The 72,089-nt window shown below is 41.1% G+C and overlaps 1 protein-coding gene, 1 long non-coding RNA gene and 1 pseudogene across 3 annotated transcripts; 2 read left to right on the forward strand and 1 right to left on the reverse strand.

Moving 5' to 3' along the window:
- The first annotated feature begins 2,544 nt into the window (after positions 1–2,544).
- On the forward strand, positions 2,545–31,064 carry IRS2 (insulin receptor substrate 2). 2 transcript variants are annotated; one of them, XM_039866284.1, is made up of 3 exons: positions 2,547–7,061; positions 18,249–18,469; positions 28,610–31,064. In XM_039866284.1, the coding sequence occupies exons 1-2, from the start codon at positions 3,044–3,046 to the stop codon at positions 18,452–18,454; spliced, it is 4,224 nt and encodes a 1,407-aa protein (XP_039722218.1). In that variant the 5' UTR covers positions 2,547–3,043; the 3' UTR covers positions 18,455–18,469; positions 28,610–31,064. The 2 variants fall into 2 exon arrangements, with proteins under 2 accessions (XP_039722219.1, XP_039722218.1); XM_039866285.1 differs by lacking the exon at positions 18,249–18,469 and having other exon boundaries at positions 2,545–7,061.
- Positions 31,065–36,844: 5,780 nt separating this feature from the next.
- LOC120605339 (60S ribosomal protein L36-like) lies at positions 36,845–37,633 on the forward strand (annotated as a pseudogene).
- Positions 37,634–38,564: 931 nt separating this feature from the next.
- LOC120605341 (uncharacterized) lies at positions 38,565–46,805 on the reverse strand. The gene is made up of 2 exons (XR_005653612.1): positions 46,177–46,805; positions 38,565–39,439 (listed from the first exon to the last, which is right to left on the reverse strand). It is a non-coding gene; the product is annotated as an uncharacterized LOC120605341 (long non-coding RNA).
- Positions 46,806–72,089: the final 25,284 nt, after the last annotated feature.

Consider the following 72,089-nt stretch of genomic DNA (forward strand, 5'->3'; position numbering starts at 1 on the left):
GGCAGTACACGGGGAAAGTGCCAACTGCCAACTCGGAGCTTCTGACACCTTAACCTGAATACTGACATTTAACACTAGAATAGTCCTAAGGGAAAAACAAACCCAAGACGACACTCTTAATACCTCATGCGCACAGCAGGTAGTCAATGAATATGTAAAAGTCTAATTTGGTATTAAAGTCAAAATCAATAAGAAACGAATAGCACAATTGTAAAAGATACTTTTCAGAAGACATCATTATCATTATCACATGATGCTGAAAAGAGGTTGCCTCATGATCACTGCTAGTTAGCATTACTGAACATATAGGCAGACTCATTTACAACCTTCATAAAGTGGGATGTAAATCATCACAAAACGAATAAAATTGGACCACATTTTCTTGAAGCTCCAAGGTAAGAATTCCTTTATCTCTCTTTTGTGAGTATACATATTGCTAGGCAACATTTGTTAACATAGAAAGAGCAATAAGAATTGAAAAGAATAGAAAACCAGAGTACAATGAACATAAATATGGTTCCCCCCAATACACAAGATCATATCCGTATACACACACATGTACACACACATCTATAGATACATATACTTACACAAAGGTGTACATACATACGCATATACATACACACATGCATACATACACACATTCACATGCACACTTAAAAACAGCATTCCAAGTGGTATTTTTTTAAAGCATGGTTTAAAACGGAGGTTCAACGTCAAATATACCTCTGAGCAAATTCTATTATGATATTCGCCTCATTAATTATTCTTCTTAAATTTATGCTACTCATAATAACTGCATACATGCTAAAAAATAAAAGCGCTGTGATTTTTGTGTAAGTAGGGATATCTTGGCACATAATGCTAACTAGCGGAATCTTTAAGCCTAGCAGAATCTTTAAGCCACATACTTACAAATATGTTAAAATATATTATCCTTTCAAAAATTACATTTTTTATTTTCCTTAGATTTAAGATTTCATTATGTTTAATAAAAGACTTTCATATACTACAGAGAACAAAGGCAAACTTTAAGGACTTAATAAAAATAGCCAACATTATTGTTTCAAATTATTTCATGAAGACACACAAATTAAAAAAAAAAAAAAAAAGACAAGGGTTTGTTTTGTTAGCCGTCTTAGTTTCTGCAAGACCCGAAGCCTGCTAGGATCTGAACTCAGGAACTCCCACCCTCACCAGTAGCCCTCACTTTGTCATTTTAGGAGAAGCGATTGTATGGGTCTTTATATGTAATCGACTTCGAAAGTCACAAAAGCCAGGCAGATGTAAAAATTGGGTGCACTTCTTCAAGGGCATCTTCAACGCAGCAGTCCCTGCATGGTAAGGACCCACAGGTCTGGAGCCGCCCATCTCCTACGCCTCGGTGCTCGGTGACGAGGGTCTGGTGGGAGGGGGGCACTCCGCCGCAGAGACCCGGCTCCCGGGGCTGTTTTCTTTCTGGAGCCCGCCCTCTTCCCAGCACTATGGAAACTGCATTTTTCTACGCCTGCTCGTCCTCTTTCTCTTTCTCCTATTACATCCTAAACAGACGATTTCAACTTCCCGAGAACCTGCCAAGTGAATGGCGCTGATGAATCCGAGAGAGCCAACGACCCTAGGTGCAGGGGAAGGGTGCCTCCGGGAGGGTAGGACCCCGGCAGCTATCCGCGACCAGCACGGCTCAGACTTAAGCGCCCCCTCTCGCACCCCGACTCTCCTTCCTGGAAGGGGCACGAAGCTGCTATCGATTCAGACCTCACCGGTGACTAATGTGATGCTCGTAAACAAGCCGCCGGCAGGGCACCAAGGAACCACCCAGGCGCAAACCCGCAGCGGCAGGCAGGCGCGCGCCCACCCTGAGCCTGGGCGCGGGATCTGCTCGCCCAAGTGTGTGTTGGTGGGAGGGGATTACGAGAGGGCAGCCAAGTTCATTGCCCCTTCTTGCCGCCCGCAAGTGGGGCGGCGGCGGGGCAATGCGAGGCCTGAATGGGGTGCTACAACCCCATCTCCTGCACCCAGCCTCCGCGGGCAGCCTGCGTCCTAGATCGACGCCGACCCCCGACCCCTGTGGTGCTCTCTCTCCCCCCACCCCTGATCCCATCCCGAGCGGAAGCTCCGAGCACAATTAATTGAGAGAAAGGCGGGAGGGAAGGGGCCTCCGGCCCCCGCCCCTTCTGCGCGCCCCTTTTCCCGCCCTGGGTGGCATCTCCTTCGCCGGCATCCACAACAAGCCTCTGATTAATGAGGCTAGGGCCGGCCTCCACCCCACCCCACCCCACCCCACCCCACCCCGGCCCCAGCCTCGGCCTCCGCGGGAGGGGGAGGGGACGGCGGGAAACGCAGCCCCGGGAGAAAGGTGGGCGGGGCGGGGGTGCGCGACCCGCCCCCCCACTCCCCACTCCCATTGGTCATGTGCGCCGTCCGTCGGGGGGTGCGGCGCCAATGCAGGCGGCGGGGCGGGGCGGCCGCGCCGTGTGTGCCTGCGTAACGCCGAGTCACATGTTGTTTTGCTCTTCTTAGTTCAGTCACTCGGTGCGCGATGTGTTACTCACTGTGCGGCGGGGACCGCGACGAGCCTAGGTCGCGGTTGGCGGCGGCAGCAGCAGCAGCCCGGGTGGCGGTGCGGACCCCGAGTGCCCAGGCGCACCCCGGCACCCCAGAACTCTGTGCGGCGGCGGGACCGGTGCGGTCGCGAGAGCCCTAGGCTCAGGCCCGCGGCTCCCGGACCCCGTCTCTCGGCCCAGCCAGCGAGTCCCCAGGCGCCGCCCGAGAGCCCGGGAGGCAGTGGCTGCGGGCAGCCGAGCCAAGGGGCTGCCACTGCCGGCGCTGGGCATCCTCTTGGGCTCCGGAGCGCGGAGGGCGCTGCGCTGCCGCGCGGTACCGGCCCCGGCGGGCCTCCCCGAATCTTCCCCACCTCCTGGGCCCAAGGGACACGGGCTCCAGCAAGCGTGCAGGGGTGGTGGGAGCCGCCCCTGCCCGCACCCCCTCCGCTCCCCGGAGTCCCTCCACTCCGGGCCGGGCGGCGCGGCCTGAAGTGCCCGCGATGGCGAGCCCGCCGCTGCAGGGGCCCCCCGGGTTGGCGGGCGGCGACGGCCCCAACCTCAACAACAACAACAACAACAACAACCACAGCGTGCGCAAGTGCGGCTACCTGCGCAAGCAGAAGCACGGCCACAAGCGCTTCTTCGTGCTGCGCGGCCCCGGCGCGGTTGGCGACGAGGCAACTGCCACAGCGGGCGGGGGTCCGGCGCCGCAGCCGCCGCGGCTCGAGTACTACGAGAGCGAGAAGAAGTGGCGGAGCAAGGCTGGCGCCCCGAAGCGGGTCATCTCGCTTGACTGCTGCTTGAACATCAACAAGCGCGCCGACGCCAAGCACAAGTACCTGATCGCCCTCTACACCAAGGACGAGTACTTCGCCGTGGCGGCCGAGAACGAGCAGGAGCAGGAGGGCTGGTACCGCGCACTCACCGACCTGGTCAGCGAGGGCCGCGCGGTTGCCGGCGACGCGCCCTCCTCCGCCGCCACTGCTGGGTCCTGCAGCGCCTCTTTGCCTGGCGCCCTGGGCGGCTCGGCCGGCGCTGATGACAGCTACGGGCTGGTGGCGCCCGCCACAGCCGCCTACCGCGAGGTGTGGCAGGTGAACCTGAAGCCCAAGGGCCTGGGTCAGAGCAAAAACCTGACGGGCGTGTACCGCCTTTGCCTGTCGGCGCGCACCATCGGCTTCGTGAAGCTCAACTGCGAACAGCCGTCGGTGACTCTGCAACTCATGAACATTCGCCGCTGCGGCCACTCGGACAGTTTCTTCTTCATCGAGGTTGGCCGCTCAGCTGTCACCGGCCCCGGCGAGCTGTGGATGCAGGCCGACGACTCGGTGGTGGCGCAGAACATCCATGAGACCATCCTAGAGGCCATGAAGGCGCTCAAGGAGCTCTTTGAGTTCCGGCCGCGCAGCAAGAGCCAGTCGTCGGGATCATCAGCCACGCACCCCATTAGCGTCCCCGGCGCGCGCCGTCACCACCACCTGGTCAACCTGCCCCCCAGCCAGACGGGCTTGGTGCGGCGCTCGCGCACCGACAGCCTGGCTGCCACCCCGCCAGCCGCCAAATGTAGCTCCTGCCGGGTGCGCACGGCCAGCGAGGGCGACGGCGGCGCAGCGACGGGGACTGGAGCGGCGGGCGGCAGGCCCGTGTCGGTGGCGGGGAGCCCCCTGAGCCCGGGGCCCGTGCGCGCGCCGCTTAGTCGTTCGCATACCCTGAGCGGCGGCTGCGGCAGCCGCGCGAGCAAGGTAACGCTGACGCCGGCAGGGGGCGCCCTGCAGCACAGCCGCTCGATGTCCATGCCCGTGGCTCACTCGCCCCCTGCCGCTACCAGCCCCGGAAGCCTGTCTTCCAGCAGTGGGCACGGCTCGGGCTCCTACCCGCCGCCTCCGGGCCCGCACCCACACCTACAGCACCCCTTGCAGCACCACGCGGGCCAGCGGCCTTCCAGCGGCAGCGCCTCAGCCTCCGGCTCCCCCAGCGATCCCGGCTTTATGTCTCTGGATGAGTACGGCTCCAGCCCTGGGGACCTGAGAGCCTTCTGTAGCCACAGGAGCAACACTCCTGAGTCCATCGCCGAGACACCTCCGGCCAGGGACGGCAGCGGGAGTGAGCTGTACGGCTACATGACCATGGACAGGCCCCTGAGCCACTGTGGCCGCCCCTACCGTCGTGTCTCAGGGGACGGAGCTCAGGACTTGGACAGAGGGCTAAGGAAGAGGACTTACTCCCTGACCACACCTGCCCGGCAGCGACCGGTGCCCCAGCCCTCCTCAGCGTCCCTGGATGAATACACCCTGATGCGGGCCACCTTCTCTGGCAGCTCGGGCCGCCTCTGCCCGTCCTGCCCTGCGTCTTCTCCCAAAGTGGCCTACCACCCCTATCCTGAGGACTACGGCGACATTGAGATTGGGTCCCATAGGAGCTCCAGCAGTAACCTGGGCACGGACGATGGTTACATGCCCATGACCCCTGGCGTGGCCCTCATGGGTGGTGGCAGTGGCAGCTGCAAGAGTGATGACTACATGCCCATGAGTCCCACCAGCGTGTCTGCCCCAAAGCAGATCTTGCAGCCACGGGCTGCTGCAGCAGCCTTGCCCCCCACAGGAGCTGCAGTGCCAGCGCCGGCCTCTGTGGCCAGCAGGGCCTTTCCAGTGAACGGGGCCAGCTACAAGGCCAACTCCCCGGCCGAGAGCTCACCCGAAGACAGTGGATACATGCGCATGTGGTGTGGTTCCAAGCTGACCATGGAGAATACAGACAGCAAGCTGCTTCCCAACGGGGACTACCTCAACATGTCCCCCAGCGATGCAGGCACCTCGGAAACCCCACCAGATGACTTCTCAGCAGCCTTGCATAGCGGTGGGGAGATGCTCAGGGGCATTCCTGGCTACTGCTACAGCTCTTTGCCCCGCTCCTATAAGGCTCCTTACACCTGTAGTGGGGACAATGACCAGTACGTACTCATGAGCTCCCCGGTGGGGCGCATCCTAGAAGAGGAGAGGCCAGAGCCACAGGCCAGCGCAGGGACCACGCAGTCGGCCAGCGTCTTCGTGGCTGGGATGGGTGGGGGCAGCCACACCCAGCTTCCTCACTCCGTAGTGCCTTCGCCTGGGAGGCTGAGTGGCAGCGGCTGTGGCCACCCAGAGGGTTTCCTGAACCAACGCTGTCGGGCAGTGCGACCCACGCGCCTGTCCCTGGAGGGGCTTCAGACCCTACCCAGGATGCACGAGTATCCTCTGCCGCCGGAACCCAAGAGCCCGGGCGAATACATCAACATTGACTTTAGCGAAACCGGAGCGCGCTTGTCACCGCCTGCCCCTCCGCTGCTGGCTTCCGCTGCCTCGTCCTCCTCGCTGCTGTCTGCCAGCAGCCCAGCCTCATCCCTGGGCTCTGGTACTCCGGGCACAAGCAGCGACAGCCGGCAGCGCTCCCCGCTCTCCGACTACATGAACCTCGATTTCAGTTCGCCCAAGTCACCCAAACCGAGTACCCAGAGCGGGGACCCGGTGGGGTCCTTGGATGCCCTCCTGTCTCCTGAGGCCTCCTCCCAGTACCCGCCACTGCCTCCTCGCCCTGCTGCCCCCTCCTCCTCCTTGCAGCCGCAGCCGCCTCCCCCACCTCCCCCAGGGGAGCTGTACCGCCTGCCTCCAGCATCCACATCCCAGGGCCCCAGCGCTGCCTCCTCTTCGTCCTCGGAGACTGGGGACAATGGTGACTACACCGAGATGGCCTTTGGCGTAGCTGCCACCCCGCCACAACCCATCGTGGCCCCCCCGAAGCCGGAAGGTGCCCGTGTGACCAGCCCCACGTCCGGCCTGAAGAGGCTGAGTCTCATGGATCAGGTGTCTGGAGTGGAGGCCTTTTTGCAGGCTGGCCAGCCCCCAGACCCACACCGGGGGGCCAAGGTCATCCGGGCAGACCCGCAGGGGGGCCGCCGCCGCCACAGTTCCGAGACCTTTTCCTCGACCACCACTGTGACCCCCGTGTCCCCATCCTTCGCCCACAACCCGAAGCGCCACAACTCGGCCTCCGTGGAAAACGTCTCTCTCAGGAAAAACAGCGAAGGAGGTGGCAGTGGCATCCTTGGTGGGGGCGACGAACCTTCCTCTTCCCCCCACCAGTTGCAACCACCCCTCCCCCAGCAGGCACGGCCATGGACACCGAATCAGCCTGGGGGTCTGGTTGGCTGCCCTGGGAGCAGTGGCTCTCCTATGCGCAGGGAGACCTCTGCCGGCTTCCAGAATGGCCTCAACTACATCGCCATCGATGTGAGAGATGAGCCAGGGCTGTTGTCTCCCCAGCAACAACACCCGCATTCGCAGCAACATCCACATTCGCAGTCAGGCGACAAGAGCACTTGGGGCCGGACCCGTAGCCTCGGGGGTCTCATCAGCGCTGTGGGGGCCAACAGCACCGGTGGAGTGTGTGGGGGGCCCGGCCCTGGCGCCCTACCCTCAGCCAACACCTATGCCAGCATTGACTTCTTGTCCCATCACCTGAAGGAGGCCACCATTGTGAAAGGTGAGGCCCTTCGACCTCATGGCGGGTGGGAGGAAGGGTGGGAAAGTGGATGCGTGTCTGTGGGTTCATTTCTCTTCTCTTCTTTGGTACCTTGACCTAAATGCCAAAATATTGGCTCAACCTTTTTGTTTTATTTTACTTTTGGCTCCCATGTCCTCCATTTCCCCCAAAGATCTTGCCAAGAGCAGCCAAGTCATCTTGAGACTACGATTTTTTTTTTTTTGGTCCTAACCACTTTCTTCTTTCCGACAGCTCTTCTTTTCCCATCTGTTAACACTGGATATGCTCCCCAGGTCAGCCACCCCAAAGAAGTGGCAAACGCTCTCTTTTTGATATGAGCGATGGAAAGTTTTGCTAGGAAGGGCCCTGAACTTATAACTGTTCCCAGGCTGCAGCTTTCACCTTTCCCTTTGTTTTCCTGGAGCCAGGCCCCAGTTGATTCTTGCTGAGCCTCAAATTTTATAAAAACAGGCCCGAAAGTCGCTTAGGAAATGAGCATCCATTTTGGTGGCTGCTAAAGGGAACAGTTAACCATTTGTAGTTTACACATAAACTGTAGGAGCTGTTCCATCCGACATTCTTTTTCTCCTAAGGGGCTGAAATAGTAACATTGCTTAAATACAGCTTAAAAGCAATGGTTCTCAAACGTGAGTGTAGCTAAGAGTCACCTAGAGATTCTGCTGAAACCTGGATGGCTGGGCTTTGTAAAGAGATTCTGATGCAGTAGGTCTGGGCTGTGGCCCAGAATGTGCATTTCTAAGAAGTCTCGAGGTTGTGCTCATGCTGCTGGTTGGGGAACCCTGAGAACCTTGTCCCAGGTTAGACGTACTGAGGAGGTTTGAGAAATTACCTATTGGGCCTCACCCCAGACACACTGAAGTAAAGCATCTTATGGGCAGAGCCCAGGCACGAGCATTTTTCAGTTGCCCAGGAGATGTTAACGTGCAGCCAGGATTTAGAATCAGTGCTTTAGAGAAAACGAAAGACAACAACACGGGGCTTTTCAAGAACAATTGGATAGGATGGTGCCCTGTATTGTTCTTCACATTCTCATCAAATGTCCATGAGAAGAGACAGACTGCTTGCTTTGCAGCTGGCACTGCATTCTGACTATCTCAAACTCTGAATGATGAGGGGAGAGAGAGGCTTAAAGGGGGGGGGGGGCAAGGGATGTTCAAGAGAATTTCTTCTTTAATTTTGTAGCCGTTTCTGTGTATGGTTGCTAATAAGATATAGAAGCTCTGTGGGAACCACAGAACCACATAGTAGTGGATAGTGTTACGTGGGTGCTCGCCTAAGGTCAACAGTCTGCCGGGGTTACAAAGTGATGATCAGGGTGGCTTGGGGATCCATATGCCTTTTGCTCTTAAAGTAAACAGACCAGTTTAATGCTGTCTAAATGTAGCATATGTTTGATAACGTTCATGGGATTGAAAATTATAGCTGTAGGGTAAATACCGTTTTTTATGTAATAGAGGAAAAGCTATTTATGTTTTTATTAAAACCATAGAATAGGAGCTGAAAAGAATCAGAATTATCAGGAATGGGGTACTTCAGCATCTAATTAAATCAACTGGAAGTTGTCAGAATGTGTCCCATAAACGATGACTCTCAGCTGAAGGTCACTTTGCTTGAAGTTACAGTAAGCACTACAGGTACGTCTGAAACATTGCTAGCATGTCAGGGAGTTGAGGGTTAGTCGTTGTCCAAGACACAGACCATATAAACATACCAGCACAACTAAAATTGAATGGGGAAAAAATATGTACACACACAAATTCATTTGGTATGCTCAAATAGGTATATGCTGTAGAGAACATGAAAGTACATTTTGCTGAAATCTGATTCTAATCAGAAAAACAGTCTGAGAACATAACACCTTTTACAGCTTTTGGTGGAGTAGGCAGTAAAAACCTGGACTGGATTCAGGAGGGCCCCAGGAGTGGGTTCTTGCAGTAACAGGAGAAGTGAGCTGGGATTTGTGCCTACAGGCCTAAAAGGATTCAAGGCCTTTCTGATAACATAGATACATTCAGAAACGTGATTCATGTATGATATAATGCCTTTTTCAGCCTAGGGAAAATTTTAAACTGTAAGAGAGAAGTTTAGTTAGAGACCCGATTTAGCTTGTTTTGCTTAAGATATCCCACCAGTATAAAATTCCTTTCAACCTATAGGATTCAGGATTCTGAAATCAAAACAGCAGTTTGTATGTTTCATGGTGGCTGAACGAAGATGAGGCATCGTTTTTGGTTGCTATTTTTCCAAAGTCTGTGTGGGCATGATGGCAAACACTTTTAAGAAGGAAAAGGGTTCTTTTTAAGCAAAATAGATAACTGCAGTTGACCAATAGTGCCAAACCACATTTTTAGAAAAGCACTACATGCTAAATGGGTTTCTAGTAAACTCATGTGAACGCAGAGAATAACAGTAGACTAGGAAAGACAAGGGTGTCATCTTAATTAATGTAGAAGCTAAACTGTGGTCCGTGAAGCTCTAAAGGGAATATTTCGAAACTCAGAATGAACATCCACTTTTATTTAACTCACATATGCCCATAAACATTTGTTTGGGGTATTATAAATAAAAAGTTCACTGTAAGTAAATGTCCTTTGAGAAAATGATTTCTAGTAGGAAGACTTGCAAAGCATTTCTTTGAAGATGAAATAGAAAAAGAACTTCCTGGGTCATTGCATGCACTGCCCTGGCTCTGAGAAGTGGCATATGTTTCTGTATCAAGCTTCTCGGGTTCTGCATGGAAGAACTTCATTGGTTATGCTGAAGCAGAATAATTTGGGGTCACTTGGGTAGTGTCTGATATTTGCATAAGTAGTGACAAAGACTAAGGTTCAGCAGTGTTTGATGGTTGTTTACAAGAGAATTGGTAATGAGAGTGGGGTTTCAGCACTCTCTAAAGCCAATTGTTAGTACACCTTAGGGTGTGTGTGTGTGTGTGTGTGTGTGTGTGTGTGTGTGTGTGTGTGTGTGTGTGTGTGTGTGTGTGTGTGTGTAAGCCCAGAGTAAATAAATAAAAATTTAACTCTAAATTATGCCTCATTTGGAAGTTCGGGAAGATTACTTACAGTGTGTTTTGTGTGTGTATATAGAAAAAGTCTAACCAATCTGTTAGCGTGTTATTGTTGGGGAACGAGAAGTATGTTACTGAATTTACTATGCTTTAAAATGCTTTTTAAAGTTAACTTTATATGTTTTTGTGTTATGAATATAGATTGGCACATAGCATAAAATATGCTATTTTAGTATTTTTTAGTGGAGTTTTTATTCTAAAATAGTTTTTTTTTATCTGTGTACAAGCAGATTAGATAAGAATGGCCACTGAAAGCATCTGTATTTAAGTTATGTTTGATAAAAGGACTATTCATATCCTATGGTAAAAGAATTGTGGAATAAGAGAAATGTTTCCACAGAAACAATACAGTCATGATTTATGTTTAAAAATACTGCCTGTTGAAGTCTTAAAGCAAAGAACTCGAACATTTTTAGAGCTCCAGTGAGATTGCTTGATAAACCAGTCCCCTTTATTTTTTCTGTTGTGCCTGCTTTTCTGCTGTAGGTGGCTAGCTCTTGTCATAATAAGATAATAATGTACACTGCTCCTACCCTATTCCCAGGAAAAGACAACTGAGGTGCTAACGAAAACACACAGAGGCTTTCATGAATGAAAGTCACATGACTTGTTCTATTTCCTTTATTGAAAGAGAAACCTTAACAAAAATAGTACTTCGCAGAAGGAAGCATAGTATGTGGAACACTAAACCTGGAATCAGGAAACCAGGTTTCTAGTTGCTGAGCTTAATGAGTCATTGTGTGACTAGAGGGAAGCCATTTAATCCCACTTTCTCACTTTCTCTATCTGTAAAATGGGGCAATTATAAGCTTCTTCCTTCTGTGCCCCTGGGAGGTCCAGGAAATAGTAAACTAGAGAGTTGTAAAGCTCTTCTAAAGGAACGTGCTAATAAATCCAGTGACACTATTGATACTTATTACCTTGAAGCCATGAACATATACATGAAGACACTTTTATGAATGGACGTTCTTTAAAAAAAAAAAAGACTCATAGTCGTCTGAAAATGGAGCTACTACCTTATTAAGAAATGTGTGCCTTTTCTGTTTGATTGCTAGTTCCACTCCAGTCTCCATTGTTTTTCCTTTATTTAACTTGAGATTTTTTTCATAGATAATTATCAATTGTAACAAGTAGTGTTTTTAAATTACATAGTAAAATAACAATTAAGGAAAATAACATCCCAATCCTGAAACTATGCTTTTGATTACCTTTTATGATTTGTTTATACATTAAGAGATATCGTCAAGATGAAAATGTGTAATTAGAATATACATTTATTTAAATTGACAGTGTTGTCTCGATGCGGGATGCATTAAAAGAAAAACAGAACCCTTAAACTTTCAGTAATTGAATCATCCATTGTTCGACCTTGTAGTTTCACTCTTTGTGGTTGGTTTAATTAGGGTGGTCACCCTGCGCTGTTTTGTTATGTTTGGTTGTCAGACATGGTAGGAAAACCTAGTTTTTTATTCTTTTGTTCTTCCACAGGCCCACTCCCCTAAAAAAGGATTTTAAATAGATAATTAATGTTTTATATTCTTTAGAACTATTAGTATTAAAATGGATGTCTTTTTCTGGAAGAAGAGAACTTGCAGAAATTTTAATAACACCATGGGTATAATGGGTTTTCTGTTAAGGTTCTCACTAATTCATTTTCTTTAGAAGCATAGTTCCAAGAACTAGTTAACTTTTGGTTATCAGATTTGGCAAGTGGAGAGGTTTTTTTGTTTTGTTTTTTTGGGTAGCATAGAATCAAGTGTTCCCATTTCACCTCAGAAACTTAAGGGAACATGCAACTTTACTCTTTTATGTGCATTGCCAAGTAGAGTGGGGGGAACACTCAGGGAAGCCAAGCACTGTGCCCTGCTCTAAAGCCAGCTCTTCAGTGAGGCCACTATAATGGGTGAATTCTTTGTAGGCTTTACTACAGACATGAGCAGAATGCATGTTTCTGTACAAGGTGGGCAAGGCATTTTCATTTTGGCATTTTAATAAATGAAAAAAATTTCTGAACCTCCATAATTATCGGTTCATGCTATTTATCAGGTGGCAGGTTTTGTGAAAACAGTGCTATCAGAATTAAAATGAAGATGCTTTCTGTGTTAATTTTATTAATTTGAATGTGTTCTTCAAGATTGCAGTGGTTATTTCGAATCAAGGTAGATTATTGTAGACAGAATTCAGTAGTAGATTTTTTTGAAAAAACTGGTAAAATCATCACTCAAGACAGGAAATGCTGAGGTTGATAATTGCTACTGATTATTCGATTTCTTTCTAGATAGCTACAGAGACATATTAACTGTGCACTTAAATAAAAGGCACAGAAGTTTGACTAGAGAGATTTGCTTTGTGGGTGCGAGTAATGCTAGATACTTCTCTGCATTGTATTAGAATTGAATTCATTGAATTCTGTTGAAGTAGAATTTAGTTACAACAAATGATAACATAGTCAACTTAAGGATTCTGATTTATTTTCTATCGGACTAGCAAAATATTAAATTTGCAGAAAGTCACTTTCACATGCCAAGAGACTTTATAAAACTTGATTAGGCAAATGTACCTTCAAACTTGGCCCAGTTTTCTTATTCTGTATGCAGTCTTTATGCACACAGACAGGATTTATAAAATATTCCTTAGTTATTGTGCCATTAGTGAAATTTGGACTATTTGGTCGAATACTGTCATATCTATATATACCTTAAAGATAAATGATCACATGCATAGCACTTTCTAAATACCGGGTATTTTAGTATTAATTTTAAAGAGTATTAGATTTTCTAGAAATAAATATTTTAAGGTAGTGTGTGTGTGTGTGTGTGTGTGTGTGTGTGTATCCTATAACATCTAAGCCAGCCTTGCTCCAAGAGGCTTGATGTATATTTTTTCATAATTGAAACTCAAATACTGAATAATGATGTGTTCTTTAATAATTATGGTCTCACTGTCACTTCAGTCTATCCATATGGTATTGGTAAAAATACTTTAGTGAATCGTTATGATGTAGTATTAATTTTCAGTTTTTTCAATGTGTAAAAATAGATATTTTGATGGGGTTCATTGTATTATGTGGTTTTAATAGTTACCTTGAAATCCATCTATTTATCTTAAGAGTGACTTATGCTTTGCATAGCATTAATGCATAATTTTAATATTTATGAATGTGACATAGTGCTTTTTCTGTGCAAATTTGGTAGTGACATAGTGCCTTCTCCATCGTGCAAATTTAAAAGTAGTTACTTAAATAAGTTTACCTTTTGCCTGCACATTATAAGTGTAACTAACAAACAACCCCAAAGCTTGATAGGCAATGAATGATTTTGAAAGAACGGTACTGAAGTTGGAGATGATAAAAATATAACCATTATTCTGATCAATATTGAAAGATAATTGCAAGCCCCTCTCCCCTTTGGATCAAAAGAATTGTTTAAAATTCAAAAGGTGTTTTTTCTTCACTTTATAGTGTCGGGACATTTTCATACATACAATATCATGAAATACTCCAAAAACCCTGTGATAGGCAAGGCCACCTGAATCCCCATTTTTTGGAACAAGGAACCTGCACCTTAGAGAGGCCCAGTGACTTGCCCAGGATTCCTGGTCCAAAAAGAGTAGTGTTGGGCTGAACCATAAGGAGATGCCATTTTACCAGCATTTACCTATGGTTCCACCTGGTATCATCCTCTCATCTCCAGCCAATGTTCTTTATATTATATCACATTGTCTCCAAGTCATACCAATTGTGTCTCCTTTGGAAGCTCATATACAATAGTTACATTAAGATTTTATTGTAGACTCCACCTCAGGCAACTTTCAAGTTAACCTTTTGGTTTTTATTTCACTTGGGTGATAGTTACTGAATTTCTCTTTTCTTCCATAAATTATTTATTTAGAGTAAAAGGGGCACAGTTAGTTAGGAAGACTGGACACTGAAGGAAAGCCCATAATTTTTTTAAACAAGTTTTTATACCTGCCAGTTTGAAAGGCTCAGGAGTTGTTATTACTTTCAAGGCTCTCATTTTGTCAGTGAAGTTTAGGATTGAATCGAGTTGTTGGTTGGTCACGTTTTGGGGGTTTCCAGTCTCACTTCCTGGACTTCTAGTGGTCTTCCCCTGTTTTTGTTTTAGGAAAGCAAACTATATACTTTACTTGATAACATACCTCCTCACCACCACCTCCAATACCTTAAAACTCTTTCTACATTATGTGGTGAAAATCAGAAAAAAAGATAAGGTCATTTTGAGGGAAAAGAATTGGGAATCATTGGTATAATGTGACTTATTTTAAGGTTATTTAAAACAGAGCCCAAGGGAGGTCAGGCATCTTTTCCAAGGTCACTGATTTAATTAGTTGGTAGAGCTGTTTGTAAATATTATCAAGAAAGAATAGAGAATGCTCTGTCTCTGTGGGTCTTTTGTGTACTGATGAATAACTTTCTCCCAGAATATGGCCTGTTTTCTCTAGAACAGTTTAGTATTTGGAGAAGTATTTTTACTTTGGAACACGTTAGTAAATTGCTTCATGCATAGACCAGGTATGCTAATGAACAGAAATAAAGAGTACAGAGGCACATAAATAAGGAGCTTGTACATCTGGAAATAAGTCTCAGCACGATGTGGGCAGTGTTGCTGATGAAGCAGAAGAGTGAGGGTTTGGTAAACATTCAAGGTCATGTGCTTACTTAGAAAAAAATTAAGAAGAAAAAGAAGAAAGGAAATTCTTGGGATAATTCAGATAGAAAGGCCCTTATTTGGGAAAATGTAATTCCTTCCTCTTTGTAGATTAGTTCACCCTGGAACACTGATCTGGTACCTCAGGGGTCAACCTTTGTTTCAGTCACTGCTTGAGGTGTCTTCAAGGTACATTTTATTCTATAAGTGGAGTATCATATACTTCTAATTATGAATAAGTCCGAAGAAATGAGTCGTTAACCTATTTAATAAGTTTATTTGAAAACTAACCAATTTAGAGTTTGCCCGAAGAATGATGCGTAACTAATCAGTTGTGTCTAGGTGGTAATCTTCTGGGGAGTGGATTATTTCACCAGTGCCCTTCTTGTTTTTAAGATCCTTTTTTTTTTTTTTTCTGAGAAAAACATTTAACTGAATTTTTATATTGAAGAAAAATGTTTTTTCAGAAGATGCTATCTTTCTACTGATGTGACTATAACCCCACGTTCATAAGAATAAAGAAGATGTAAGCAAGCCTAAAAATGCATGAGCTATCCATATTTTTCAAAAATGTGATTGAGAATCTATGGACTTGTGCTTGTGTGGGTGACTCAGGGTTTTGTTTACATTAGCTGTCATTCTCTGCAGCATCCTAGGAGAGAGTACTTCCTTCCTAGCAGATGGCAGCCTCAGGGCCATGCGCCTGCCATTATAAGTGATGTGCAGGAGTAATCTACCCAGCATCTTTGTTGACATCAGGCACGGGATTGGAGACTGTCTGCCGCACAAGATAAACAAAATAGGGGAAGGCCTTTTCTTCCTATCAGGGATTAATGGAGTGATGAAACTGCTTTTCAGATTAAGAAGAAAGCAAAATTCAGACTACTCTGTCTTATAGCATTGGGTCTGTTGATCACTTAACAAGTTAGATAGAAAAGCTGACCGAGTAAAGATTCTGATGTGCTGTATAGGGAGTCTTTATAAATAAACCCAGCAGGCTTTCCCCTGGGTGAAGTTTGAATCCCTTCTATGAAATCTCGGACCTGGGAATTGAGCACTGGCTGCATTGCCCAGTGCTGGTGGTAGGAAGTCATTGAAAATAGGCACTGAAGTCAGTGACCATCTGATACATGAGATTCTCAGTCTATTATAGAGGCCACCCCCAAACCTATCATGTGATTTACACCATCCAGGCCACTTCCCTGCCAGAGCCCAGCTCATGTCCATGTGGGCCTCTCACTTCCCTTTCCCTGCTCAGGGCTTCAAGAGCTTGTTGGTAGTTGCATGAATTGGGGGAAAATTATGAGGTAGGGGGAGAAGTTTGGAAATAGGCCAGGATGTTCTTACTAAATTTAAAAATGATGCAAATAATACTTTAGGACCTCCAGACTATAAGCAGGATTAAACATGGCATGGATTAGAATGTGATGAGCAGCTTGATTTTGTTTGAAGATCAGAAATGGAGGTACTAGCACTGTAGTATGCTGTGGGTATAGCCGAGCTGCTGAGCTTCTAAAACAGAAATCTCTGGAAAGGAAGATTTTAATGATTAGTTTCTTAACACCACAGCCTGGATACATTAAAAAAAAAAAAAATACTAAAGTGATTTGTGGCGATGTTACACTTTATTTTATTTTTATATGATAGTTGGTATTTTTTAATTGTTTTCCAGCATAAAAGTGACCTAAAATAACAGTTTTCGTATGCAAATGAAACAGAATACTAATCTATAAGCTACTCGTATGCTCTTCCAGTTAACATATATCAAATAAGTTTGGTGAAGCTTCTACAAAGAACTTTTGTTACTGCGCCAAGTAGACTTCTAATAAATGTACAGTTCAGCTGAAAATATTCAGGTGTGCTTTAGCAAAACTATATTAGTTGTGAAACTGAAAAGTCTGTATTTTTTTTTTTCCTTCTTAGGGATATTATAAATCCAGGAGTGTAAATTTATTGGATAGTGAGTTTCGGAAAAATATCTTGAACTGGTTGAGTAAACAAACAAACAGAAAAACTAAAACCAATAATGAACGGTGTGGAAATACTAGATATCAAAGCCTGACAAACTTATAAATATAAACATTAATGAATTTTTAAACAGTCTTTAGATTTTATTTATTTTGGCAAATATTTTAAATAAGCATTTTCTTTTAAAGTTTAAAGTTTATGGAGCTTCCAAATAACATTTTGGTATTTAGGGTCATGCAGAATTTTAAAGATGCAGTAGAACTGACTCACCTTAATTCTGTTTTACTTATCATTATTTGCAGTTCAGCTTATTAGTAATGTTGGCTTATTAGTAGTCTTCGTTCCAAATGAAATAACCACGGCTGTAAAATATCCAAGTTTCCCCGGCATGGAGCATTTAATTAAGTTCCTAGAATAACTCTGGGTGATAAGCATTCATCTTCACAACTCTGGAGTCCCTGCAGTTCAGCTGGAATGTTCAGAATTCATGGGGTCTTCAGCCATTTCCTAAAGCTGGAAGACAGTTGACATTTAAGCCGATCAATTTATTGAGAGTTCATTGTGTACCAACACAGGAGTAGATGTTCTGTGAGATACAAGGGGAATCTGAAACAAGCCTCTGTCCACTTGGCGCCTTTGTAGTCATCTTGGACAGCACCCCACACAAGCTGTTTTCTGGGCAGCCACTTTGAGTCCTTCAGTAGGTACCCCCTCTTCAGGCATTCTTGGCTGAAGGCAGAGAATGAGATGTCCCTGCTGGGACTATGGAGTCCTTGCTGGAAAATTCTGATGGAACCACTCAAAAGTTTAGCCCTCTCTCCACACACACACGGGGTAGATCTGATGTACCCCAAGCATTAGTTTTCTTCTCTGAGAAGCCATAAGTTTGATTTTGCTGGGGTCCTAGCTCCCAGATGTCAGCCTGCTCTAAGCTCTAGTCAGCCTTGCCTCATAACTATCCCAGTGTTTCTCTTTGTGTCCAGTCTCTGCTGGCAATGGCAGTATTCCAGAAACTTCTCAATGCCAGGTTATTGGTCTCCTTTCTGATTCTTACTAGCTAACCCTTAACTATTGCTTTAAAAAGATACTTTCTCTTTAATCTGTGTGATATGAACTCCTGTGAACTCATCACTTCTTTCATAACCTTTCCGTATGCATTCATAGCCGCACATATGAGAAAGGTCACATTTAAAATGTGTTTATACTGGTGCTTGTGCACAACTGTGTCCTTCCATAAAAAGTAAACATTCATATTTTAGTTAATATTTTTCTCATAAATAATCCACAAACATTTAATATAATCATAGTTTTTTTTTTTAATTTTATGCTTTAAAATTGCTTAAGTTTTTAGTCATCCTAATAATTTCCAAATAGGATGTGTTTTCTTAAGATGCACCTATAATGAATGATGTGGAGGTAGCTCCGAAGTCTTTTTTAAAAGTGTGTGTCCCATCCTTTTTACAGACACCCATGATCTACCCAGAAAAGCCCCCCTCTCCTGTGCAGAGGAGGCCTCCTGGCCATCAGCAGCCCCCTCCACCCATAATGCCTCCTGCTCTGAGAACCTGCCTCTGCTGGACCCCCTGCCCTCCGCCACAGTGGCTGCTGTTGTCGGGGGAGGGCAGTCCCACTTGGCTGGGCAGCTCTGTGTTTCCAACCCATCAGGCTGATGAAGTCAGTTCCAGGTGAGTTTCCTGTCGTTCTTACCTTTTACCACTTTTATCTATTCTTTCAGGAAAAAAAAAAAAAAAAAACGACAGGAACTTCACTTAAAGGCTGCTTGGGAGGGTAGAAGGGTGGGCTGTAGGACAGGAGAGACAGGCAGAAGGGGTTAGATCTCCTTTCAACGTTCAGATTTCACCGAATTGTTAAATTTTCATATTTTTTCATTACAAAGATACCAATTATTAAATGTTAAATACTTTTTAAAATATTTCACCCATTTTAAAAAAGTATGAAAGTACTAGCTAGAAAGAAAAAGGATTTGGTTTCCAAAAAGAAAAAAACAAAAGGTACTGAGTCTTCAAGTCTACCTTTGAAACCTAGGAAGCAAGCTTAATTTTGAAGTGTGTTCAGAACATGAAGTATTGTAGTTAGTAATAACTGCTCTAGAAAACAAAACAGGGAAGGGAGATGGGGAGAAGGTGACAACTTAAAGGTGGTGAGGAATCAAGTCTTGTAGATATTAAGAGGGAGAATCCATATAGGCAAAGGGAATGAATACCCGTGCAAAGGCCTTGAGGTAGAAGATTGCTAGTAAGTTCCAGGATAAGAATATAAACCCATGTGGCTGACAGGGAGAAAGGAAAGAGTTATAAGGAAGTGAAGGAGGTAACAAGGAAGGGGGGCCTTAAAGTGTGGAACCTCGTCAGCCATTGTAAAGACCTTAGTTCTTATTAACAGTGTAAAAGGGAACTTTTTGAACAGCATATAGAGCATTTTAAAGCTTTTCTATTGGAGTTGTGCGCTTCTGTTAATAGTTATCTTTTTTTTACTTAGTGAGGTCTACGTCAACTCTTGAATTTCTCGAAAATAGTACATAAAATGTGAAGGAAAAAAATAAAACTTAAACTTTTTCTTTTGGAATGAAAACACTGAGATATAATTGAAGTGAGGAAGGCAGCCAGAAATTTTCACCAGACAAACAGCAAAATCAGTGCAAGTGTTTAGTCGTAGAGTTGCATACTCGATTACACAAACATACTTGTAATGTACCCGATAATTTATAAAACATTTTAAGTTGTATTTAATTCTCAGAACCTTCTTAGAGGACAGATTCTTTTTATTATTCTTATTTTTTTAGCAGAAAAACCTAAGGGTTTGGAGAGCCTCCCCCGGCCTGCAGAGAAAGGCCATCTCCTGGGAAAAACCCTGGACAAATCCCATGGAGCCGGTTTCGTGACATGTGTGGTCCCTCACTCCTAACTCTCCCTGACCCAGGGCATTCCGAATAGTCTGCTTTCCCGTAAGGGGAGCTGAATTCAGGCTATACAGAAATTGATTTGTTCTTCAACTGATTTGGAAACTATAATATTTGGTCACTTATTAGTCTATATATTCCATAGAGATTCCACCTTACCGAGAAAGTGCTAATGGAGTTTGGAGCTAAGGGTGTAAAACTTGAGAAACTCTAGTGCACAGCATGTAAAAGACCCCACTCTTCTTTCCACCTGTCTGTGAAGAAAATGCAGACTTAATAATGGACTTGGGCCTGTTATGTCTGTCATCTGCAGAGGAATTTAAATGGCGATCTCCATTTGGTGTACCTTTCTGCATAAACCAGAGAGAACAGACTAGCCTGTGACCCCAACTAACCTGAGCCCAGCTAGCTGATGACGCATCATGCTTGCTGGGTACATGCGACATGAAGAGGGATTTGTGCATTCTCTGATGGTGCAGCTGCCTTCACAGGGACACATGTGACCCTTGTCTGGGAGTCTGTTCCATCAACATAGAGGGGAGAAAGCAGCTAGGCAAGGCGCTCTGTGCAGTGTTTGAGAACTCTTAGCTTTAAATGGCCTAGAGTACTCCCAGAAAAACAATTCTACTTCTGTTCTGCTTCTGTCTAATTAAAATAAGTTTATTCATTTGAATTTGGAAGCTATTTGCCATTATTTTTGTGTATTCATCAGTTGTGTATTTGCTGCTGAATTTGCAGTTGTTCATGATGTCATTCACGGATATAATTTTGAATGAAGAAAAAGCCGTAGTGGCACGTGTGCTCAGAGACACCATGGTTGTGGCTCCACAAATTAGCCCAAAGACCAGGGTGGGAAGAGCAGGCTCTCCTTGGCAGCAAAGGGCTGCCTGCAATTACGAAGTCTTTGTAGTTCAAAACAAAACATATGGTTACATGTGTGCATCATTTAAAGGTACGCGAAGAAAGCAAAGGGATCCCACCACAAGATGCAAGTCATGCCAGTAGCTTGCGCTTCTCAGCATATGACAAAATACATACGTATGGTTTGTACTCTTTATTTATAAATTTTATACCTAAAATCTCATTTGGTAATTTCACAATAACCCAGTGAGGAATTCAGGGCAGGAGAATTATGTCCCCATTTTCATAAGAGAGAAGAGGCTGGTAAGTGGTACCCCAGGACCCTAACTCTGGTGCGGCCAATAACTTTGCACATCCATGTCTTCTTGAGCCATGGGAATGGCACGTGGTTTTAAGGCATGGGGACAGCTTGCCCTGAATCATTCCTAAGCACCCAGGAATGCTTTTGAGATGGCTGGTGGTAGTGACTGAGTACTCCGACCTGTGCTGGGGCAAAGAGAGTGGGCACTTCAATTCCTGAGTAGAGTTTGACCTTCAGCCTTGACCTTACTGGTGGATCCTATACCAAAAATCTGGGTGCCTATTTGCACAGGGGCTTTTAAATTAGATACATTCTTCCTCCAAAAAGCAAAGCTGACATTCTGCATTATGCAAATGTTACAGACCAGGAGGGAATTTACCTACAGTTTAGAAGCAGAGGCTGGTCAGGCCACAGTGTGCTTGTGTCCAGTTAAACTCGGTATCTAGAAGAAAGATGGCCCTGTCATTGGCTCAGGGAGTGGGGGATAGGGAGTGGCAATGGATTACACAATTTTTCCCTTTTTCTTTAACCTTTTCTTTTTTTCCTATAATGAAAGACAAGCACTTCACTACACCTGTTTTTAATACATTTTCAAATTACTGCATTCTTGTTAAATGTGAAAAACAGTATATTTTAGAATACCAAAGGTCTACCTTTTTAACTATACTCATGAGCGTGTTTCTTATTCAGTGATAGAATCATAGAACTAAAACAGAACAAAGAAAGCAATAGCAACTCTTAAATATTTAATTTTTGAAGGAAAGAAAGGTCTGTTTGTAATGATACATAACAAAAGGCTCCTGAGGATGGGTATATTTTAAATAAATTGTTATTCTCCATTACCTTAATTTCAAAGGAAAAACATAATACTTAGATTTGAGAACTTCAGATATAAGCAGCATAAACATTTTTATAGTTAGATAAAATATAGATTTTTTATATCAGCATAAAATAATAAGTATGATATGTTAAATCTCAGGAAAGAATTACACTGTGCATAGGATATTTGTAATTTTAAGGCGAGTTATTATCACTTTTAAATATTGTTTTGTAGAACAGAAACATCATTCTTATATTCACATTCTCAAATGACCTAAGAAAAAGATTTGCGTCCTTTTGAATTGCAGATCCCATATCTATAACTTTACCTCTGTTAAAGTTGAAAGAGGAGTAATATGGCATGAGTTTAGTAATAGAGTTATTCAGTACTTTTGTGTTATTAATTAAAAATCACATAAAGAGCCATAGGTAAGGGGAATTAATTCCAAAAGTGTGCTGGCTTCATAAATGATTCTATGACTAGCTTCCTTATTTTCAGTAGGGTCTGTAACCAGATAGCACGGTTTTTAGTACACAGTATTGCATTTCTAAAGTACGTACGTAAGCTTGCAGATAATTTTCAAAGGTGGTATCATTAGTCTCCAGGTGTAACATGCAGATGGAAATATACTGTGTTATTTTGACAAATTTGCCCTTCTTTCTCCTCATCGTCTTACCTATAGCTTGAGGCATACAGTCTCTGTAACAACCACTCAACTCTGCTATTAAAGTGTGAAAGCAGTCATGTGCAAATGAATGAGTGTGACTGTATTCCAATAAAACTTTATTTACAGAAACAGGCAATGGGCCAGATTTGACCAAACTTTGCTGACCTCTGTCTTAGAATGCACTCTCAGTGAGGTCTTTTCTCTTGGACCTCAGACAGTTCTAAAGTGTTGTTCACCTTTAGGAGATTTTATTTAGCTTTCTGCCTATGAGAAATGACATAAATCGCATGGGTTTTTATTTCAGTTTAATTCAACAAAGCTTTATAAGGACCAGACAAGCATTGTGCCAGATGCTGGAGACAGGCATGGTCTAGCTAACTCCTCGACTAGCAGGGGAGACAAGATGCACAAAACAAAAATTCATTGTGTCAATGGGGAGAGTTTTATAAGGAGCCAATGATGCCATGTAAAAGTTTAAACTCTGGTCCTCAAGTGAAAGTTCTAAACTTCTTCCCCACTCCTCCCCCAGTCCCACGCCTCTTTTGTTATGCAAAAATTAACAGTGATGACAATAAGGAAAGTTCTGGAAGAAGTTACTGACTCTCCTTTTTTCTGACCAGCTGCTAGGCTTTGGGCAAATCACCGATGCTCCCTCATCTGGATTTTACCTAGAAAGTTCTAACATTTCATAATTGGAGAGAAGGCCCCACCAGCAATTCAGAAGGCATTTTGCCTCTCGGGTGTTTGTGCTGAAGAATAATCAGTAATATTTCTCCTATGATGTTGGACGCTGCTGCTGCAGCTATGGTGGCAAACCCTTGCTGTAGAAGAATAGCTTATAGGATGCACATGTCAGATTTTTTAATAACAGGTCCAGAAAAGAAAGAGATATGTAAGTATTATGATAAAAGTCAGCCAAGGCTATACACTATAAAATTAACATGGGTGGTTCTGGGTGAAGCTAAGTGGAAAAAATTTGAAGTGCAGTAGTTGACAGTCCAGGAGGCCTGGTTGCTCTAGTCTTTGGTGATTAAGACAGTCTTTTGTGAAGGATTAAATAGAAACCAAAGAAGGAGAGATGCCTTTTACTAACCCCAGCCTTATATGAAAACTAAATTGTGTCATCCTGTATCATGTTGTGTCATTAACATCAAGTTAGAACTTGATGCTAGGGAATGTCTTTAATAACCAGCATTCAGAATGGAATGATTTTAATTGTCAGTGGAAGTGATGAGTTCATATAAAAGAAAGTTTTAAATCTTCACATAGAGGGTTGGTAAAGTAATTTACTGCCCCTATTTGTCACAGGGAACTTGTTTGTCCATATTGTCCTTTTAAGTGATTTTTTTTTTTCCAATTTAAAAGAAAAGTTCAAGTAACTGTTTTTTCTTATTTTCTCAGAATCTCTGGCTTGTTTGTTATCACACCCGACCGTACCTTTTTTTTTTTTTTTGGTGTATTCTGAGAGCATTTTGCTTTTAGTAAAAGAGATCTCGATTATCAGGTTTATTTTTCTAGGAATTTCTCACGTAACGGAAAAGTTTATTTTTCTCCCGTAATTCTATGTTTGACACGAAAGATCTAAATGGGGCTGAAGGACATGTTTGGGCTCACAAGAGAGTTTTTTTCTTAATCGTAGTTGCTACTAGAAAGATAAACTTTAATTTTAAGTAATATATTTTCTTTTCGTCATGTAAATAGTATCTGCAGCACTTTTAATTCGGATGTGCCTGAAAATGTTAAGTCATTTTTACCTAGTAAATGGATTTTCACTCTCTTTGGTCCAGTGTTGCTCACCAAAGGCTTGTGAGGCCCTGTTCCTTTCAGTTGTTCTGTGGAGTCCTCCATGGGGACTCTGTCTACATGGGGCTGCACAAGAAACTGCACTGGGCTCCACAGGGGGCCCACGTGGAGCCCTACATAGAGCTGTATGTATAGGGAGCCCTACGTGGAGCCCTACATTCTAGACCTGATGTTCACTGTATTTTCCGCTAATGTTATTGGAATCATGGAGTCCACCTCCCAGGTGGCATGACATGTCAGTGTTTTGACATTTGTGTTGTCCAGGGCAAGGGAGCTTTCCCGCTTTTTTAAATGGCAAAGTTTTTCACTGATTTGTTTTTTTTTTCTTTTGTTTTTGGTAAAGCAGAGCAGATTGAAGGCAGGTCTTTAATGGACTCCATCTTTACTCTTGCTCATTTGCATTGTGATTGTGCTTTTAAATGGAAGAGAAAAGGTATAGAATTATTACTAGTCCCCAGGGAATTATGATAACTGGCATATGGGACTGTACCCCTCAAATGAACATCATTTGTCATATATGACAGCAAATAAAAAGTGGGGAATAGCTAGCCTGCATGACCTGTCATATGGAACAACTTTAATCTTTTTGCTGAATTTTTTTTTAATCAAGTAAGTCTAGATCAATGCCTTTGTGAACGGGTTTTTTTATAAAGCAGTGTCTAAGCTACAGAATAGTACAGTGTGTAATTATGTGACAGATTCAATGAGTATCAATAAGTTTAATTATTTTTAGATGCATTACCTCTGGGAAAAGAATCAGGGTAGGTTTTTCAGTGATTGCATTCATGAGCAACACATGGTTCTTGCTATATTTCTTTTTTGTTTTGCTGCTGCATCTAACATGTTCAAGGAATGTGTCACATCTTAATGAGTACCCAGTGTGGAGTGATCCTAAAACTAATCATATGTTCTTTGCTTCTACTAGAATTAACATAGATAATAAAATAAATAACTGGAACCTCATTGTTAGGAAGCAGAAATATTTAAAGGTTGAGGATGTCAGGTTAGTGGTGTTAGAAGACTTTTTTTCTAGTCTGTATGAACTGGATTAATTTTCGGCAGCGGGAGATAATTTAACTTACATTAAAAGTAAGTCAATAAAAAGGCAAACATTCCTAGGTTCCAGCTCCTGCTTGCCTGTCCCTTCTTTCTGGAGATGGGGGAGTGACACCCAGGGAATGGTTCCCATGTGTCCTTGAGACCTGGGTTTAATGTCTAGATGCCGTGCCTGGCTACTGAGAATCTGCCTGAGTGACAGCACACGTGAATGCTTTTAGCCCAGGCATCTTCCTCGAGTAGTTTTCATGCCACCTTTTCCTTCAGCCAATTCCCTCCTTGTGGTCCTAGTTCAGAACCCTTGCTGGCATGCGCATCAGAAATTTATAGCTGGCTGTTGGAAAGGGTGTTTTAGATCTCAGTTGAGGCAGACAGCTTCTGTCTCGGGCCTTCTTTTCATAACACATTAAAAATTGTAGTTAGGTTTCTTAAACAGACTCTTTTTTTCTCTCTGTGCATTCTTAGTGAGTATTTGCATTCCATAGATTTTTGTCGGAATTTTTTTGCTCAGCAAGTCATAGTCCCCTCAGTCTGATTTGGTGGTATTCACAGCCTTTACTCCTTGTTCTTCTTTTGTATCTCAACAAGGATTATTTCTGATTGCTAGCTCTGTTTATGTTTGGTGTGGGTACTTCCAAGACTTCGAACTGATTTCCTGAACTAGCTGCAGCGTGTGGGAGAGGGCATTGAAGGAGTTGATGGTAAACCTCAGGTGTTTTTGTGGCAGGCTGCTGGATGGCATGGATTGAAGTTACATAGGCCCTGAGAAGGCCCACATGTCTCTGCTCTTTCCCTTTGCTGTGACAGGAGGCATCCATGAAAAGCAGTTGTTTTTTAACTTACCAGGAGACAGATTGCATCTACATCGTGTATTTGCTCTGGTGCACATTTGTACATTTAAAAATGTGTTTGAAGCAATGCACGTCTCATGCCTAGATAGCTGTCTCTGAGCTGGTGGCCATCCTCTCACTGGTCCCCCTGGCCTAAGCCTGCTCAGTGCTCCTGTCCCATGTGCCATGAACAGATTCCTCTCCCTGTGATAGCACTTTGTGTATGTGTGTGTGTGTGTGTGTGTGTGTGGTGTGTGTGTGTGTACACGTGCACGTGCATGCACGCACACATGTGCGCTCAGCCTCCTTCCCTCAGTTATCAGTGGCTCTCCCTGGCCCATGTGTAGGATCATGTTCCTGCCTTCTTACATAGAGGCCCGGGGCTGCTCAGCCTCCTGGAGAATTGGGTTCCTCACTGTTCTGACATTAAATTGCATCACTGGGTTGCTGACAGCCATCGTGTCTGGTTGTGTCTTTGATATAACTTTCTTGGTAATTGCAGCCTGGCAATCCAGGTGGTTTCAGAGTGCTGCCCACATTTGAAAGGGCTGCTTTCAGTGCCTCCCAAGAGAATAACTGTCACGTGACTCCCTTTATGGTGGGAACTCTCTCACTCATCAATATCCCATGTGCCTCAGTGAGGCCCTGCAGCAGAGTAAAAAAATCTTGAAAGGTCATTCTATGAACAAATGCGTGAATGAAGTGTTTCTTTACCTTTTATCAACCCTTTTTACCCTAATGTTATGCATAGAAATTAAGGTTTTTATAATTGTATTACATTTCAAAAAATAAAATTACATGTTCAACTTGCTTAGAGCACACAGACATCTAATGATAGGACTTGTTCCATAGCGATAAAGCGTCTTTGAAAATGGAGTGAAAACAACTGTGGCCCTATGAATTTGGAAATGGAAAGTAAAATTTTCAGCAATAATTAACACTTCTCTCATTTATATGACTATAGGTTTAAGTGTGAGGAATTAAAGAACTTACTTGTTTAGCTGTTTTCAAGATAATAGGTTTAGAGTTAACAGGAGACAATTTAGCCACATTTAGCTAATCATTAGTGCAAAAATAAAATAAACTGTGACTAGAAATCTTTATGTAAGTGGATCCACGGTGGAATTTTGTCTCACAATCAAGGCCTGAGTGACAAAATGCAAATTCATTTTAGGGTTGGAGTCAAATCCAGGTGGATTTTAGCAAATGCCTACTTTTTAAGGGATGCATTTTTAAGGGATGTTCTGGTTCTCATCGCAGTCTCTTAGAACTGGAAATGACAATGATAATGAATGAAATAGCCAGAGGATACATCATTCCTTCAGAGGAAGTTTTTGGGCCTTGTTTTCTGTTAGGTTTCCTTTGCAGAACAGTTTACTTATTAAAATTTTTGAAGGCTCTAAGTAAGGCTTTTTAACAATAATGAGATAAAGTTATCGCTGCCTCAAAATGTTACATTGTAGGGAACTTTCAAAAACAGTCATGAAAAGATGCAATGTTTACATTGTACATTGACAGTACCCTGTCTGTACAGGCTCTTGTTTTTCCTGCCTGGCCCATGGGGCAGAGCGGTTTCACATGCTCACTCATAGCAGGACATGCTGGAAATCTCTCACTGGGATCAGACCTCTGAGCTCAAGATGAACAGAAAAAAATTAGATTCACAAAAAAATAAACCCAAGAGTGTGGTGAGCTTCTAGGATCGGAATTCTAAATGATCAGAAATGCAGGTTATGTAAATACAACTGCAAAGAAGAAAATTTTGACCTGTTTAAGACAGGCCGTGACCAGCAGTGCCCACATGTGATTGAGTAGCTATGATTGTGGTGAGTGATGAAAATGAACAACTTCGCATTTTTGTTAAAAAGCTTAGACGCTTTTTTTTTTTAAGGTAACGTGCTATGAAATGTCAGCATCTCGCAAGTTGCTCTTGTCCCTTAAAGAGGGAACGCATCAAGTGCCGAAATGTTGGAAACTGGGGAAAGGTTAAAGGAGCTGAGTCTTCACTCTGGAAATGTTTTCTGAGGGCAGTAGTGAAGTGGACTCCTGCTTTCTTATTATATACACATTTGCACAATTGGCATAGTTTACAATGCACTTTAATATGCTGTGCTTTTTCATAGCAGCAGCCCCGTAAGGAAGGCTGTGGTCCCCACCCCTTCCACAGGGAACATGAAGGAACACACCAAGACCTAGGCAGTTAGAGGGGCCGTTGCTAGTTTGCACAGTTCCTCTCTTTAAAGGGTAGAATTATGCCTCTACCTCTCTTTCAGTGGACTGTCTCACAAAAGCACGTGTGAATAATTTTCTTAAATTGAAAATATGAACCTCACTGTATGGACCTCACAACTCACTCTAAACCTAATACTTCTGCGTCCAGGGAAACTGAATAATTTACCCATCAAACTCGTTTCTGGAAAACGGAATGAATAAATGTTTGCTTCCCAAAGTGCATCATTTTATGAAAGTGACACAGATTGGAAAAGCAGGTTAAAAGGGACCTCTTCTCTGACTCCATAGATTGCTCTTTTCACCTGACAACCAGGACTGTCTTCTTTCTTTTTCAGAGTGAAGATCTGTCTGGCTTTATCACCATGACATCACACACCAGAGAATCACATTAAAAGAAGATGCTCAGCATTTTTTTTTAAAATTCGAAGCTGCTTACAATTTTTATTTTGGATCTGAGCAATTACTATGTTTCGAAACATCTATGACTTTATTAGACATGGAACCAACAAGGCAAAAACACCTGCCTCGCTCACTTGTTCCCATAGGGGGCATTCCTCCTCGTGTTGTTTGTGTTGTGTTTTGTTTTGTTTTCTTTCGTTTTAACACAATTTGCTGAAGAAGTTACTCTCAAGAAAATTGGATGTCTTCATTGGCCCTTTAAATTGTGGCCAGTGTCTTAATTTATTCTTACTTTCGTTTTGGCAAAGCAGATTTGTCCCTCAGCATGCTAGGAGATTCTACCAATACCCATTAAAGTGGTAAAATCTGGTATTTACTGGCATACACTCAAAACTACCACAGTCCTACCTCAGTTCCAGGTAAAGCCGGATTTGCATGGTTGGGGGCTTGCAGGACCTCCTGTGTATCTGCTGAATGTGTCGCAAGTGTGGTCATCAGCCTTATTAAACTGGTTCCAGTACACAGCTGCTTGTTGGACTCCAATCCAGGTACCTGCGTGTTTACTCACAGACAGAGCCCAGTGTGGGACTGACATTTCTCAATGAAAATGAAATTTGAGATTGGACTTTGAAGATAAATTAATAAATAATAATTATATGTAACTGAAGCAACCTACTTTTGAAAATCATCAACTGTATTGGGTAGTGGGGGTGGGAGGGGAGGGGTTGGGGCAAGGGGGTGAATATCTCTTTTTACCTTTAACAAACTTGTTTAATCTTCTCTATGTAGATGTTTATGTAGGTACTTCAAATTGCAAAAGCCTTTGATCCTATTTACAAGCTCAAATGTCTCTGCTATCCTTAATCTTGAGCTTGCATTTCTTTAACCAAAAATTCACATAGGCATGCTAGCAATTCAAGGGTGGTCACCAGTTTAGCAGATTTTTTAAAAACTGTATTTATTATCTTTACTATAATGCTATCGTGTGGGCCAATGAGGCTGCCCTGAACAACAATAAAAAGAAGAAAAAGAAGGAAAGAAACTGATAAAAGAGGCATTCCGGCCCCTATGTTATTAATGGAAAAAGAAAAGAGAAACAATCTCATAGAACATGTCACTTGTGGAAAAAATTCCTGACAAGACTAGCCTTGTTTTACGTTTTCAGTGTTCTGAAGATATCAGTGTTGTGGCGATTATCATTGGTGTCACCTAAAACTGCTGCCCTTGACCAGCAGAATGTCATGTCATCTCGCTGCTCCCTTGACACGTGATGGAGGGCTGTAGACCTTTTTCTCCCATGGGTGCATCCCCAGTGCCTATCTTCTCTGATAGTCTTGTAGAGGTTACAGTAGTTCGTTGGAGGTATGAGCTTTTTTTTTTTTTTGAGAAAAATATATATAAATATATAGATATATATCACTATAGAATAATGCATTAATAAAAATGAGGCTTTTTAAAGAGGAAGACCAAACAATTCAATGTCTTAAAAATATATTTAATGGCAATGCAAAAGTCTTCCTGCTTCCATGCTGAACTTTTAGAACAGAGGATTGTATTGCAAGACAAAGTTGAATGTAAAGTGATCCCCTGAACATTTTTAAAATTTTACTTTTCTAAAGTTACACATCACAACAGTGCATAGACCATACAATGTTAGTTTAAAGGTCAGTTTCAGTGTATAATATATATACTTTATAAAAATGTATAAAATGTCCTAAAGTTTTGATTTAGTTTTGGGACTAGGAATTGATGGGTGGTATTTGCTATGTAACTCCTCCCAGGTACAATAGGACTGAATATGGACCCTGCCGAATGCAGTGTATGAGGCGTATTTAAGCAGTTCTCTATACTTAGAGTAGTCATGCCACTATACAAATGGTTCATGTTCATACTGCAACTTAAAACAAGCAAATAAACAATTGATAATATGCTAAATTTTCCTCTATCCTGTACATTTCAAAAAAAAAGGCATATGCAATATTTACATTTTTAATTTAGTTTACAGAATGGAACCAAAATGTATAAATGTTATGTTTGCTAAAACTTCACAATGTATATTGGGTCTTTGTACATTTTGCCTGACTTACCTTAAATTTAAAATATTTTTTGCTATATAAACTTTAACAGTTATTAAACAGTGTTTTCTTTTTGGGTACGTATTGTTTCTGGATATCAAGATGTTAAATATATTTCTTGCTATTGTGATATGACAAAAGACTTATCTTGCTCTGTCTTCCACTGTACACGCTGTATATAAGGGTCAATGTGACGCTGCTGGAGACGAGAATAAATGGAACTAGAATAGTGCATTGTATTTAGTCTGTATTGATCATGGATGCTCTCCTTAATAGCCATATGCAATAAAATAAAATACATTATTTATGAAATGAATAAAGCCTTGAAGATATTCTTTCTACATGAATTCTTAGTTTAACATAAAGCCACTCTAGTGGTGTTTTGGAGTAAATAAGTAAATATTCAGCCCTTAAAAATAAAAATACTTTGATATCTCTTAATTTTAAAATGTTTATTTTGAGAACCAGAAAATACTCCCCAAATCACAAAATTTATGAAAAGTAAATGTGTTAAGAAAACAAAAAAGACTGTTTATAAAACAGAATTCTTGCAAGCTGCTGGGTGCTGTCCTAAATGCTGTACGAATATTAAATCCTTTACAGCTCACAACGACCACAGGAGGTAGGACTTACCATCCCCGTTTTATAGATGAAGCGACTGAGGCACATAGAGGTTACATGACTGGTTGGAGGACGCAGCACATGAGAGGCAGAACCAGGAGTCAAAAAGTACAGCCTCAGAATCCATGCGCTTGTGTATTCTGCCATGCAGCCTCCCAGAGATGCACACATAAGAAGGATTATACCAATGCATACGTCAAGAAGACTGAGAAAGACATCAGAGCCAAGAGGTATAATTTAGTAGGCAGAAATATAAAAATGAAGCCTACTGATTTTTATCAAGGACAGTTCTACCTTCTAGTTAGAAATAAGTTTTATCCCTCTGTTTTACCCTATTATTACAGTAATGCAATAACATGGGTGTCATCTCTTTTGAACAAATAAAAGCAGAAGAAATTTCGAAGATGATTTTAAAATAACAGCTCTTACTTCACACAACTGGCATGCACTACGCGGTATTTGGGAACGTGTAGGTCACAGTGCGGCCCGTTTGTCTCTAGATGTATTGTTCTGAGGGCTCTCGTTAGGCATAGACGGCGGCATGATCTGCAGATTAGAGAATCCCTGAAATCTGCTAACCATTTTAATGGTGAAAGGGCAGGTGATGGATGTCATTCTAAGGAAGTCGTTTATGGCAAAAATTGGCAAATGTATTTACCCCAAAGAGCTGATTGTAAATGAAGAGGTAAGGAGTTGTTTCAAAGGGCCATAAATCTTGCAATACTCAAAACCAATTTATAAACTTTTAGGAGAATGCTAAGTGTTACACGACATATGGAGATGAAAGATAAAGATCACGCTGCATTGATTTTGGAAGAGTTTGATTCTGACCCATTGATGGTCTCTGCAGTCAGCTTGGAAGATGCAAATTGGCTTATGGTGCTGTCATATTCTCATGGTGCTGTCATCATATTCAAGAGTCCAATATCTTTGAGCTGACTTTCAGGATCATGGTTTCTCTTAAAGCCACAGTCTCAGGTTAAGTACTACTTAGCGAGTTTCCAGATGGACTTGTCAGACCGTTCATTCACTTCTGCTTCTAACGCTAAGTTCACTAAGGTATACTAGTATTTGAGTGAAGTCAGCATTACTTATTAGAGCAACTCTTAGATACCACCAGTTGAAAGACAAAGGGCACAATTGCTTCTTTTAAAATATGCAGTGTCTTCATTATTGCCCCAATAGGGCAGCTCTTCCACATTTCTGTAATTTATACAACTAAGGGAAATAGGTTTACAATATAATCTCATGTGGTTGACATTTTGAAAACTCAGAACGTCCCTTCAGAATCTCCTGTTAAATTTTGACACTTCCAGCTGTGTCTCTGTTTTTGTCTCTTCAGCCCGTTTTCACCTCACAGCTCCAAAAGACCCTATGTAGCAATTTGGTGGTTCCCTTAGCACCTCCTTGATTTGATGCTGAAACTACTTTCCTTTAACCCACCCGAGCCCTCAAGTTACTCATGGTCTTTGCCACTGGGTGTAGAAAAAATCCTGCTCTCTTTTGGGCATTGGTTCCTCAGATCTGAGCTGTACCTCCTAAATATTTTTTCACCTCTATTTCAGAATTCCCTCCTTACACCTTGGAACTCTAAAAGCTCTAAATTTTTACCAAAATTCCTTAAACCTCAAGAAACCTACCTCAGCTCTTGACCAACGTACTTGGGTGGCCCCAAGTTCTTATCAGAGAAAGTACAACATGTTCTCATCTCTTCCCCTCCATGACATTGTAAATTCTCAGAGAACGTCAACATAAAACAAAAATATCAAATTGATTGATAGAGTTTCCCAGAAAAGATACAATACAATACAATACAATACAATACAATACAATACAATACAATACAATACAATACAATACAATACAAGTAGTTGTATTAATTAGGATGTGTTTACCTGCAAATAATAGAAAACTCAATTGGATGGCTCAAACCAATGGTTCTCAAATGTTGGGGCTTTTCAGAATCCCCTGGAGTGCTTGTTAGACCAGTTTGCTGGGCCCACTCCCAGACTTTCTTTTCAGTAGGTCTGGGTGGTGCCCAAGAATTTGCGTTTCTAACAATTTCCCAGGTGATGCTGATGCTGCTGGCCTGGGACCACAATTTGAGAACCACTAAACAGTAAAGGAATTTATTATCTCACAAAACAAGAAGTTCAGGGTTGGATTAATAAGGGAGCTAAACAACATCATCCGAGGCCCGGGATCTTTTATTTTTCTGCTCACTCAGCCATCCTTAGGATCTTGGCTTTTATCTCTAAGACTCATCCCCTTGTGTTTATAAGATGGTTATAGTAGTTCCAGACAGCATATCCTCCCATAATAATATCCAATAAAGACAGTTTCCCTTTCTTGCATACATTTTAGCAATAATGCAAATAGTCCCAGAACCACCCATCCCTACCCAGCTCTGCTTTTCTTCCATTAACCAAACCTGAGTCCCATGCCCAGGCATTGGTCTCTCAGAAAGGAAACTGTGCTGTGGCTGATTGACCCTAAAAGAAATTCACCCTCTGGGCTGGGAAGCAGTCAGAATTCCATGAAGCCTCAGGAGGTGATATATTGAACAAAAGTTGGGTGTTGAGAATAAGCACTGAGAAGGCGGAGTATCCCACTGAGCGGCAGCTAACAGTGTCTGTTACGGCAGCGGAAAATGAACATGTGATCAAAACCCTTTCCAAATGCAATTATACCTCAAGTGTGTTCTCACTATTCACGGTAAACACACTCCCAGTCTCCAGTGATTTTGAAGAGTAGTATTTCTAATAAAGCACAAGTAGAATAAAATGATTAATTTAACCTTATCAAACACATAATAGTAATCCTGGCCTATATTTACAGAATTGTTGTTTTCAAGACCCTGGATGTAATTCTACTACTGTGTTTTTCACATATGTTTGTTTTTGTTCTGTGCAACATTGGAAGCTATTTTATGAAAGATCAAGAATATGAAGGATGGAAAATTAGAGCTTTGAAGGTACATGAAAGAGCAAGGACTATTTAGGTTCGAAAAGGGAAAGCTGTGGTGATTTATGAACATCGGTTATGTTAGAGGCTACGATAAGGAAATGATTTATCAGCCGACCTTCTAAAAAGAAGATATAACCAGAAAAAGGGACAAAAGACAGTGAGAAAAATGTGTTAATCTTCCACAAAAAATAATTTGATATTAATGAAGGTTTTTAAATACCAATACTGATGTAAAAAGAATTTTATATTTTATATTGCATTCCTTGGAGGCCTTAAAAAATAGGACTCTGTAGCAATCTTTCTTTGAAGGAATGGGAGAGTGTCAGATCAGCCAAACGAATTCTACTAGCCCTTTCCACTGGGGCCTCCACATTTCACAACTCCAAAGGTAGGGGTGCCGCTCTCATTGGTGCTCGTGTCAACAGCACCCTGGCCTTGTGCAGGGCACAGTCTGAAGGTCCATAGATCCTCATCCTGTTTCTGGTCTGGCATCTCTGAGGATTAGCTTACTTAGCATTGGATTTAAGCAGCAAAAAGAGAATTATTATACTGTGTCTTATACTTAGTTTACTTTGTAATAAAAGGATGTATCGAAGTAGTGTTTAAAAATCCAAATAAAAGATCTAAAAACTAGAAGGAAAGATCAGGATTTTAGGCTAATCCCAACTATCAACTAGCTTGTAAAATCATGCTGATAGAGCATCTCTAATTCATGTTGCTTCAAGAGATTATAAAACACAGTGCAGCCAAAGTGACAGAATGATCTTTATAAACGTGTGAACATGTCTCCATCTGGGTTAAAAAATCCCTCGGCTAAAAATTTTTCACCCCTCCCCACACCCATTATCTTATAGGAAAAGTTAAAATTCTTTTGCCTGGTAGACACAAAGTGCTGTATGATCTGGCTTCTGCCTACTTCCTTAGGCTCATCTCCATCCACTCTCTCCCACGTTCCACCCTTTCCACGAGGCCACGACCAAGTCTTCCTAAATTACATGAATTGCACTCAGCTCATGTACGAAAGAAAACATATAATGAAGCAAAAGAATCACTGAACTTGAAGTAAATTTTTATTTACCAATAGATATTATTTCGTAAAAGATTCCTCAAGTTAAGTTAACGCAAAATATTAGAAATTGAAAGCATTTTCAAAAATTTACATGTAAAGGTTACACATTATTCTTTTACTTCTTCCTTGTTCAAGATTCCCTATGCCATTCACATTCTCAACTCCTTTCACTGCCTCTTTCCTCTTTTATCCTCTTTATATTCGTTTGTTACATTATTATTTTTGCATTTTTAAGGTAAAAAAATTACATTTTTTTCTGTAATATAATTAACAGAATTTTAAACTGTTCAACCTCAACTTAAAGTGATTCACATCCTGCCACTGGTCCTTTTTACATGCTTTTTTCTTGGTCCATCTCTTTGTCTGGATTTTGTTATTAAACCCAAACAAACAAAAAACTCAAAACTTTTTTCAAAGAAACTTTATATATGCCATGTTGTCTCAGTTCTCTCATATATGAGAATATTTGCCTGTTGTCTTTATAGATGAGCAACAAATTGATTGGGTAGAGTATCTCTAGGTCACATGTTCATTTTTCAAGAACTTATATACATTTTCCCATTGTCTTCTGGCATTTAATGTTTGTGTATAGAAATTTCACCTAACCTGATTTCTTACTCTCTTGTGATTTTTCCTTTTTATTTAGATGCCTGAAAGTTTTGACTTTATCCTTTGAAGTTCAGTAGCCTAAACTGGGTATGTCTCAGTGTTGAGTATTTTATTTCAAATACTCTTGGCAGTACTGTGAAGTCTGCATTTGCACTTACAGAGCTTTCTTTATGTCAAGAAATATCCTTGTTTTATACCTTTGAATACTTTTTATGTTTAATTTATTAAGTTCTCTACTTTAGAGGCAACAATTATTTATGTGGGCTTTATCTGTGATGCATCTCCATATCTATATTTTTAGCTTCTCTCTAAATGTCTTAATACCTTTTTCCTTTATCATCTGTCTGTATTCATTATGATTAGTTGAAGTTTTCTCTGTCAGTAATTCAAAGTTCAGCCATGTCTACCCTGTTCCTTACATTTCTAATGTATGTGTTAGTGCTGTGGCAATGTTGTTGTGATTCTCAGTTCATTGACTTTAGGACTACATTCACCCCCTTTCATTTTATTCTGATTTTTGTTTACTAATTTATTTTTGAGCTATTAATTTATTAAATGCAGATGTTCTGATGAATGGTTTCTGAGTTTGAATCATTTTTGGAGAATCAGCTTTGTTCGAGAATTCCTATGCACGCTGTTCCCTGTTTACCTAACTCCAAGCTCATCTTCTGCCTCTGCCTCAAGCTTCCAGTGTTAGTTGCAGTTGTGCCTTTGCACAAAAAATTCCATTCACTCTAGAGGGTCTGAAAGCTTCTTCTTTACCTGGAAACTGGTACTCAAAAGATGCTCCTCCCGTCTTCTGCCGCGGCAGTCATTGAGGAGCAGCAGCCATGGCTCTGCGCTACCCAATGTCCAGGGGCCTCAGCAAGGGCTACAAGGTGACCGAGAACGTGAGCAAACCGAGGCACTGCTGCCGCTGCAGACGCCTCACCAAGCGCAGCATATTCGTGCCGGGTGTGATCTGAGAGGTGTGCGGCTTTGCCCGCTGTGAGCGACGCGCCAGGAGCTGCTCAAGGTTTCTAAGGACTAGCGGGCCCTGAGGTTCATCAAGAAAAAGTGGAGACACCCATCCGCGCCAAGAGGAAGCAGGAAAAGCTGAGCAACGTCCTTGCGGCCACGAGGAGAGCAGCAGCCAACAAGGACTGAGCCCGTATAAAGCCTTTTCAGAAACGGGTTCCTGTGCTGGCATTGGGGGAAGGTCACATCTGGCCCATCATCTACTTGGGACCCCGCTCCTAAGGCTCAGTGGTGAGGGGCACAGCGAAGGACTCAGAAGGAAGCAACAGGCAGTACTGGAAATGGTGTTAAATCATAACTAAATAGTTCATAAGTGCCAGAAAAAAAGAAAGAAAGAAAAGGTGCCCCTCCTGGCTTGGTCAGGTATTTTATAAGTGAACCTTCTGCTCAAGTCTCACAGGCTAGACTTTAGACACATGTAAAAGCTGCAAAGGAAGTTGGAAAATAGACTTTGAATTGGGAACATTGCACTGTAATACACAAGGCAGTTGAGAATAACAATTGGATAGACAAAAGCAACCTCTGACACATTATATATCTAGGTCTGACTTCAAAAGCAGTTGCTTCTTTTGTGTTAACTTGATTATGCGTTTTGATTTTTTTAAAAAATATGTATTTTATTAAATTTCATTTTCTTTCAAGGGTTTTTAAAATAACATGACTCTGAACCTAATGAATGACTTGGTCTAAAGGTGGGATACTTGTGGATGAATATTAAAAGCATTAAGCATAACAGAATAATGGTTTAACTAACATGTGCTTACTTAGACCTAGGCAATGTTGTTAAAAATTGAATAATCTTATGTTGTGAGAATGCCTCAGCTTTCCCAGGGGAAAGCATACAAATTTAAAGTTACTAAGTTTACATTAAGTGAACCTCATTTGTGGTAGGATGGTCTTAGCTCAGGTCTTTCACTCAGCCGCCCAGAGAAAGCAGGGAAATTTATTTAACATTAATTCATGGCAGGAACTGCTAGGCCTTGCAGAAAATTCACTCAGCCTTTCCCCCTCAGAAGACATAGAAAAGCACAGTCCTCCCTGTCAAACTGTGAAGATGGCTGCCTTCAGGTAATCAGGAAGGCAAGTTACAATATATGCCTGCATGTCTGAAACACTTCACTAAAAACATTTCTTCTCCATTATTCGCTTCTTCAACAAATGTTTATCGTGTACCTCCTCCACACCTGGTTCTCTTCTAGGGACTGGAGACTGGATGGTGAAAAAACTTGAGTTCCTGCACTCACTGAACTTCCTTCTAGTGATAAACAAATAAACAAATATAAAACATGAGGACAAATAAGACAGGAAATAAATGTAGAAAGGGCCACAGTCGAGGTTAATGGCAGAACTATTTTCCCAAAGGACGGTAGGATAACACCTCTCTGAGAGGTGATGCTTGAGCAGAGCCTTGAGGGGACCCTGTGGCTATTCAGGGGAAGAGCATCAAAGGCCTAGGAATCAGTACGTGGAAAGGCCTTGGGGTGGAAACATACTTGACCAAGTAGGAAGACAAGATAGATGCCAAAGGCTAAGTTCCTGTTCTACCATTGCACTCTTTATTGTTCACTATTTAACTCTATGTTTAAATGAAAATCAATTATGCAAATAATCTATCAAAGTATTGCCACTTGAATGTGACTGTTAACAGTTTTGCTTTATTGCCTAATACAGAGAATGGGTGAAATAGGAGGAAGAACAGCTTTAAGAAAACAAACTTCCCTTGGCTTTGAAGTGTTATTCATTTGGGGGACAAATATATTCCATGAGAAAGGGTAGGGCATAGGTAGGCTGGACATTAATGTAGACAGAGTGTCTTCCAGCAGAGAGAACGTGTGATGTCTACACATACCAGAAGGGATATTAGTGAAGTATCAGGCAATAGCGAAGTGCTCAGAACCAGGTTTCTGCCAGAGAAACTGCTTCAGCTCTGCCATTTTAACAAAGTACTTGATTTCCTCGGTGACTAAGAGCTGCCGCAGAAACAACAGTTGACAGTGCAATGATCCTCTTCATACTGACATGCAGAAGGACAGTATATAGAAGCCAAGGTTCTCAGGGCCAATGAGCATGGTCATTGCATGTGGACATGTGCTGATAAGCTGTTGTCTTGGCCTAAGTGCCCTGTCATGACCAGGTTGGTCTCTGCTGCAGGATAACACATGTGCCGTCTTATCACTGGCTATTCACAGAGGCCTTCCAATGAAATCCACGGTTGAAATGAGTTGAGCCCCATGCTAACAAGATCTTGCTGCAGATGAATCCACCACTCCACATTTAAGATAATTTTATGAGTCGGCGTAATCAAAAATACCGGGCTCTATATTTTCTTTATTCACTGACATAATTATTGTTATCTCATGTTATGGTTATTATCATCATTAGTGACATCTGCTAAAAATGTCCATGCTCTGCAAAAGAAAGCAAAACACTCAAAAGTCATGGTCTTGGTTCTCATACACTAATGAGTATTTAGTGAAATGCTGAGGAGAGGAGACTGGCACGTTCTGTTGAAATAACCATAGATACGTTTTTTAAAAAGGTGCCATCTCTCTTACTGTGTTTCTACATGACACCTTACTGCACTATCCAGTAAGGCCAGAGGATGCCCAGAAGATATAACGCCCACATCGATTTTGTAAGATTAGAGATTTGGTTTATAACTGTGTTTTGCTGGGCGTGGGTGTAATGGTTCTCCCTAAAAAACAACAGAGGCCCAGATTTTGTGACGGCAATATACGATGAACACCAAGGTCTGTCTTTACGAAGCTCCTTTATCCTTGCAGATGTGTTCCCGCACCTCTCAGACTCCTTGCAACAGAGGAAGAGAAACCTCTGGCAACAATAAACCCAGGCCCTTCACAAAGAACCCCATAGCCATGACTTGAGTGGCAACAGAAACCTTGTGAACAAGATCTCTGCTAGCAAGAGCTCAGGATGATGCTCCCTGGCTCTGATCCTTCATCCCATCGCTCTTAAAGAGGCTGAACCTGGGTTGGATTTATCCCCAAACACCAAACCCATCCTGGGCTCTTCCTTTCTGTCATGGACCCACCTGCAGAGGCCCGAGAAGAAGAGATATGCCCAGTGCCTCAGGCACAGCAGCCCTTGCCCTCCTGCCCCATTTGCAGCCCTAAGGAGGCCCCATCAGTGGCCTGAGCTTTCGAGGATCTGTTGGAGATGTCAGGCTCTCCTCCTTGGCAGGCAGCCAAGATTTTGTTTACTGCTCTCAAAGCAAACTCGTACTCCTTCCTTCTATCTGGTCCATTTTTAAAAAACATTAAGCTCTTGGCTCACCGTCACCACTTCCTGCTTGGCTTGAACCAGTGGTGTCTGGCCAGTGGCCAGGGCCAGCCCTCCAAGGACAGCACCGCTGCCCCCGCAAATGCGCAGAGACCCGTGCACAACAAGGCCAGTGCTTGGGGCTTCAGAAAGCTCTACGTGTTCCCTTTTCTTATCACCTCTCCCTAGAGTTACTAAAAGTCAGTCGATTTTCGAAGACTCCATATGAAGGGACGTATGTCTAACTTGGGCCGTGGTGATATAAAATTAAAATAACACAATCCCCTTTACTCCTGGGGAATACGGTTCAAGACTCAAACTGCAGATAGTACTGAATCCTATGTATACTATGTTTTTTCCTATACATACATACCTATGATAAAGTTTAACTTATCAATTAGATACAGTAAGAGATTAATAGTAGTGACTAATAATAAAATAGAATAGTTATAACAATATGCTGTAATAAAAGTTACGGGAATGTGGTCTTTTTCTTGCTTAAAACATCTTATACTGCACTCACCTTTTACTTAAGGGAAGCGGCTTACAATTCTCTGGCATACCTGAATTGCCAGCATCACTGCTCTTGCACTTTGCAGTCATTATTAAGTAAATAAGAGTTACCTGAACACAAGTACTGCGATACCATTACGGTCCATATGTTAGCCAAGAGGGCTAAATGACTAAGGGACAGGTAGTGTATACGGCATGGAGACGCTGGACAAATGAGTGATTCACGTCCTGGGCAGGGCAGAGTGTGAGGGTGCAAGATTTCAGCACACTCCTCGGAAAGGCATACAATTTAAAACTTAGGAATTGTTTAAATCTGGAATTTTCCTTTTAATTTTCCTGTGGTTGACCACAGGGAATTGAAACCACAGTAAAGGAAACCATGGATAAGGCAGACTACTGTACCTCTGCATCTAGTGTAATCATGCTTCACCCCACCTTGGTTTAATACTATGTTTGCAAGATGGCAGCCCCCTGGGTTTGTCTTCCAGTGTTCTCCTAACTCCTGGAGTCGCTCTGGTAATGGAGCCCCTTCTGACAGCCTCTAGAATCCTAACTGAATATAGTAAGAAGCAGTCATGAGAGCCTTAAAGCATGTCTGCCTCCTTTCGACTGCATACTTTTCCAATAGGAAGCAAAACTGCTCCATTCCAAAGAGAGTAAGTAATCCCTTCCCTTCACTTAAGCTTTCCCTGCATACACATTCCCACATTCCAGTTACTCAAAGCTATGTTGTTTCCCTTCCACTAAAAGTTTTCTGCTAGTTACCTGGAGGCATCCAGGTGTGGCTGAAAATATGCTCAACCCTGGGAATAAATATATACACCTAAGGGCAGTGAACAGCAGAGCAAGACAGCCTGTTCAGGGTGCCTAGTGCTTACAGCAACCTGTAGCTATTTACGTGGTGACTCAGGCAGGATACAGAAGCCAGATGGTTCGCATATTGCAAAGGCTGACGGGTACTTTCATTTGATTGCTTAAGAATAAGTATGCTGGAAAGGGAGTTTCAAACGTCCTCATCCTTTCTGTAGTCCCAGAGTTTCACTACGCTGCTCTCTAAGCTACTATCTCGGGAAGAAAATAAAACTTAAGGTTTCTTTGCATTCAAGGTCAGGTAGAAAGGTGACACTTTTAATTCTAGAATTGCACCAAGATGCACATGTAAATAAATTTAGAATATATATTGAAATGAGTTTGTGTCATTTTCTATAATTTCTAATCCTTATTTGTTGCTTAGACTGAATGTTCGTGTCTCCCCCAGATTCATTTGTTGAACCCCCAAGGTGATGATATTGAGAGGTGGAACCTTTGGGAAACGATTAGGTCATGAATGGGATTAGTGCCCTTACCAAAGAGGCCTGAGAAAGCACCCGCGCCCCTTCACCATCTGAGGATCCGACGAGAAGTCGGCAGTCTGCATCCCAGAAGGGTGCTCTCACCGTGCTGGCACCCTGATGTTGGACTTCGAGGCTTCAGAACTGTAAGCAATACATTTCTGTTGTTTTGAAGGTACCTGGTTCCTGGTAATTTTGTCATAGCAGCCCAAACAGGCTAGAACATTGTAAAGTACCCACTGTGACTAGTATGTGGAAGTGGCTGAAGTGACACATATAAGAAAAACTCAAAACTAGTAGATGGCAAAAATTGATAGAGTTTGCTCCTCTGTCTCTGGCACACGAAGACTGTAAGTAACTACAGTATCAAAGGGCTTGGGATATAGACCCAGAGCCTGGGTCCGAGTCCTGCACAGCACTGGGCAAGATCCTAAGGATGGCTGAGTGAGCAGAAAAATAAGAGATCCTGGGCTTCCTGCTCAGCAGCAGCTGGTAGAGGGGCGATCCCTTAGGTTTCTGCTGTACCAAGTAGGTATTAAGGCCACGCCAGCCCCTAAGATGAACATCAGCAATCTGCATTATTTCACTGTTCTGCTTTGGCGCTTACCTGAAATAATTCAAGTGAGCCCTTTACTGAAAGGTGAGACAGCTGTGCAGTTTCTTTGAAAGTTTTTCTTTGGAAAAATGATGTGAAGTGTCACTTAGTAATTTATAATAGTGCTCTTCAAATGTTACTGTGCATATAGATGTTAAATGAAGATTCTGATTGAGTAGGTCTGAGATGGAACCTGAGACTGCATTTCTAAGGCTTCCAGCTGATGCTGATGCTGCAGGTCTGGGGACCACACTTTGGGGAGCAAGGGTGTATAATCAAAGCATGGAATGAGTGGGAAATGCACATTGAGAAGAGGAGCTAATTCTTAAGAGTTAGTGTTCTCCACCTTATTCCAGTCTTCTTCAAAATCTGCCTACCACAACTGGCAAAATAATAGAGCTAATGAACTAGAGTGGAGTTGGGAGATCAACTCATGACGTAGTACTAGAGTAACCGGTTATCTGAGTGTCTCTTCTCTGAGACTGAAGTGCTGAGGCCTTGGCCCTCCTGGGGAGCCTCTAAGTCAGGATGGCCTGCATCCTCCTGGCATAAATCATTCAATCATCCTACAAATGACACTACATAGTGGAAAGTATCTCTGCAAAACCACTCTGAAACAGGAAGGAACCTCAGCAATGAGTAACGGCCTTTTCCCTAAGCATCTTCTATGTTATCCACATGTCTCAGAGGTCCATGCAAGACTTGTTTTCTGGACTTTGGGGAGAAATGATGAGAAGCTATGCAAAGTCATGATAAAGGCTTTTTTCCTCTTCCTGCTGATCCCTGGGGTCCTACTCAATTGTGGTCAGGGTATGACTTTCCTTCTCCCTTTCTGCCTACTTGCCCAAATGTACATTAGAAGTGATTACTAAATCAAACCCCTTTATTTCTTATTTTTGTACTGCTTATTGGCCAGAATTTTCATGCTTGATAAGAAAGGACAGTGATGCTAAAACAAATGTGAGCAAGCAAACCCCTCTTGATTAGAGTGTGTATCATGCAGCTTCCTTCATTAGAGCATTTCCCTCCCTCTCTCCTATCAGTCAGTGCTCTCATCTGTCCCACTGCTCCCCTCACTCAAAATCCTTCTCTGGATGTTCTCATGCACATATCCTGTCTTATATCCAACTCTATGTCCAGTCCTCAACTCTGACTTCCATGAGTCTCAACTTCACTTAACTTCCAGCTGGACAACTCATAAGGAGCACCTCATGTTCAACAGTTCAAAAAAGCAAATCGTATTCTTGTCTAGACATACTCTTCCTACTGAATCCCGAATTCAGCTATTCTTGTCAGATATTCTCTCCATCCTCTTCATTACCAGCTCCCTCCAAAACATGAAATCTGGATGGAGATCTCACAAAAATAGATGGCCCCAAATATCATCTATATGTCAATGACTCAAATCCACTAAATATCTCTACCTGCATGTCTAACACATGCCTCAAAGTCATTGTGATCAAAAAAAAAAACCTCTTTATTTAACACACCCCACCCACCCATCTTCCCCACTCCAGTAATAGCACCACTATCCCCCCAAACACATGGGCCAAGAAGCTGAGAACCATCTTGATGTCTTCTCTTCATCTCATATCCCACATTTAACCCTTCAGAAAATCATGATGTTGTCACCTTAAGAGTATGTCCTGCACCTAGTCCAACCCCTTCTCACCACCTCTCCTCGTAGTTCAAGTCCCCATCATTTCTTGCTTGGGCTTACACAACAGCCTCCTACGTGGCCTCCCCTGTTGCACTCTTCCCCGCATTCCATTTTATTCTCCATATAACCGAGTGAGATGTATGCAGAATAAATCAGATCAGATTACTCCCCAGAGGCTTTCCAGCACATTGGAAGCAGAATCCACACACTTTTCCATGGTTGACAAATGGCTGACCATTTGTTACACCCATCCATACCGGTATAGGTCTATATAATCAATACATTAATTTGCCTTTAAATGTTTTGGAGCTATGGGAGCAATTCAAAATGGCAAAAGTGAAAAGAATGATCTAATTATTGTTAGATAATTAATATTTACCCTTTCATTTGAATTAAAAATACACACATCCATAGATACATATCTGAATATTCACACAGATACCAAAGCTTTAAATACAACCAACATATGAATTTATATAATCAATGATTAAGAATAGAGTCCATTAATTTGGTGATGGACAGAGGGGACGGGTGTTGGGGTGCTGGGAGAATGGGGTAAAGGGTTAAAGAAGTACAAATTAGTAGTTGGTATTTGGTCATGGGGATGGGGAGCATGACATAGGGAATGTAGTTAGCATTAATATGACGGCTAGGTGAAGGGCCAAGGGAGGGAGGGAGCAACTGAGGGATTGTTTTATGACCTATATAGATGTCTAACCAATGTACTGTATACTTGAAACTAATTTAAATAAATAAATTAAAAAAGAAAAAGAATAGAATCCATTATAGGATAAATAGGACTCTACGTTTTCCTTTACAATGTCATGCCTACAAATCCAATTCTAGCACCCTCAGCTATCACATGCTGATCACTTCTGCTGCTACAGATGTTTTTATTCAAATCATTGTCTTCCAGTTACTTCCGGCGGCGCGTGCTCATTGTTTTTGAGCTACTTCCTCTTTTTGTGACCATGGTCTATAGCACCATTCCTCTGTGGTCTGGGGCTGTTCTTAGCCAAGGGTCATTTTTCAGTTTTGGGATGGAATCTTCACTTGCTTCTTGACAAAAGGAAACTCTGACAAGCAGATTGAAAATATAAACACAAAGATCCTCTTTTATGAATGCCTTTCCTGAAAAACTTGGAATTAGCTGTTGTGGGAAATTCTGAGGCTGAAATAAATAGGATATGATAAAACAATTGAACAACATTCTTGGATTTGATTTCCTAAGCCGTGGTGTAAGTAATTGGTATAGAATCTGGCTCCTTGTATGATAGGATAATCTATTTCATACCTCATAATACATCACATTAGCCACAATACTTTTTGGGGGAGACGGGTTAAATAAAAATCATTATGGGAATTAATGTTTTTGTGACTTCAATAATTTTCTCTATTCTATCACTTAGAAAAAACTCATTAAGAAAGACTAAAAAGGAGATGGAAAATGGTTCTTCTCCTGTGTGACCTTGAGCAAATTACCTTACCTTTCTGGGCCTCACTTTTGTTATAAGTGAATTATCTTATTAGAGATTAAATTAGACTAATTCAGCAAATATCTATATTAATGACTTACCCTGAGTCAGGCACAAGCGCTTCATGAAGTTTATTAATTTTATAATAGGTCATAAGCATTAAAATACATCATATAAGAAGTGCTGAAGACTTCTTATCTAATTTACTAAATACAATTTTTACTAAATGAAATTCTGCATGACAGAATATAGTATCAACTAGCAACTCCAAGATTTAGTTATTAGGACTTACCAGGAGTTGAAAGTGATCCATTACCAAGATTTCAAACTCCGAAGTCCCCTGCCTGGCACTCCACCAAATTTCTTTGTCCTCTTCCTCTTTCTCAAGCTTCATGTAGTTAAAAAAAAAAAAATGGTCCCGTATACTTTCCCTTTCTGCCCTGATCTGTATCCAGCCCCCAGTGATGTGGCTTTGATCCTCCTCTCATCCAGAAATGGAGTTCATTTCTTCTGAGTCTGGCTGGGCTGTGACTTGCTATGGCCAACAGGATGTGAAAGAATGACGGGTACTAGTCCCTAATCTAGTCCTCGAGAAGCCTTGCAGCTTTTGCTTGCTCTCTGGGAACCCTGCCTTCACCATGGAACAAGCCCAGGCTAGCCTGCTGACTGACAGAGACCACACAGAGCAGACACCAGTCAGTCCGGTTGTCCCAGACACAAAAGAGAGCCCAGTCTGGATTATAAGTCACCCAACTGACTCACAAACTCAAAGCAAAACCTTCAGAGCAAAGGTAAAGTTTTATTGGTGTCTGCCATTGAGGTTATGTTGTTCAGCTTTGCAGCATCATGGAACACTAGGTACTCTCCTTGATATTGTACAACAGTCAATGTTTACCGCTAGCCCCTCACTTCTCTCTGTTCCCCCAGCCCATCCTCCCTCAGTGGTTTCACATGATTTTCTATCCACATTTATCCTGGAGCAGATGTTTAAGCATAGGTAGAGTCAGAAGATCTATTTTCAAATTCGTGGCCCCAAGAAATGCTGTGGTCAGGGGCATTTCTGACTTCGGTTTGCAAATGACGCTTCAAGTCAAATCTGTAATTTCTCATCTCAATTTGGGTCTCTTTGATGTCTCGTTATTCCTATTCTTTTGTCTTTTTTATTGACACCCCAGAACTTAATTCGAACCTGTTATATGACAAGGACACTGCATGGGCTTTCTCATTCCTCTGTCCTAACCACCTAATAGTAGCCCTGGTTTTGCACAAGTGATCCTCATTTCCACACAATTATGTTCACCAAACAGAGCTCCCTCCTCTTCAGATTCTCCCTCCTCTTTACACACTCTTCCTTCCTTCTGCCTCATATAACAGGTTCAAATTAGTAGTCAGTGAGCTGTTCGACAAGCACTTAATTTGAACTTGTTATATGACAAGGACATCATTCCTGTCTGAGTCACTCTCAGTCTTATCATTGTGGGAGAGTTGGTGGAAAATGAGCATGTAAGAAAATGAATGACTGGATTGTATCATTGGGACTTAATATAAAGAACAAAGACCCATGGAGACGCCAGAGGCTGGAGCCACTAATTCTGTTTTGAAGAGTCAAAGAAAACTTTCAAGAGATAAATTGTCAGCTACAACTTTGAAGGAAGGCAAAAAGACTTTTTTCCATGTCAAGAAGGGAAAGCAGAAATGCCCTTCTATTCCCTCCCTAGTCAGTCACTCCCTATCCCTTTGCAATCTGGCTGCGGCTACACCAGCCAGTGAAATGATTGTGTTGACAACTTTCTAGTTACCAAAACAATAACTCATTGCTCCTCTCGAGCAGCTCCCTCTGTTGACTCATCCTTACTTAATGAAGTCACAGCACCATTTCTTGAGGGCTAGTTGTGGGCCAGACCTCCCATCATACACCTCATATCTTATTTCACCCTCGCAACAAGTCTCATTGAAAACATGACGGAATGCTGGCAGAGAGTTGAGACCAATTTCTCAAAGTTTTATGACCACAGAAGAGCACTGCAGTCTGTCTGAGTCCAAACGTGTGCATACAGCTGCCTGTCCTCCCTTCCTGGTCCCTGGCTGCTGAGCTATCCTGTTCCCTTATCCCCTCTGGCTTCTGCTCTCTCTACCTTATTAACCCCAGGTTTACATCAATGACCTTCTAAGTCCTTCATTCCCTTTCTCTGTGACCTTGCTTTTGGCATCTACTTCTTTCTCTCTGCAGCTGCACCTCATATCCCAGAAGCCACAATCTTACATGTACAATTGCTTGCAGGATGCCTTAATTTGGTTTTCCTAATGGCATCTTAAATTCAACATGTCCCATATCGGATCATTGTCTTCCCTGAAAACCAATTCCACTTCCTGACCATTTTCTCTGAGTTAGTGAGGCTAAAACTTAGAATGGGCGGCTTATTTCTGACAGCCCCTTCACATATTCAATCAATTCCTGTCTTTGACATGTCACTGGAATCCATCCCCTCCTTGCCATTCCCACTGATAACATTACTTATTACTCTTGGACTTCCTGTCCCAGTTTATCTCCCCTTCAGTCCACCTCTGCACATAGCCAGATTAATTGTTCTGTTGCAGCTTGAATTATGTCACCGCCCTATGCACAAAATCTTAACAGTTTCCCCTAGTTGCCAAATAAAGTCCAAACTCTACACATTCGTATTCTGTACACTTATACCTCCATATCTTTGTGCATCCTGATTTCTCTTAATTTTGCCCAGTAAAAGTTTGCCCATCATCGAAGGTCTTTGTCCATTATTACCTCCTCTATGAAGACTTCCTGGATTCCCTCAAACTCAAGACTGACCCATAGCACTTTTTTGGCCCATATTTGCCCCTGAATCAGGGTACCTATTTTATCTCTCAACTAAAATGTGTGTTCCTTGAGGGTAGCAATGAGTGACTGTCTCATCTCCCATGAACCTTGACTCTCATGGATGTAAAGATTTAAAAAAATTGACTCAAAATTGATGATTATAAGAGTATGGTGCTAACTATGGTTTTATAACTCAAGGATAATCCTTTTAGAAATGTGAGAATACCCTAGAAGAGTGAACTGGTATGCCATGTGGTTACTGAGGAGCAAACAGCTTTATTTAGATAAACTTAAATCCATTGGGGTGTTGGCCTCTTACTGATTGACGCTTTTGCAACAATAGAGTTGGATGTCTTAAAGATGGGAATGTTTGGGTCTTCAAAATCATTTGTTTGTGGGATTGTGGGTTGGTATGAAAAGGCAATTCTGCAGGCAACTAACTTTGGATTTTGATAAGTGACTTTTGTGGCCAGTTCGGGTAACTCAGCTATACTCTTCTGTATATTTTGGCAGGTCTGTTCTTAAAGATATGATTATGTGTAACCCAGGAAAATTATCATAAATGCATATTCTTTTTTTTTTTGCCTCTTGGATTTAATAAACCTATTCATAAAAACTATCGTAGATGTTTCTTTACAAGATCTAACCAGTTGATATTGGCATTTTGAGAAACCCTCTACCTGAATTCCCTCATTCCTTGAATATTATATTAAATCCCATAATACACGCATTCTTACTTTTTTTTTTTTTTAAACATACGGACCGCTGGAAAGAATAAAATAACAGTTTGAGTCAGGGGCAGTGGAGTCCAGCTTTCCCTTCCCAAAGCCAAGATATCTTAGCAGAAAAAGAACATTAACCTCCAAACTTACACTTCTTAACTCATCAGTGGCAAATACAAAGATTTCCTCTAGTTAGTCAAGTGTTTCATATTCTTTACTATATTTAAGGGTCAAAACCCTGGTGTCAGAAAGGCAAACACACTAGCAAGCAAACAAGAGATTTGTTTTGGTTCACACTTTGTTTTCTTCCTTTCTTCTCCTCTCTCTCTCCTTCTTTGTCTCTGTCTCTCTGTCTCTCTGTCTCTCTCTCTCTCTCTAGGTGTTTCAGTCATGTAGATTTGATCCTAATAGTTGCCTCTCATACCATTGGCCACTCTCTTCACTGTCATGCCATCCAATCCCATGGCTATAAATATATAGGCACCATCTATATGCCCATGGCTCTCCATTTTACATCTCCACATCCATATACCTCCAGGCCTCCTCAAATTATCCACTTAGACATCTAATAAGCATTGGAAGTTTAGCATATCAAACTGAGCCCCCTCCCCTCTACATTACTATTCCTGTCACCTCCCCAACCCACTTTATGGCAACTCCATTCTTCTAGTTGCTTAGACCAAAACAAGTGACAATCTTCCTGTTCTCTAGAGCAGCAACAAATCTTGTGGGCTGTTCCTTCAAATGTGTCCACCACTAAGGGCTCCTCAGCTTCCACTGCTACTGCTTGGCTCAGACACCTCCTCTTGCCTGAATTTTGGCTTTCTTCCTAACTGACTTTGCCCTTACTCCCTTTCAGTTTATTCTTTAAGAGGCACTGTGATCCTGGAAGAAAATAGGTCAGATGTGTCCCAACTTCACTGGGAGTAAAAGTCTAATGGTGTCCTGAAAACTTTTCTGGTTTGGCTCCCAGAGTCTTCTCTGAAAGTTTCTCCTTGAAACTCCCATTTCCACCACCTGTTGTGCTTCCCCAGGTGACCCGCCCCCCTCCCCCGGCCCCTGGCAACATATCAAAGTTACTGTGGCAGGGCTTGCAGCCCAGCCATATCTCCCACTCTGCTCATCACAAAGCACAGCTCTCTGTGTACCATGACCGTCTACCTCCTGCACCCATGGTCTCTGTCTGAAGAAAACCCTGAGCTGTGTCCTCCATGATTATTTGGTCCTCAGCCTCATTGAATCCCAACTGTCCCAGTGCTAACTCATGCTCAAGCACACCCCCCATCGCATTTTCCTTCCTTGTCCACCTCCCTACTTCCCTACTGGGCTTAGTGGAGTTGCCTCCCAAATAAACGACTTGAACCCACTAAACAGACCCTGAAGCAAGGATTTGGGTTCAAGTCATTTATTTTCTGACAGGTATAACATTATAGAATCTTGGAGTTGGAAGAGGCCTCAGATGGGGTTGAGCCTTAGTTTCTTCTCAATGCAGAAACCCTAGATGACATTCCTGACAGGTAATCAGTCATTTCCCCTCCTTGGGTTATTCTTGTGATGGAAATTTGCAACTTTGCACAGCCTGTTCCTCTGCTAGAGATCTCAGCTGGCTCCACTGGACAAACATTTCTAAGAGAATGCTGACTCCAGGAAGAACATATGTAGTGAGGGAGGCTGGCCTCACCTGCAGCTCCAGGAGGGACAACTCGGCCACCACCATGCTGTCGAATGGTTCAAGACTCTTTTAATGACACATGAGGGAGGCTTGCGAGGCTCATGGAAGGGTTTTTCCAGTACTACTAAGAAGTCTTTTGGAAGCAACTCACTCAGTGGACAGAAGTAAGTTCTCAGGCGATCAGCCCAGGACTCTAAGGGGTGCCAGCATGGAGACAAAACTAATGCAAGATGATGAGCAGAGAGACCAAGAGAACTCGAGGCTGATGATGCAGTGGACTCCTGGCTCTCCCAGGCATGAGGCAGCCCTGCCTCTGGACTTCATAATCATAGGAGCCACCAAATTTCCTTATTAATTAACATAGTTTGGTTTAGGGATTTTGTCATTCTACTGGCACATGCACAATATCCAGGAAGGTTCTATCACAGACATATTTTCAAGGAATAAGTTGACAGTGATGGAACTTCTAATGATACAGCTGGTATATGGTATGAGCACCTTTCCACGGCACCCCTAAACTCTCATTACAGTGAATCCTGACCTTCATTAATCTTTTTTGAATTTTATAAATAAATGTTAAGTAAGAAAATATAGAGAATAGCTTTATTTAAAAAAAAATAAATCAACAAGATTTACCTATTTATTCTGGGATCTACTTGCAGCTGTAAAAAAATTCATTACATAAATTTTGGAATAATCTGCTCTTAGGTATATAAATTTCGTTTTCTTCATTACAGATTACCACTTGTCCCTACGTTTTGCATTTTATAGTTTAAATCACTCTACACTTAATTTTTATAGAGAACGAAGTGTCTAAAATCACAAACAAATGTATTTATTTAACACAATCAAGAAGTTCATAGATACAGTTCAAGTTATAATTCAAAACTGAAAAGAATGTATATTGTTAAGTATCCAAAAACCTAACGAAGTAACTACGATTTAATTTTATTACCTTGGGTAGCAGATATATTATCCATACGTACCTAACTAGAAAATTAATCCTGGCATTATTGTGTATCTTAAGCACCACTATGAATCTTCAACATTTAAAAAATGATATTCAAAGCTGTAAATCAGGACACAAAGTCTGACAGTGGAACAGGCTGTTGAAATCTGAACTCTGTTGAACTATTTCACACATTGAGTGATCAGATCTTCTCTGGTCTTCAAACTTCAAGCCATGATTCCCTAAAAATACATAAATTTAAACAAATCAACTTACTCATAAAATGTGAGTTGCTTACATACATTTTCCAAGCCTTTGCTAAGGCTGTAAGGTGAGATGCTCAGTTCGACATCTTGGCCTCCTCAACAATTCCTCCTACAAAACAGCTCCCTTGAATTAGCTCTGCACACTCTGTCTTTGGGGAAAAGAAGCAATGACTTTTTAAAGGCCACATTAAAATGTGTGCTCTCTACAAGGATGCCAGTGAAGGGAGGACCGGGGTCTACAGCAGACTTGGGAAAATTTTATTGTCGAACTCTGCACAGCCGTGGCTGGGGTGGAGCAGTAGAGAATGAACTGCCTTTGCAGAATCAAGCCAGCCTGCAGGCATTCCTGATCTGAGGAAAACACTTTAATTAATATGTAAAACAGCAGTTGGAAGAAAAGCAAGGTTAATTTCCAAACCACATCACTGCAGGCAGCATCCAGGTTATGAAACCCAGGGACACTTACAGGAGTTCCTATTTAAAGGCACAGAGGTGCTTTTGTGTGTTAGCAGCTTCTAAGATGCTCAAAGCTCTTTTATCGGCCCCCTACAACGGTGTTCCTCTTTTTGTGCTTAAAAACATTCCCTTTGACTGGCAATCTGTTGTTTTTACTTTGCAGTGCACTCTCCACTTTGCAAAACCACCGAGGGCCTCCCAGTGGCCTAAAAGCAGCTGTTGATGGGGACAGAGAGTTACTGGCTTCCTTTCTCTCTCTTGCTGCTGCTTTCTTTGTTCCTGCTGCCGGCTACCTTTGGAATGTGTGAAGCAGCCTGTCTTAGGCTGCTCAGGAAACTGTTCTGTACTTGCCTGGGGGGAAACTATAGCTCATTTCCTGGGCAGAGGTCTCAAACCCTGACCTGGGCAGAATGTGTCACATTCTTACTGTGCCAGAGATCAGCCTCTGGGATCCTCCAAGGTGAGGTTTATGAAGAAACAGAGCTGATAACTCTTTCTTAGAACTGAAACTGCTTTATTCAGTGCCTGAACGATTAACCCAATTGAAGAACACGTGCAGCTTCCTAAAGACTTGCCAACCTGTGAATGCATGTGCACCTCCTGATTCCCGCCTTCTCAATGGCTCACAGATACTTCAAGAGCAAGTAGTCTGCAAACTGCCCTTCCTCTTACACGCCCTGTGAAGGAAAAGCCAGAAGCTTGGGGGTGATGCTGTGTTCCTCCTACCCCTTATTAACCAATAAAATTCCCAATCGTAGCCACCAAAATACCCAAGCATCTCCAAAATATGTGAACATATTCTTAGGTCACGAACTTTTTTAAAAATTAAAATTCTCCTCAGGAAGAAAAGCATATATACAAAATTTTGCACAGTTTTCATGAATTTTCGAATACTCCTTTCTAGCCCAGTGAAGATGGCTCTCCATTCTTCTGTCTCATTTCCTCTGCTATTGCCTCCATTTGGGGCTCCACTCACCACCTGTCTCTTGCCTGGATTGTTACTATAATTCCCCAGGCCTTGGCACTGGTTTCCTTCCCATCTAGAATGATGGCAGAATTGTCCTGCATGTCCAAGGGCTCCTGACAGCCTTTGAAAACAAGTTCCATCCCTAGATTGGCATCATGGTCCTGTGCAGTTTCTTTCTTGCTCTGAGCACACCGAATGCCTTGGGTTTTCCTAAACTTACTCATTCGTTTTTTTTATGTCAGTTTATTATTTTTTTTTCATACTATATATACATAAGTTTTTTTAAACATTTTATTTTTTTATTTCCCCTCCCCCTTTCCTTCTGGTAACTACTAGTCCATTGTCCATGTCCATGAGTTTCTGTTTGTTTGTCCTGTTCATTTGTTGCTTTTAAGTTTATATCCCACATATGCGATATCATGTGATTTTCAAACTTTTCTGTATAGTTTTTTTCACTTAGTATGATTATTTCAAGGTCCATCCATGTTGTTGCAAATGGAATATTTCATCTCTTCTGAGTAATATTCCATTGTACATATGTGCCACAGCTTCTTTGGTCAATCATCTATCATAGGACACTTCAGTTGCTTCCATGTCCTGGCCACTGTGAATAATGCTGCTATGAACATCGGTGTGCAAATATCTTTTCAAATACGAGTTTTCAAGTCTTCGGGGTAAATACCCAGTAGAGGAATTGCTGGATCATATGGTAGGTCAATTTTTAGTTTTTTGAGGAACCTCCATACCACTTTCCATAGTGGCTGTACCAATTTGCCCTCCCATCAGCAGCGTATGAGGGTTCCTATTTCTCCACATCTTCTCCAACATTTGTTATTACTTGTCCTATTGATTATAGCCATTCTAACAGGTGTGAGATGGTATCTCATTGTGGTTTTGATTTGCATTTGTTGAGCATCTTTTCATATATTTGTTGGCCAATTGTATGTCCTCTAGGGAGAAGTGTCTATTCAGGTCCTCTGCCCATTTTTTGATTGGATTGTTTGTTTTTTGTTGTTATTGAGTCGCATGAGTTCTTTGTATATTTAGGATGTTAGGCCCTCAAACTTGCTCATTCTGCCTTCCAGCTTCTTCTCCCGATATATCCCGTTGGCTCTCTTCTCTGACTGGATAGCTCATATTTGGCTACTTTCACTCCCTCTGGTTACAATCCTTGCTCCTCTGATGGAATCCTATGCTCCTAGGTATACGCTGGAGCACCCTGCGTCTATCTCCCTTAGTGTATTCTACACAGTTGGTGTTGTCACTGTTGGCTGAGTGTCTGCTACTTACACTTGACTTTGAATTTCTGCAATCACAGCTTCTGTCTTCTATGTCCTGATCTCAAAGACTCCAGGGCAGTGGCAGCCCATGGAGTTTCTACAGGTGACCTGTAATGAGTGAGGTGGTGATCCAGGGAGGGTACTTGTTTTGAAGCTGAATTTCATAGCAAGTACAATGTTCCAACTTACATTCTATGTATATTTGGTGTAGTTTGAGGGATTGGAGGATATTCAGGGCTGGGGCTAAACCCCAGTCCGACTCTGCAACTACTCCCTTGGGAATTCTTACTGCCTCTGTGCATAGTCACACTGCTTGGCATGTAATGTGCTCATTAAACATTTGTTGGGGGAATAGATAAATGTCTCTGGAGAGACATAGCACAGACCTATGGGTGAATAGAAAGAGCAGAACTCAGAAGTTAGAAGCTAGGGGTTCCAGCCCACCTCTGCCCTGAGCCACATGATCTCTCTCTCTCTCTCTCTCTCTCTCTCTCTCTCTCTCTCTCTCTCTCTCTCTGTCTGTCTCTCATACACACATACACACACACACACACCTGCACCCACGAGCCTCCCTACTTTTCAAGGATGTTGGCTTATAGATTATCTCTTATATCCTCACTTTTTCATTGGTTTGTACTCATTTATTTCTCCATTCAGTATATAAGATGCAGCAATCCCCCTGTCCCCAGAACAAGCCCTCTTCCAGACCAGGCTCTATATTAACCACCTTCCATTCATGCCTTTTATCTCACGGTGTACCTCTTACCCTTAAGACACCTGCTTGTAGCATCACTAAATCGCTTGCCAGCTTAGTTTGGCTCCTGTCTCCCCATTCTGCTGAAATAGCTCATGAGCTTTCTTGATTGGGAAACTCAAAGAATCCTTATAAGCCCACAGCTTTTGACCTCTTTTTTTTTTAAACCATTGACTACATTCTGCATCTTTGGGAACACTCTGCAGAGCCGAACACCACACAAGTAAGCTCTGTCTCTTCATTTATTGTTCTCAACTCACTTAGCAAAAGTAAAGATATGTTTTATTTCCAATCTTTCTTCAAAGGTTTTGTTTTCTTTCATTTTCTCTTCGTTGCTACTGTTTTATGTTTTTTTTTATTTTTTTATTTTTTATTTTTGTTATGGTGCTATCCAATGACCAGATCTACACTTCTAGCCCCACTTACCTCTCTGTGGCCCAGACTTTTCTGCTAACTGCTTTCTTCTTAGCTCTCCTGTACGATAGGCAACTCAGATTCCATATGCCTAGCAGTATATTCCACTGTGTAGCACTCACAGTGTCATATAGTCCTTCCATTTGGGTTGCTTCGGATCGCCTCTTTCTTGCAAACATCAAGGGGATGTCTTGCCTCACCTATAAACAAACAAAAAACAAAACTAAAGACCTCAAAGGAACTTATGTATTGAAATCCTATCATTATGAAATAATTAAATTTGCTTGAGATTTATTTTTGGAAAAAAAAAAGGTTTGTTTCTCTTATTATAATCAAAGTCTATGCAAAAAAAAAAAAAAAGGAATTTATTGGTACATGAAACTAAAAACTCCACGGATTGATCTGGAGCAGTGCTGTTCAAATGGCACGTCCGCATTGGACTCCCTTGGAAGACTTGTGAAAAGATATTATTGGACCCTAGTCCCAGAATTTTTAATTCAGTGAGTCTGGGTTAAATGAGAATTTGCATTTCCAAAAGGTCCTAAGTGATGTTGGTGCTGCTGTTCCAGGGACTCCACTCTGAGAACCACTGGCCCAGAAATGCTGGCACTGCTAAAACCCTGTGTTCAATGAAACTCCCAGGAAGCTATTTCTCTCTTCACTTCTCCATTTTGTATTCCTCCGTGTTGATGTCCTGACACAGTGAGCTCCTGGCAATCACAGGCTTACATCCCCTTCAGAGTTAGTAATGCTAGAAAGAGATTTTCCCAACATCTATACGAATTTCCCCCCCAAATGACTCTGGCTCTATGTAAGTCACATGCTCACTCTCACAACAGTCATTTGAGTACCCTGTCGGGTAACCTTTATGTGACAGCTTCATTAGTGACAGTTCTCCTGCTCACCCACAATTCAGAGTCCTATTTAAGGAAGGAATGCAGAGCAAACAAAATGTTATATGTATTAATATATATTGAGCTGAGCAACATATTCAATTTCTCTGAATCTCAATTTACTTTTCCAGTTAATTGGTTCAATAATGCCTACATTTCAGGATCATTGTAGGTATTAGAAATGTAACCTGCTTAAAATAGCCTGCACATTGCCTGCCACGTAAAATATGTGGAAAAAAAGATATTAAGGAAAACTTGCTTTGTCCTGGATTCCCACTTCTCCCAGTAAAGGTGGTTCATTAGACGCCTGGCAACAGAATGGGTGGACCTGGATTGAGGATACCCACGCTATCATTTGTCCTCACCCATCTCCTGCTCCTTGACCGGTTATCACACCCTTTCATCTGATCCATTCTTGTGAGGACTGAGGTTCTCCATTGGAAAATGATGCATATGTTTAGGAAACACTCATCCATTTAGCACAAATCAAGTTCGTGCATTTCTTTGGTCACAGATGCTGGGACTCAAATGGGATTCCTTCCTGCTGCCAAAATGCGTATGGTTCTCACTACTTCTTCCATGTCGAAGCCTTCTCCAAGACTTTGGTCTTTCAAAGGTCTGCAAGGGTGCTGTGAGGTCAAAATTTTCCTCCTGTTGTAGCTGACAATTACATCTCTTTAGCTCTTTCTTGTACGTCTCTCCTCTGAGGTCTGACACAGAGTGCTCCTCGTGAAGCTTATATTAGGGTAATATTAGGGTGCTCAATTGTTTGAGAGGAGAGATGGATCAAAGATCTCCATATCCTTTGCTTCTCAGTTGTGGACTCCCATCTACCATGGTAACCTGGAGGAGAATGATAATAATAACTGTTATTTGCTGAGTACTTAACGTGCTGGCATTGAATCCTCACAAAGTCCATGAGGTAGGTCTTCAATTTTACAGATGAGGAAGCTAAGGCTTTGTGAGATAAATGTCTCTACAAAGCATGGCAGAGCCAGAGAGCCTACTCTGCTCTGGTCTGTGAATGCAGACCTCCCGCTGGGTGCACAGGTCTTCAGCTCTCCCCAGACCTGGGCTGAATTTCTCCCATGCAGAACCTAAACATTAAGTTGTTGATGTTGCTGTGTTCTAAATTGGATTACATGTAAATTATCTTTCTCTCCAATATTCAGTGAGATTTCTGGCAGTCACTGAAGACTCATTGCCTAATTGTTGCCACTGGTGATTTTCTCAAATCACTGTTCTGGGCCCTGGGCCATCAACCAATTCACCATGCTGAAGAGATGCCTTTATCAGTGCGAGGCAACCTCAGGTAAGCCACATTCTGATTCACCTCTGATTTTAAGCACTACATTAATTTTAGAAATTGCATAAGGAAAGGTTGGCCCTCTATTTTCACTGGGAGTGACAGCCACAGCTCAGTTGGGGGGTGAGCAGGCTCTACCTTTGTCCTTGCTCTCACCCCACCTCTGCTTTCATCAAACCAGAGCTGCATTTGGGTGGGTGGAGAGTCTTGCTCCAGTGTCATGGGCAAGCGCTTGACTTAGAATTGCCTGAAGATTAGATTACTGGACTTTAAATCCCAAAGAATCTTATCGTCTTGTCATAAAAGTTTCATACCATGAAGCTTGCACACCACTTCCTTTCTTGGCATATACACGTATGTACTTGAGTTAAATTTTAATGCTTTAGAAAAGTTAAAAATAACTTTTGCGGGCTTCTTGTGTTTCTTACACCTTCTCTGCAGTTCTGCTATTATCCTGTATATGGATCTGAAGCAAATGAATGAATGAATGAATGCTCTGAACCTAATGAAATCAAACATTTGAGGATAGAAATGATGATAAATATATAATCGAATTTCTCTTTTGGCCAATTAGACTTTCTTAAAAATTTGAGACTAATTGGAAAGTACTCACAATTTATGCGGAAAATAAACCACACATTTCTGGATATCTGATTCTGCAATGGAGACCAATCCTTACTTCTCTGAGAAGATTGAAAATAGCTCACTCTAAACGTAGCACTGTATGTCTCTGACTGTGCAAGTTAGGACTCTGTCTTGAGCTGAATGGGTTCAGCTGAATGATGATCGCTTCTGCTGAAGTTTTATTAGACATCCACTGGGGGAGAACGAGGCATGAGTTATACTGGTACTGCAAACCATTTTGTCTGGCCACCTTTCTTACTTGCTTGTTCCCCCGCTTCTATTCTTTTTTAAGGGGGTATATTACCTGAGGAGGGGGAACACCCATTACCATTTGACTGGATGTTGAATTTAAGGAAGGCTGGAGGTGACAAGAGAAAAATCTCATGATTGAATATTGCCTATTAATGAAAGTGCATATAAATCAAGGCTTACATGGCTCTTATATGAATAAAATATTATACCTGGAGGCAGGAGGATGTGATATATTTTACCATCTTCATTAATCTGCAAGTTTGCTGTTCAAGGCTGAGACCACTCATCACTGTATAGAAGAGATAGTCTCTTCTATATTTCTTGTGTCTCAGGTCAAGAAAATGTTCTTTCTTTAGTAAGACAAATCTCTTCTCTGATAAACACTTGACTTAATTTTTTTCCAGGATTTACTAAATTACTCAGATGTATTCAGGTTCAGGGATTGGTTAAGTACTCAAACCATATCTTAAGGCGACTACTGCCCAGCATTCTATATTTTATAATGATTATATTTTACTCAGTTACAGTCGGGTCAGATATGCTATCATTGTAAAGACCACTGTGGGGACAATATAGTAACTGACTGGATCTATAGACACGCTGCCCAGGCTGCTTACCATGGTCACAGGCCAGGCTTTATAAATAAAGGGATGCAAGAAAGGTCAAAGCTTGAGGCCAGGTCTTTGGTGAGGCAGTTATTACGAATTCTGAAAAATTCGATACATTAAATATTTTGGTATGGCCCAGTCAAACAGTGTTCATGACCTAGTTTGACAGTTATTCAGGATGTCTATAAGGTGATTTTTCTTTTAAACTATCTTATCAACCAAGCAGTTTCTTCCATGTGGCCATCTGCTCAGTTTTGCAGCCCTCAGCTGTTCTTGGAGCTAAAAAAAATCGTGCTATGGAAAAATCAATGTACTCCTCCTATAGACATAGATTTACTGTGTCACAGGAATAGGTGCCATAGAAATACCTAAATTGATAACACTGATTATATCTCCATTTGACTAAGAGATCTTAGAGTAAATAAAATGTGGCTCAATGTAGGGTCAGATTATTTGGATCATTGCTTTAATAATGAATTCAGTGATTTTAAAAAGTAGAATAAGAAACATAATATTTCACACTGAAAATGATTTCAGATATTTTTCCTGTAGCAATGTCTTGTTGAGACTATTTTTCTGGTATTCTTAAAATTATAGTTCTGTTTGTAGGTTCAAAAATAAAATCTTTGAATTGGCTCCATTTGGGGTTCAGCAAATTAGTGCAGTTTGTTCTGGTTTATATGTGAAGTTCTGTTTGGTACAAGGCCCAGGAGTTGATGCCATGTTTGTGAACAGGGTCCACTTTCATATGAGCATGTAAATAACAGAAAAAGCTATTTGGCAGCACCTCTCCATAACTGCCCCCCTCCTCCACATTGCATTCACATCCACAACTCTGCATTCATACCTAGAGGTGAAAGGAGGGCTTCTCCAGTCTAGATTTTCAGGAGTGAGCCTAATGAGAGACAGCAAGAGTGCCAGTCAGTGGATCAGGATGCTGGACTTCTGCTCATAGTCCTACCTAGCACACCTGCTGAAGTGTCGAGGCATGTGTTTGTCAGTGCTGGTGTTTGTCATTGGAACAATGCAGAGATTTCTAAAGCGGAAGGGGCTGATTAGCATGGCTGAAATGTTGTCAGGTGCTAGGCAGTGCACTCTACTCAATCCTTCCATGAACTCAGCGGTTAAGGAGATCTGCTACAGGCCATGTTGCCCTTGTTTTCACATTTGAGGAAAATCAGACTCAGAAAGGACTCACGTTTGAAAGTCATGTGACAATAAGTGGTGGAGTTTATTCAAAATGTTTTGGCTCCCAAGTGGTTCTGCTTTCTGTTTTGTAGCCTTTGTAAATACAGGTAGATGATAGCATATAAATTGTAAACTTCAGCATTTTCATAGGTCAAACACCTGTGAAAAACCTCAGTAGTATAATTGTAAAAATCTCATGTAAATAAAATATTTTAATATGGTAAAACAAGTAACAGAAACCACTTTTATCTAAAAAATAGTCATATCATCGGCGAAGCAGCATTTTGTTAAATAACCATATCTAGTAAACCTGTTACTTTTTTGAGGGGTGGGAGTATAATCTCTATTTTTGCTACAGGAATGGCTTTTTCTAGATAAAAAGCAGACTGTATCTAGTATCTAGCAGACTGGAGCTAGTATCTAGTATTTTGTTCACCAGAACTGGGCAAACCAATGGGAGCAGGAGGGAACATTTACAATTGTTTCGTCAAAGAGTTCGATTAGTGACTCCCTTACAATCTATGTATAAAATAAAATTTAAATAAATCTCTATTTTTCATTTGCTTCAAATTAGTTAAATCAAGCAGATAATAGTAATATGCTGTCAATGCAGAATATGAATAAAATAAATAAATGAAGTGTTTACAGCAGCTACGATTATTAATTTTAGTATGCTGTAAAACTCTTAGAGTATGATTTACTGTAGAGGTGTTTTGGGGGTTTTCTTTTGGCTTTTTCTTTTTTTTTTAATTAAGAAATAATGTTTCTATTTCATTTTCTTTTTTTTTTGTATTTTTTTTTTTGTGATTTATATTCCTATATTTTTCAATTAGTTTTACTCACTTCCACTTTTAACTCAACTTCCTTAGCTATGTCTTCATATATCATTACAGTCACCCTTTAAGTTAACTAATGGTCTCTCTGAACCATAGAATAGGTGAATGACCTTTTGAAATAACACACTCTGGTGCAATGCAGCCAGAAAAACCAAATGAACTGACAGCTAAATAAAAAGTGATTGGTTCAGTTGAGGTGCACCTGCCAAATCAAGGCTGCCAGCTGGGAAATTCTTATGCGTTTTCCTAAGTGACTGTTATATAAAATATTGAGGCTGTGTGTATTTGTAAGTAACCATTGCTCTGATATTTAAAGAGCCTTGTTCTTTTATTTTGCCTTTCCGCAATGGAGAATCAAGAGAGCAAGGTTTATATATTGAAATCAAGAAACCAAATCAAACAGTGGCTTATTCTTTAAAGTAAACAGAGCAAAGGCTATTGGTGGCAGATGTAACCAAGAGCTGGCTCTGTGCAGACAAAGAGGAGATTATGAAAACAAAAATCTCTTCCACTAAAATAATTATTTTTAATTCCTGAGCTGCTTTTAATGTGTTTTTTTTCCCCCCACAGAGTTTTAAGGGCAAATGATGCTAACAAATACTAATGAGAAAATGGGAAATGTTGGTGTATAGATTTTGGGGGGGCTCTGACAGTTCGCCCTTCATCCTTTGCCTACACGGACTCTACCACTCCTTCAAAGCCCTGCTGAGACTTCTTCTCTTCAGGGAGCCCTCCTGCCACACGGATCCTTTCCAATCTCCTCTTCTCTGTATTTCTGAAACTCACAAAGTCGTGCTGTCAGTGAAACACAGTGTCACTCGGTTTAGCTCTTTCTCCTTAGCTGATACCTTGGCAGACAAAGGCAGATTCTGTCCAAGGTTCATATTTGAAAAACAAAATAAAAACCAGAACACTTCTGATTAACTCTATTCTGTTTTGTGTATCGTCCCTGTCACATCATCTGTCCTAAAAGGAATAGGAGTACTTTACGACTGTGTCTTTCCTCCACAGCATCCAAGGCCATGCTGAGTCAACTGTGAATGCGTTATGAATGGAAGGATGTGGAAATGTGTCCAGGTGATAGCACTCTGACTTTAAAAGTTTATTTAGATATTTGGAACAAGATCAGAGACTATCTCCAACATGTAGTAAAATTCGATCCTTTAGCCAACTAGCCAAAGGTGAACAGGCTGCCTGTAAAATTGCTTCAGTGTCATGCTTGCTGCCAGTTCACAGAGAACTTGATCCTCCTCTGAGTTATTAGGTGTTTCAGATGCCAGACTTGATCTCTGAGGACTGTGAGTGGTGTGTTTCTTTTGTTTTTTGTTGTTGTTGTTGTTGTTGTTGCGCTTCTCAAGTCGGACCTTGGTTGGAGCCATTCTATGTCCTAACAGGTTCTGAGAGAATCAGTTAAACATGGTGGACAAGTGCTGCAGTGGGAGCTGGATGTTTCCTAATGATATCACTGGACCCTTCAAAATCCCATGACTGGTCCCTTATCCAAACTCCTTAACCAGAATAAGGTCAAGGAGTTAATGTTCCTTTGCTAACACAGGTATTGCTGATTCATCTGTTCGCCCTACAAGTTCTGCATTCCAATAATATTTCTTATAAACATCACACAAACTATTAATTTTCTTCTACAAAAACAGTAGTCTCTCTCTTTTACTTTTTATGAAGTTCTATTGAGAATTGTGAAATACTCAGTCTCTGTCATGTATGAGAGACCAGTTATTAATTCTAAGTGTAAAACTAAACTTTCTGGTGACAAATACTGTGATGATACATTTCCATTAAATAGTGACTGTGGGAGGATGATATCATGGTATTGGAAATAGATTTGGTATGAATAATTATTATTAATATACCTAGTAAATATATGTAATACAAGGAGGTACGTGGTATAGATACATATAGGCTACATATAGGGGAGATATATATATATATATATGTATATATATGTATATACGTATATATATATATATACACTTCATATATATATGAAGATATTCATGAAGATATATATATGTGTGTGTGTGTATATATATATATATATATATATATATATATATATATATATACACTTCAACTGTGAATCAAGTTATAGGAACAATTTAGGCTGTTTTGCCAAATCAATCAGAGAATTTTACTGCTTTTTTCCCAAAACTTCTTTACTCTCTCTTTTCCCAAAGTTCTTCTACTCTAGAATCTCTTTTGTATTGATAAGAGTTTCTGTATAAGTGATCTATTTGCCTGAATTTACTGTTGCCCAGAAGAACTTCCAAGCATTTCTTAAAACAAAAAGAAAAGCATATTTTGTAGAAGGTAGAAGTAGCCCACAGGCTGCTTACAATCATATTTATAATCAGCATGATGAATTAGGTATTTTGAATTAGATTTTCTTTGTGTGTCCCATTGATTTTTTAAAAGGACATTTCTCTTTCTCATTTTTGAGTTGTAATTTAATCATAGTTAGCTAGTAAATATATATGAAGTAATATCATGATTTCTTGGGAAAATGAGGCCTTCAAAATAAAGCAGATTTTCTCTTGTATTAAAATCAAATAAAACAATACCCGCCCTCCCCACCCCCACCCGCCAAAAAAGAGTCCCTAAGTATAACTAAATATCCACTGAGTCTTTTCTACTCCTAGGAAGCTTTTGTTTCCTTTCTGCTATCAACTCATTGACAATGTAACCTAATTCCAAATAGAACCATTTCCTCTGGACCGCTGCTTAGGACCGCTTTCTCTGGAGATTCTGAGATGGAGGCAGATGGCCGGGCTGTCTCTGTGAGCTGTGGCCTCTACCTGCACTATGGTCTCTACTGGCTCTATAGCCTTCCCAGGAGGAGTGCCCTGAGCTCTTCTCCGATTCTCGCAAGCGGTGATCCCCAAGCTGCCTAACATCATCCCGAAAGGTCAAAAATTGTGGAACTTCATATAATTGCTGGAAGGAAAAAAAACCTTAACATTTTGTGTGCATATGATGTGTAGGCTCTGATCTAGGTGCTTTATATACATTATTACCCTATCGAATCTTTATTCCAGCTCTGGAATATTCAGCTTTGGCCAACCTTGAGCTTCAGGGAAGTTAATTAATTTGCTCAGTCACAGAACTGGTAGATTGGGGAGGTGGGAAGGGAACTCCGGTCAGTATCGAGATTGTTTTGCTGCAATTTTCTTTCTGATTTTTCCTCTGTGGCAGATGTCCTTGCTTTGTCCTTCTATTCCCATGGCCTTAAAACTGCAGACTCTTGATGGGGTTCCTTATTACTGTCGCAGATGTTGAGACGCTACCACTTAACCCAGCCCTATTGAATATGAATCCTTAATCATGCTAATATCTTGCCTACTATTTAGTCATTCATTCATTCATTCATGTAGCCACTCATCCTCCTCCAAGTTATGATTACATTCCAGACACTGGGTAAGAATTCCCAGTTTCAAAGACATCATGTACTTTCCCTGAATGAATAATCATCGCTCCAAAAATGACCATAATAATTATAATAATAATAGCAATTACTATTATTATTTATATCAACGGTGATCTGAGTTAAATTATGTCCCTTCCAAATTCACATGTTGAAGTCCTAACCTCAGAATATGACTGACTATATTTTGAGATTGGATCTTTACCAAGGAAATTTATTTAAAATAAGGTCATTAGGTGTGCCCTAATCCAATATGACTGGTATCTTTCTAAAAAGAGGACATTTGGATGCAGAGACATGCACAGAAGGAAGACAACGTGAAGAGACACAGGGAGAAGATGGCAGTCTACAAGCCAAGGAGAGAGGCCTGGAACAGATTCTCTGTTGCAGCCCTTAGAAGGAACCAACTTTGCTGACACCTTAATTTTGGACTTTGAGCCTTCAGAACTGTGAGAGAAGACATTTCTTTTGTTCAAGCTCTGAGTCTATGGTACTTTGTTATAGTAGCCCCAGCCATGTAATAAAAAACTGTTTAACTAAAAAAATTAAACTAAAAAAATATTAAAAATATATGTCATGTACTTCATGCTTTCAATATGAACATTTATGCTTTTAATGCACCATCTTGTGTAGATCTCCCCTAAACCTTAATGCTACCTGTGCCACTGTGGTTTAGAGATTATAAAACTTGCCCAAAACCACACAGGTAGTAGGTGGGAAATCCAGGGTTCAAACCCACACCCTGTATTCCAGAGTTATTGCGCTTAACTGGCATGGTGAATTATTCTTTTCAGCTTAGTTTCATGACGTCCTCCAAGCTGGCTGAATCTGAGCCATAGGTGTCTCCACTGTGAACTGCCCCTATGTCTCAAATGTCAATGATGTCGTCAAAACAACAATGATTTTTTTTCAAATTGCTCTAATGTTCAGGGGACATTAAATTAAGTAGAAATCTCAGATTCCCAGTCTCCATGTAGGAGAAAAATCTGCTAGAATGAAGAAGGTAATCTGATTAGTAAGCTGTTGCCTCAGAACTGAAGAGCAAATACGGTTGTTGTTATTTCTGGCAACAGAGGGTTTTGGTCTTGAACAAAAGCTAGCCTGGTGAAATGAGTATATGCTTTTATGAATAGGTCACTGTTTACGACACACAACCAAATGTTACTTCAGAATCAGCCTGGCTTCCTGTCATGCGGGTCAGGGGTGGCAGCAGTAAATTTGTGTGTGGCTGATCTCCAAGGGTGTACGTAGAGATGGAATATTTCAGGTTCCCTCCTGCTCCACCCCTCACCGAGGGAACTGAGGATCTTTTTCTCTTGGCAGACCTAGAAATTGACGTTGGGGCAGAATGAGAGTGAGGCTTTGAAAATCAGACATAATAGATTATATATTAAATTTTGATGGGCTCGTGTTAACAATATGCCTTTCAAATCCATCCATTTTGGGTTGAATTGTGGCCTTTGTAAGTGGGTTTCTTTGACTTTTTTCATGCTGTTCAACAGTGAATATTTTCTATAAGATGTATTGATCTTACAAAAATTTTCATGCAAAGATTTTGAGGAAATCAGAATAGATTTATAGTATTTACATAGCTAACGAACAGAATTTCCCCCTAAAACTGTTTAAAATCCAAAATCTAATACAGCAAGAGATCACCTCTCATTTTTGACAGCCTTACTTGAATCAGATCAATGTAATTACTGTTCCTGTCAGCTTTGTGGAATCCTTGTTCTAACAAGGTAAAATAATGGTGAATCCAGGGGCTGTGCTGGTCCTCATTGTATATTTATCTCACCTGACTTGATATTTCGAATTACGTATGCAATGAGAAATGGAGCATCCTTCCTCCTTTTTCCTAAAATACGGCGAGTTTTACCAATTAGTTTATACACTTAAACAACTGTTCTTTTTTAATGGTTAAGATTCCAAACTATCAGCAGTACATGATTCCTCCTCTGGCAGAGAGAGGACAGGATGGAAAAACTGGAGGTGGCAGGGTCTTGTGGGATAAATCGCACACCGGATTGAGGTGGTTTAAATGATGTAATGGACATCTGACAAGTGATAGGCGTGTTAGTCATAAATGCTAGCTTTCCCCCTCAGTGGACTCGATTCTTACCGTGGAATCAGACAATTTTGATCAAAAAGGAACTATCTCATTGTGGCCCAATGTTAAATTTTGTGGACGACAAACCTAGAGCTAAGAGAGACATGGTGACTTTTCCAAGGCCACACAGCTAGTAATGGCAACATTGAGATTATAAGCTGAGTCTCCTAATCATTAGTTCAATGTTTTTCAACAGAATTCCAATATTACTAGTTATTTTATAAATCAGACCCAGTTTGCATGATGCTGTCTTGAAGACATTGGCTGTGCTTGCTCCCCTTGTCACTTCATACCCTGTGTCTGGTGCACAAAAGGAGCTTACCTGCCTGGCAAATTAAAAGGTAAAGAACAAACACATTTTCTTTTAACAATAATCACTTTCCAATAATTCTAATATTCATTTAAAAATACTAATAGTTTTGACTGTTCCTTTTTTCATGAATATGGTCATCTGAGGTCGAAAATAGGGAAAACAGAGTAAAATTCATCTTTGTTTTGCTACTTGTTATTAGTGATAGTGAAAAGTTTCATGGCAACAAAAGATAAAAATTAATGGAGTTGGAAGGTTACTTTTGGTGTCTTCTATCAATGGTATATCTGTTCCTCATTATCACAAATGGAAAAGTGGAGATAACACTGACAAAATTGTATTTACAAAGCTTATACTCAGCTACTTATGGTAATATTTAAGACCGTTAGGGTCTAACAATACAGTTACAGACCAAAAGAGATCGATTAAACTTTGAAAAGCTTGTTCAGCTCTATTACCTCTAGGAAGTTTATAGGAAAAACTGTGAACGACAACTCAAAAATTATTTTCTCAATATAGTATAGTTCCAAGAAAACATTGTGACAGGCTTATGCCCTAAGTTGATCAATATAAACAGATATTTTCATGTCTAAATACTATATCCAAAGTAGTAAGAAAAGTTAAAAATAAATTCCTGAAACATGATGTTGTAATGTATAGCATGATAACTATAATTAATAATACTTTATCGCATATTTGAAAGTTGCTAAGAGTAAATCTTGTCTTGATCACAAAAAAAATTTTTTGTAACTATGTAAAAAAAATAGATTCTTATGCAGATGGCCAGTATATATGAAAAGATGCTCGAGATTACTAATCATCAGAGAAATGCAGGTTAAAACCACAATGAGATATCACCTCATACCTGTCAGAATGGCTATTATCAATAAATCATAAAACAAGTGTTGGCAAGAATGTGGAGAAAAGGGAACCCACATATACTGTTGGTGGGATTGAAAATTGGTACAGCCACCATGGAAAACAGTCTGGAGGTTCCTCAAAAAATTAAAAGTGGACCTACCTTTTGACTTAGCAATTGCATTTCTCGGTATTTATCCAAAGAAAACCAAAATACTAATTTGTAAAGATCTATGAACCCCATGTTCACGACAGAGCTATTCTCAGTAGCCAAGATATGGAAACAATCTAAATGCCCATCAGCATATAATTGGATAAAGAAGTTTTGGTTTAATAAGTATCAAAAATCTGAATAAAGAATGGCAATAACTACATATTTATCAATAAGTACTTTAAATGAAAAAGAATTAAATGTTCCAATCAAAAGATAGGATGGCTGAATGGATAAAACAAGACCCTTACATATGCTGCCTACAAGAGACTCGCTTCAGATTAAAAAATGCACACAGACTAAAGAATGGGATGGAAAAAGATATTTCATGATAGACGTAGAGGGAACTGTGCTAAGTGAAGTAAGTCAGATAGAGGAAGACAAAACCCATATGATTGCTCATATATGTGGACTCCAAAGAACAAAACAAACAAACAAACAAAAAACAGAAACAAACTCATAGATACAGAAAATATTTTAAAGGTTACCAGATGGGAGGGGCGTTAGTGGGTTGGTGAAAAAGGGGGAAGGGATTAAGAAGTACAAATGGGTAGTTATAAAATAGTCATGGTCAATAGATATAGTCAATAGATATAAGTATAGCATAAGGAATATAGCTAATAATATTGTAATAACATGTACAGTGTCAGAGGGGCACTACGTTTATTGGGGTGATCACTTTGTGAGTTATATAGATATCTAATCACTATGTTGTACATCTGAAACTAATATAATCTTGTATGCTAACTATAACTGAAAAATTAAAAAACTATTATTAAAAAAAATTTATAGTTCATATATACAACGGAATATTATTCAGCCATAAAAAAATAAAATCCTACCATTTGTAACAACATGGATAGACCTAGAGGTTATTATGCTGAGCAAAATAAGTCAGACTGAGAAAGATAAATACTATATGATTTCACTTATATGTGGAATCTAAGGAACAACGAGAACAAACTAATCAAGAACAGACTCACAAATACAGAGGATAATCTGGTGATTGCCAGAGGGGAGGGGTGTTGAGAGACTAGCAGAATGGGTGAAGGGTTAAAGAAGTACAAATTAGTAGTTGATAGATGGTCACAGGGATGGGGAGCACGGCATAGGGAATGCAGTCAACAGTATTGTAATGGCTAAGTGGAGAGCCAGAGGGGTGATAGAGTAATCGGGGGATCGTTTCATATAAATGTTTAACCAATGTACTGTATACTTGAAACTAATAATTAAATAAGATGCTTAAAAAATAGATTCCTGAAACAAAAGAGAAACTTATTTTTCTATTTCTTTAGCAATATAGTTTTTTGTAGGGTATCTTAGATGCTACACTAGAACAATCCGATGAATTTTCAGTATGCAGATTTATTAGTACTTGCTATTCTATGGACTGTTTTTTTTCGCTAAAAACGTATTTATGTTTTTTTAAAAGCCCGGTCTCACATGCACAAACACATTTCAGAAATGGTCTAAACATGTTCAAAGTAAAAAGTCATTAATTTTCAATTGTACTTACAGTTTATTTTGTTTGCCCTCCAAGCTGATACAAGTTACTTCCAAGAAACAGGAAATTGGGCTGAAATGGCTAGTATAACAAAGCAGGGACAAGAGATTTTTTTTGTTTGTTTTTTTTTTTTTTGGTGAAATGATAGCATTCAGAGGTTAGAAGTCTGGATTGTAGACCAAAGTGCTCTTGAGTGGGTAAGTTAGTCTGTTTATCAACTAATCATAGATGTATTGACTAGTTAACCTTTCTCCCCAGACCTAGTCTTCAGGCACTTTGCCTAAGTCTCATTCTTTCTCTCAGCTAATCTTTCTGAAAGTGTTAGCTGATAATTTAAGGTGTAACCACTCCCAGGAGTATTGCATTTCGAAAGAGGCCTCCAGGTAGAAAACACTTCAATTAAAAGAGCAAGAGAAGGGAGGACAGTTGTTATTTAACTTACTTGTAAGTTGAGTTCCAGGCCATTTAACTCAATCTTTAGCTGGATCCCCCTCTGAGCTCCCTCTGCACTTAATTCCCTCCAATTCTGAGAGCCAATGACTCTGAGCAGCATTTCCTCCCTTTCAAGCATCACATCACAATAATTTCAGCCTAAAACCTAGTTTACTCACTGTGTCATAGCTATAGATTATAGCTGAACAGAAACATTAACACTATTTAGTTCTTAAATTACATCTTAACAGTGTGTGAAAGAAAGAATTTGTATTGCCAGGACCATGGACCTGCTACAAATGCTCGTGTTTTCATAAATGTAGTTATATATTTTATGCTTTAAGTTTAAAATGCAATTACAAATTTGGTTCTTTTCTTTCTCAGATATTTGGAAACAGTTAAATATAAAGCATCTCATATGCCAGAGTTTACTCGCTAAGGTATGTTTCTGCTCGAGTCTGTATGAACAATCTACATATTATTTGTAACTATGTACGTTAATATATATATAGAATATGCCAATATTTTCAACTTATTCTCATATAATGAGAGTTATAGTAACAATGATTTCTACATTTAAAAACAAATGTTTCTGGAGTTCTTTCTATGCTCAGCCAATACTAGACATTGAGTATACAACCAAGAATATATATATAGCATTTTAGTTCATGAAGGTTTCTTTTATCACGTTTCAATCTTTCTCCATTTTTTTCTCCTTCATAAATAGCAAATGATAAAATGAATGCGTACAACTATGCTGATAATTTAGGGAGATATGCTCAGTTTTAGGTTTCTTTAGTTCTTAGAGTTGTGGTGATCTACTTTTAACTTGAATCGGTCAAAGACTACAACATTATGAGAATATGCTTCCTAAAATGACTTTGTCATGTATAGTTAATATTCATATGTTCAGATGGACTGTAGACATTCAGATATAGATGGTCTACTTTATGGACTGTAATAGAAGTGAAGAAGTTCACAGCAGTTTACTTTCCCAACCTGTTCCTGCTAATTAATTGTTTGGAATGATCCGTATCCAGGTGTAAAGATCTATTTTGGTATATGAGAAAAATAAAATCAGTAGTCTTGATTTGCAAAATTTGGTCAACGATTCCAGGCAATTTAGTTTCCATATACTTACATTTCTAAAGATTCCTTTGTCTTTTCGGAATAATAGTTTTTAAGTTTGGGTTTAAGAAAATGGCTTTCTCCCTGAAACAATATGGAAACTTTCTGTTCAGTGGACAGTTATACAATAGGATAGAAGGTTTTGCATAGCCTTCCCCCCTTCTAGGGTGCTGGCCTGGGGCACTTACCAATATTT

Source organism: Pteropus medius, unplaced genomic scaffold, assembly GCF_902729225.1.
Source record: "Pteropus medius unplaced genomic scaffold, Ma_sr-lr_union100, whole genome shotgun sequence".
Lineage (NCBI taxonomy): Eukaryota > Metazoa > Chordata > Mammalia > Chiroptera > Pteropodidae > Pteropus > Pteropus medius.

Excerpts from the sequence above, each read along its gene's own strand:
- IRS2 (XM_039866284.1), top strand. The coding sequence starts at position 3,044 with ATGGCGAGCCCGCCGCTGCAGGGGCCCCCCGGGTTGGCGGGCGGCGAC. Across the intron at positions 7,062-18,248 it reads GGAGGCCACCATTGTGAAAG|ACACCCATGATCTACCCAGA; the intron begins GTGAGGCCCTTC and ends TCCTTTTTACAG.